This window comes from Borostomias antarcticus (genome assembly GCF_949987555.1).
Source record: "Borostomias antarcticus genome assembly, chromosome: 21".
In the NCBI taxonomy this organism is placed as follows: domain Eukaryota; kingdom Metazoa; phylum Chordata; class Actinopteri; order Stomiiformes; family Stomiidae; genus Borostomias; species Borostomias antarcticus.
Window position 1 is genome coordinate 863,185 of NC_140254.1, and position 62,781 is coordinate 925,965.

General features: G+C 44.9%; 3 protein-coding genes across 5 annotated transcripts; all 3 read right to left on the reverse strand.

Moving 5' to 3' along the window:
• Positions 1-189: 189 nt before the first annotated feature.
• Positions 190-5,722, reverse strand: snx10a (sorting nexin 10a; the record flags this gene model as incomplete). Its single annotated transcript, XM_084455503.1, has 7 exons — positions 190-234; positions 727-758; positions 4,464-4,687; positions 4,869-4,967; positions 5,105-5,205; positions 5,509-5,592; positions 5,690-5,722. 7 exons carry the CDS (start codon positions 5,720-5,722, stop codon positions 190-192), a joined length of 618 nt encoding a protein of 205 aa, XP_084311629.1.
• A 20,175-nt stretch (positions 5,723-25,897) lies between these two features.
• On the reverse strand, positions 25,898-29,165 carry cbx3a (chromobox homolog 3a (HP1 gamma homolog, Drosophila)). Of its 3 annotated transcripts, none has more exons than XM_084454860.1 (5): positions 29,068-29,165; positions 27,870-28,045; positions 27,123-27,291; positions 26,894-26,988; positions 25,898-26,122 (listed from the first exon to the last, which is right to left on the reverse strand). In XM_084454860.1, exons 2-5 carry the CDS (start codon positions 28,043-28,045, stop codon positions 25,996-25,998), a joined length of 567 nt encoding a protein of 188 aa, XP_084310986.1. In that variant the 5' UTR covers positions 29,068-29,165; the 3' UTR covers positions 25,898-25,995. The 3 variants fall into 3 exon arrangements, with proteins under 3 accessions (XP_084310986.1, XP_084310988.1, XP_084310987.1); XM_084454862.1 differs by having other exon boundaries at positions 27,870-28,018; positions 29,068-29,158; XM_084454861.1 differs by having other exon boundaries at positions 27,870-28,065; positions 29,068-29,152.
• Positions 29,166-31,067: 1,902 nt separating this feature from the next.
• Positions 31,068-36,186, reverse strand: nfe2l3 (nfe2 like bZIP transcription factor 3). The gene is made up of 5 exons (XM_084455504.1): positions 35,534-36,186; positions 33,359-33,517; positions 33,144-33,254; positions 32,167-32,644; positions 31,068-32,047 (listed from the first exon to the last, which is right to left on the reverse strand). Exons 1-5 carry the CDS (start codon positions 36,059-36,061, stop codon positions 31,278-31,280), a joined length of 2,046 nt encoding a protein of 681 aa, XP_084311630.1. The 5' UTR covers positions 36,062-36,186; the 3' UTR covers positions 31,068-31,277.
• Positions 36,187-62,781: the final 26,595 nt, after the last annotated feature.

The window sequence follows — 62,781 nt, forward strand, 5'->3', positions numbered from 1 at the left end:
CTGGCCTGCTGGCGATGGGGGGCAGGGGTTGCTCTGTGAGTGCACTTAATGTGTGTGTATGTGTGTGTGTGTGTGTGTGTGTGTGTGTGTGTGTAAGAAAGTGTCAGCTTGCTACTTGGCCTCCAGTGTGTTGATACACTCCTCATCCCCGGGAATCTTCAGATGTGTGACGTCACCCTCTTGTCCCCTCTAGATGTTGCCGTGCCAACCTCCCGCCTCGTGGATGCGGCTGGGCTGCAAGGCACGCTGGGAGTTTTTATGGGAGTAATTTGGGGCTCTAATATGTCATGTCCATTAGGCGACGTTAACACCCCTAGATAGATGGGCCTATGACATTTATCTGAACACGCGTCATATTTTACCTTTAAACGGCCACAAGAGTGCTGTGTGTGTGTGTGTGTGTGTGGTTTTTAATGATCTTACAGCAGCTTAGCATCAATAATCACAGATACAAGTCACCTCTGACCCATTTATGTGTGTGTGTGTATGTGTATGTGTGTGTGTCACTGATACAAGCTCCCCATGACCCGTCTGTGTGTTTGTTTGCTTATTTGTGTGTGTGTGAGAGAGAGAGAGAGAGAGAGAGAGAGAGAGAGAAAGAGAGAGAGAGAGAGAGAGAGAAAGAGAGAGAGAGAGAGAGATAGAGAGAGAGAGGGAGAGGGCGAGAGAGAGAATAGAGAGAGATCCTTAGGTCCTCAGGTTGTGGGTAGGGTTGAGACATCTCACCCTGACCCCGCCTCTCAGCTGGAACTCCAAACCTGCAGCGTCAGCCGAACACCACCATCACACAACCACCCCGCTGCTAATTAACACAGCAGCCCACGGACAGAGAGAGAGAGAGAGAGAGAGAGAGAGAGGGAGAGAGAGAAAGAGGGAGAGAGAGAGAGGGAGAGAGAAAGAGGGAGAGAGAGAGAGAGAGAGAGAGAGAGAGAGAGAGAGAGAGAGAGGGGGGAAGACAAAGAAGGGGGTAAGGGTCAGCTGCTGCATGAAGAAATTGGGAAGGTAGGAAGAGAGAGAAAGGCGATTCAAACCGGAGAGCGGACGTATTTTGTGTTTGTGATCTTTCATTCATTTCGTTTCATCGCCCCTCGCATTCAGACGTGAAATATCATCTGTGTAATTTCATCTGTTGCCTGGAAACTCAGTCACCTGTCCAGCATCTGGGATGTTGACTAATGCGATAGAAAATTAACAATTAAAAATATGACTCGAGCCCCGAGCCTCTGCGATGGGGTGCGTTCACAACTCACTACACACCCTAATTGCTTTGTTGAACAACTGGGTTTAGGTTTTGTTTTGTGTTTTGGTGGTAGAGAATGCATCGATGCACACCGGAAATTGAGTTATAAATTACTGCGCTGCAATGGACTTACCATGAATACTCAATATGCTAAGAGTAGATTCACTCGCAAAGCACACACACACACACACACACACACACACACACACACACACAATTATGCCCTTCTTTTCCAGACCTTGGAAAATAATTTTATTTTTAACAGAAAATTGACTGGTTGGCCCTGGAGGGACATAATGTGTGTGTGTATGTGTGTGTGTGTGTGTGTGTGTTTGTGTGTGTCGTGTGTTAATGATGTGTCTATTACAGTTTTAATGGAACAGTGAGGATGTTGTGTGATCTAATGCTCTGGGTTGGGTTTGGGGAAGGTATGTGTGTGTGTGTGTGTGTGTGATAAGGTCAAACTAAACACATGTTAATCAGGCAGAGGAAGACACGTACGTGTGTGTGTGTGTGTGTGTCATATGACTCCAGTCCTGTCGCTACAGTGAAGCCTGTGACAGCTTCATTACAGGCTGTGCGCAGGGGGAGCCGGCCAGGGGATGGGGGGGTGAGGATGTGCAGGACAGGGGGTCGGCCAGGGGATGGGGGGGGGGGGGGGGGGGGGGGGTGCAGAACAGGGGGTTGGCCAGGGGATGGGGGGGGGGGGGGGGGGGGAGGATGTGCAGGACAGGGGGTTGGCCCGGTCTACGCTTGAAGTGGGCAGCGTCAGGCGGGGCAACGACAGCTGCTGTCGTATTTAATGAGCCTTCGCCCGTTCCCCCACTTTCAATTCTCAAGGCTGTCCAGCACCCCTGCACTCACACACACAGTCCTGGGGCTGTCCACCGCTGACAGGTGAGTCCCTGGAGGATTCTCTAATTGATTAATTAATTTTCATCCTTTAATTAGACCATCTTATCTGGCAGCTCAGATCAACAGGATTAGCAGAGAAATATGCAAACAAAACACACACATGTACTTAATACATATAAGAACATACACCTAGTGGACTGGGGAGGGTGTGTGTGTGTTTGGCACAGAGCTGTGTTGTGACCCGGCCATCCTGACAAGTTGTGTTTCATGGCGGCCGGGTAATGTGATGTCCCCTCTAACACAGACAGGTCCTTCTCTAACCCCCCCTCTAACACAGACAGGTCCTTCTCTAACCCCCCCCTCTAACAAAGACAGGCCAGCCACCCTCTCCTTCTCCCTCCCCCGCTGTCTCTCTCCTTCTCTAGACCTCCGTCTGTCTCTCTCCTTCTCCAGACCTCCCTCTCTCTCTCCTTCTCTAGACCTCCCTCTCTCTCCTTCTCTAGACCTCCCCCCGTCTCTCTCCTTCTCTAGACCTCCCATTGTCTCTCTCTCCTTCTCTAGACCTCCCTGTCTCTCTCTCCTTCTCCAGACCTCCCTCTGTCTCTCCTTCTCTAGACCTCCCTCTGTCTCTCTCCTTCTCTAGACCTCCCTCTGTCTCTCTCCTTCTCCAGACCTCCCTCTCTCTCTCCTTCTCTAGACCTCGCTCTGTCTCTCCTTCTCTAGACCTCCCTCTGTCTCTCTCCTTCTCTAGACCTCCCTCTGTCTCTCTCCTTCTCTAGACCTCCCTGTCTCTCTCCTTCTCTAGACCTCGCTCTGTCTCTCTCCTTCTCCCTCCCCCGCTGTCTCTCCTTCTCTAGACCTCCCTCTCTCTCTCTCCTTCTCCAGACCTCCCTCTCTCTCTCCTTCTCTAGACCTCCCCCTGTCTCTCTCCTTCTCTAGACCTCCCTCTCTCTCTCCTTCTCTAGACCTCGCTCTGTCTCTCCTTCTCTAGACCTCCCTCTCTCCTTCTCTAGACCTCCCTCTCTCTCTCCTTCTCTAGACCTCCCTCTCTCTCCTTCTCCCTCCCCCGCTGTCTCTCCTTCTCTAGACCTCCCTCTCTCTCTCCTTCTCTAGACCTCCCTGTCTCTCTCCTTCTCCCTCCCCCGCTGTCTCTCCTTCTCTATCCTCTCTACCCCCTCCCCATCACTCAACCACCCCCTTTTTGAGGGGAGCTTAAGAGGTCATCTCTGCGTGAGGGTGAGAATGAGAAGAGAAACCCTTTAGTTTTTAAAACATCCAATTTAAGCAATTACTAAAGCCAGTGTGCGCTTTTTTTGACAGCAAGCAAACTAAATTGCAAGTTCATGTCTTCCTCCTTCAGATCCAAGGTCTTTCGTACCAGTCCTTGGCTTTGATGCACTGATGCGGTCTCTAAACTCCCTCTACTGGGCTGATACTGCAGCACATGTACAATAGAATTACCTGCAACAACTCACACAAGTTTAACTCAAACTCTAAAGAGGAAAGTCATTGATCGAAGGCCTAACCATGTGAAACTGCGTGCCTGGGACAGGCACAGAGCACAGTCTTCACCCACATTTATAAAACACATTTATTTTTCCTTTGAATACAGTCACAATAAAAAAATGTATTCTTTAAAAAAAAAAAAAAAAGTCTAGCTACAACATTGTCCCTTTGCTAACTTTAAAGCTTTATAGCGCATAATAAAAATGAACATACATTTTTTTTAAGAACCTTTCTCAGTATCATTGCACATTAACTAATATACAATATCATTTTAAAAGGGGCAGAAATAATCTCTCACTAGCAGGAACCAGTTAAATTGACAGACTAACTTTAAATATGGACAGGATTTATCTTGGCAACAGTCAGTCAACAACAAATTGACTTAATATCAATATATTAACACATATGGCGCACATTAAAAAGAGCTGAGGAAACATGCCAACAGAGTAACCAAGTAAAAACATCTCTGGCAGCAACATAACCAATACGCAGTTAGAAGATACACTGGGCAAGACGGATGTGCGTTGGGTGACGGCAGCGTGCGTTGGGTGACGGCAGCGTGCGTCTGTCAGGGGTGTTCCTGGTCGCATGGGGACTCTTCACAAGCAGCTGAAGAGCACGGCGCCCGTTTATGGGATCAGACTGGGAGGGAGCAATCCTCGCTGTGCTGTGTGTCCACACTCTGACCCAGGCTTGATGACGTTGTGGGGGGGGGGGGGGGGGGGGAAAGGTCCAGGGGTCATAATTTCCCATAAAAAACAACAACCCCACCCACACATACAATACAGCAAATATTTCCAATACTGTAATGCCCACACTACTGGCCATACAACAACAACACAGAAACTACACTATACAGCACCATCAGGCCATGCCCACCTCTCGCAGTCAGAGTCAAAGCAGGCCTTGCCCACCTCCTCGGCAGGGAAGTGGGAGGCGTCGAGGTCACTGCAGTGATGGATGGCGTGGGCAACGGTGTAGCACGTCTGGCCTAGGGCACAGGCCTCCACCTCGGCTACAGTCAGATGAGACTGAAGGAAGAGGTGCAGCCGGCTGTCGGACAGCAGCAGGGGCATCGTGAGCACGCTGGGCAGGATTGAAGGGGGAGATGAGTACAGACAACCACTAGATGGCATTGTCACTGTAAAACTTCTATTCAAGGTAGAATGCTAGTATTTGGGCAGGTAATAAACAGACACCTTCAAAGCAGGAAGTGAGAGGAGGAAGGGGGAAAGAGGCCACTGGGGGAGAAGGGAAGGACACTCACCCTTCCAGAAACTCTCGCATGCCTCTCATCCTCTGGCTAACTTGTTCTAGGTTCTTGACATTGAAGAAGGGGTTCCTAGAAGGGAGTTTGGGCAGTTCTCTGGAGAACAAAACCAGAACCAAATCTGATTCAGAACAATTCAATTCTGGAGTTTGCAGGCAACAATAACACTCCAAATTGGAAAACAAACTGAATGGAGCATTTCTTTATAAACCACCAAAGATCTTGGAACTTACGTGATCAGAGCATTGTTTTCCAGACGCTGTCGGAGCCAAACAAACTCACTGTACCTCCTCCTTACACGGGAGGACTTCTTCCTAAAACACATGCTATTGGTCTACACACAGGATGAGGGGACAGGAAACCTTGGTCAGCATCATGACAAGCATTACAATCACAGTTATCATAACAGACATGTTCTCACCATCACAAGATCAGTGTAAGCCTCATATGCAAGACAACTGACTGCTATGAAGAGACGTGAACCCAATGATCAACTAATTTAAAAGAACTACCATCAAACTAACAGATACCGTTTTCCACATTCTTCAACAGGAAAACATCTCAAATTGAGATGCAAGTTAATGTAGCCTAACTTGCAATGTTGGACTACATTATGCTGTTGAGCTGTACCACTCACATGTAAACAGATCTCGTAGTCGGTGTGTGTGTTCCAGGAATCTTTGTGTTGCCTGGGATCCCGAACCCAAACGCTGACAAACTCCTACAGTAGGCATAAACAGGGGGGGTCAGCAACTTACAGGGGAGGGGGAGAGGTAGGTGTAGGTGTGTGTGTGTGTGTGTATGTGTGTGTGTCACACCGTTTTCATCAGACTGTCGATGGAGTCGTCCATAGTTGACACTTGAACCTGAGGGATATGAGAGAAGGGGGAGGGCAAAACCACATCAATTCAGGCATTCTCTGAACATTCCTGTACAACTTTCAAATAGTGACATGTCAACACCTTTGTGGCAAGCATACTTTCCCCATCAATCCAACAACAACATCCTCCAGTCAACATTGAATATTGCACAACAGTGAAGAAAGAAGTGGATGGAGTCGTTGAAACTACTGCAACGCTGTCACCTGACCACAGCGTTTCTCCAATCCAAACAATCCTCTCCACGTCCGTCAATACTTGTTATGTCAGGCTAGTCAATACCTGTTATGTCAGGCTGGTCAATGCCTGTTATGTCAGGCTAGTCTGAGAATACAACCCGAAATAAAACCACAATAGCAGCAACTGCCGGTCAGTCAAAAGTCCAATGTTTTCTACCCAAGACTCCTTGCTTCGCAAAAAAAAAGGGAAAAAATAAAGTTTTAGCAACCAGTCAACAAGTAAGACATTAAACCGTTTCTGTAGTAGACCTTGAGGCTCAGAAGCACTAAAAGCCAAGGAGGCTAAAATGGTAAAGCTAGTGAGTTTAGAAGGAGCTGAATAATTCTGCCTGAAAAAAACTCTAAACACTTGTCCAATGAACACCACAAGTCTTAACAAGCACCAAAGTAAACCACTGATCAGATTACAAATGAAGAATGAGCAAAACGTATTAGGAGGCCTCATTTGAAATTAGCCTGTTTTTGCTTTCTAGACAGCAGGCCATTAGCCAGTCTTCTACATACATTTACATTTCGGAGCTACTTCCTGCAAAGTGGGGAAATCAGAAACTAATCTATAGACAAACAGAGCCTGTTTACCAAGGTCATCACTAACTACTATGACCACCCACCCACACACACCCACCCACACCCACACAAAAGTCTGAGACTATCGGTAGGCTATAGGCCTATAGGATAGGCTACTTCAAAATGACATCTATAAAATGTCAGCAAAAATAGATTTAGGCTAGGCCTAGCCTACTCTAGTTTATTGCGGTGTGACTGGTGGCTGTAAAACGGCACACAGTAGGCCTAGCCAAAATACAAACTAGCCAGTTACTGTCTTGTAAATAGTACAGGCTACCATTACTAATATAATAGATAACCAGTAGTTTGGTAGGTTAATGAATGCAGTTCGGTTGGTATCCTAGCTAGCTGATCAACAGAGCCTTCTCTCATGTCATAGCAGGGTAAACATAGGTGCAATTGATAGCCAATTAAGTTCTCGTTCTAGGCCTTATTGTGTGTCAGTCATTCCAGTGAGCCTGCACAATCAGGGCCCTGGCCTACCTAAATCAATCAGGGCCCTGGCCTACCTAAATCAATCAGGGCCCTGGCCTACCTAAATCAATCAGGGCCCTGGCCTACCTAAATCAATCAGGGCCCTGGCCTACCTAAATCCTGAATGGAACAGGGCCCTGGCCTACCTAAATCCTGAATGGAACAGGGACATAATTAATGTTATTAATTGCACCTGTGTTTACCCTGCTATGACAAATTGGCTGCTGGGAAAAGGATCTATATCAATCAATCAATCAAAGCTTTATTTGTACAGCGCATTTCATACCCAGAGGCAACACAATGCTCTTTACAGAGAACAAGGGAGGTGGGCATACGACCCACTCTCTACATATCCAGATAGCCCCGACCTAGTGACCGAAATAATTTAAACTATAGGCCTAGGCTGGCCATCCCAGACACTTTCTGTGGAGCGAGGGGTTGCACACTGCCTAAAGAAATAATAAAACGAGGCTACCTTCCAGTTGAAAACATTGAAATGTGGAGCTTAAAAATAAAAACCTTATTTGAAACTCCTGGAGATTCGGCGTTTCGTGATGAACCAGGTGCCGCTCGAGAAGACTTGATTCCTGCGTCCGTTAAACTCGTATCTCCACTCTGCGCTGAGGACTTCAACACGTGCGCGCTACTTCTCCCTCTATGCTCGATGCTCGTGCCCGCTAATCCGAAAGAGGGCGAGCAGCCTATCCTGTTAAAACGTCTGTCCACAGCTTCACATAAAGTATTCGCTTGGAGAGAACATGAATGATCCTCCACAGACGGCTAGCCTATTGCTGACGGGTAGCCTAAATGGGGGAGTAGCGGGAGGCAGTGAAATTTATCAATGTCTGTCAAGTGCACACCTGCCCTTGGCCTAATTGATTGGTCGGTAAATCACCTCACCTGTTTAAAGTGGCGATTGTCTTGCCTGCACATCACGGTTGTTAGAGGGAAAAGTAGCTCTTCCCAATGATTTCTCCCCCATTCAAGACTGTAATCTGCTGCTGTGATTATAATTGTATCAAACTTAAACTACTTTTTTCCATTTTCTTTTTAATTATTTATTTTACCTTTATTTTATTAGGCAAGTAGGCTAAGTTAAGAACAAAATATCATTTAAAATAACGGCCTGGTGTAAGAGGCAAAAGGCTTTAATCTTGTCGGAGCGGGGATTATAATAAAATAAAGTAAAATGGACATCCAGAAGTATGATGCCACCCCAAATCCATATTTGACTATAATCACCAATGCAGGATATGTGAATAGCTGTATTTCCATAATCGAACCAGTATCATTTATAGTTTGCATTTCAAATGTTATATATTTATATATTTATATGTAGGTTAGTCTTTTTGATTGTCAGTCATTTTCAAGTGGTATAGCCAACTATTGAGTCCCATATAATTATCACTTATGTTTACTGTCTGGGCCTACTGTCTAGATAGCCTAATCTATACAGCTAACTAGATCTGTATGACTGCACACAGGACCCTGTCTGACTGAATTGGTGCCCGGCTGTGAGCAATCATTCCTTTGTGCTTGTGCAAGAGACTGTATTCGAACCCAGATGGAATGCTTAGGTAGATGTTACAGAATCCCCTCTCAACATTTAGACAAATATGTTGTTGAGGCAAGTTATTGATGTTAAACAAGGCAACTCTTAAGTAATGTTCTGCGCTTGTGAAAACAGTTATCCATATTATCCTACATGGCTTGAAACAGTTCCGAATGTGGATGGGATTTCATGAAATTAATTGCTCCCATCGTCCGTATGTTGCCGAGACACAGACAACACATGGTGGTCAGATAAACATAACACTATCTATGTGTGCCTCTTTCTCTCTCTCTCTCTCTCTCTCTCTCTCTCTCGCTCTGTCTCTCTCTCTATCTCTCTCTCTCTCGCTCTGTCTCTCTCTCTCAGAACAGATCCCAGTGCTCTTCAGCAGGCTTGATATGAATGCAGGACTTTCTCTAGATGGTGCATTTGATTTGAAACTGTCAACAACAACAATGAGCCATTTCCCTCTCCACACACACACACACACACACACACACACACACACACACACACACACACACACACACACACACACACACATACACACACACACACACACACACACACACACACACACACACACACACACACACACACACACACACTCAGTTGGTTCTTACCCTGGGCCTTTATATGTATATATCCCTTTCAGCAAAATTACGAATCCGAATCCACTTGAGTGCTCTGGCCAGCCTGTTCAGCACTGCCACTTGATTGAGATGAGCGAAAAGTGACTGACTGTGAAAAATACTTAGATACTTCATCAGGTATGCAAAACCCCATGTGTCCCAGGGTAAAGTCCGATCATTAGCATACAGCATACGTCCCTTATCATGCGTAGTTGGGGGTGGGGTGGACGGGAGGGTAGTTGGTGGAGGGGGGACTCCCATGACTCTCATCCCTTTCCATTGGATAGACTGCTTCCAATCCTAGAATGATCAAGTGATAGTAGACCATTCCATGGAATGTTCATATTCAAAACAATAATAGCACAGTTGTACAGTGTAGTTTACTTGGACCAAGAAGTCGTTTCCCTAGTGACCGAAAGTTAGTGTCAATGTACTGTATCACTCTGGCCTCCAGATGAGATTATCATGGTTAATAATGACCAGCGACTGGAACTCTATTCCATTAATTGAAGGCTGGTCAGAGTGCAGAGTGAGAACATTTATCAATAGGTTCCAATGATCTCAACACACACACACACACACACATACACACACACACACACACACACACACACACACACACACACACACACACAGTCCCTCCCTCAGTTCAACATTGTCTTGATATGTATTATTTTATGTATTATTTAGACTACAGCCTGTTCACAACTGTGTTCTGACACATTTGATACTTCAATACTCCAGGGCAACACTCCTACCAAGGCAGTTATCATGTGTCTGAATTACGTCCTCTGGCTTTAAATCTATACTTTTTAATTGGGGCTTCATCACTCTTCCGCCTGTTTGCTGAATGTGAATGTACAGTATGTGATGTGCCGCTATAAGCAAGAGACAAAAAAATACAGAATGTAGGTAATTCGCTATTTCAATGTCACATATTTTCTTTGACACCTATCGCATCCGTGTTGTGCCTTTTGGCTACTATTAGACGATTAGATACCCAGATAGATCCGCTTGCTATCTGGGTAGCTATAAACACCATCACCCCAAAATACCATAACTGGATATTTTTAAGCGTGTGTTCCAAAAAATCCACTTCAAGCTGTTATTTGGGAACCCAGTTGCTATTGCCAGTTGCTGAGGGACTTGGGGAACGACTCAAGATTGAGTGCTTGTTGCTGTGGAAACAACTTGGTTGGAAAGCAAAGTTGCCATAGAAACATCCCGTACAGCATCACAGAGGTGCAAAGTCCATCTCCAGATTGCAGCCTTATGCCAGTCGTAGGACCAGTCTCTCCCCAGCTGCCAGGCTGACCATGCCAGTAGGAATGTGACCCTGAGTCAAGAAAAACACAATAACACCCAATATCCCTGACTATAGGCTCATATTTATAACAAGGCTCAGCACTGATAAGGCTCACAAGTATTGATTTATTACATGAAGTGAAATATAGAAGAGCCTCTGAACAGATTTCAGTGCACACACACACACACACACACACACACACACACACACACACACACACACACACAGGGGCATGTGTGTGGTGAGGGGGACACTCAGGCACTGTTATAGAGTCTGATGGCTGCTGGCCCATGATCGCCTGAACCGCTCTGTTTTGCACCTGGGTGGGATGAGCCTGTGGCTGAAGGTGCCCCCCATCTGATAGCTCATCATAGAGGGGATGGGAGTGGTTGTCCAGGAGGGACTTCAGTTTGTCCCTCATCCTCCTCTCCACCAGACTGTCCAGTTGTTGCTCCACAACAGAGCTGGCTTTCCTCACCAGCTTGTTTAATTATGGTAAAGAAAAGTGTGCTGGCTACTAGACCAGTAGAACATCCACAGCAGACTGCTACACTCATCGAAGAACCTGAGCCTCCTGAGGAAGATCAGTCTGCTCTGTCCTTTCCTATAGAAGGCCTCAGTGTTGTCAGTCCAGTCCAGTTTGTTGTTAACGTGCTCTCCCAGGAACTTTGTGTCCTCCATCTCAATTTCCTCCCCCTGGATGGTAATAGGGGCTGGGAGCCTTTTGTTCTGTTGGAAGTCCATCACCAGCTCCTTGGTCTTGCTGATGTTGAGTTGGAGCTGGTTCTCCTCACACCTAGACAGCAATCCGATCAGGGCCATATACAGGCCAGATCTGGCACTTGTGGCTTAGTTCCGGCCCATATATGGCCCAGATCCGCTTGCTATCTGGGTACCATCTAACGAATCTCCCGACCACATTTCTTTACTCCTCCTCCACATCCTTACTGATGCAGCCCAGTAATTAGTATAAAAATAATATAGCATTTGTATTCCAACCATTGCTATGGTTGCCAGTTTGGATGTCTTGCTGTTTGTGCATTCTATAGATTTATCTATAGATTCTATAGGAGACTGTGAACTTCATGTCATGTTAACATCATGACTTACCCATAAACCAGTAACCGGTTTGATGTTGCAATTTACATTGCACATACAGTAAGCACACTGTACTTTGTATGTTGAAATTGCAGTCACAAGATGACAATGACCTTGACCGCACTGTAAACCAACATTGTAAAAGTCCAGAGTGCTGAAACACGTTTTTCTTAACATATTTCTTGAGTGCAGATTTTCCCCAGTTTTCCCCTTTTTGATTCTGCATGTTTTAGAATCTGCACCGGTTATGAATCTAAGTCTTTTGAGTTACTTCAATTCAAAGTACTTTATTTTCCCCAAGGAACTTCTTTTGTGTAGTGGAAGACATAATATAGCACATGATACAACACAGAACAAATACATTATCTATTACTCAATAAACATTAAATTTACAGATTAAAATATAACGCTACGCTAAGGATACATAAATAATAGTGCATACAGTACATAGTGCTTGTGTGTACAGTATGTATGTGTGTATGTGTATTTGTGTGTACATGCGTGTGTAAAGATGTGTCATCATATTTTCTCATTATTCTCATATTTTCTCATTCTCAAAGAACATCTCTCTGCTTTTAATAAAGCAATAAGAAATGCAAGGAAAGACCACTTCTCAAAATTGATATCTATCAACCGAAATAATTCAAGAGTGCTCTTCTCAACAATTGATAGCCTAATAAACCCTGCCGTAAAAACACCTGATAACCTGCTCTCTACCTCCAAATGTGAGGAATTTGCAGCTTACTTCAGAGATAAGATTATGAATATTAGGAGGAATATCACTCAGGAAAGGCCATGCATCCCGTTCACAGATCCTCTCCCTCCATGTAATGGACATATGAGCCTGTTTACACTGATGGACACAGAAATGTTGAGAAAAGTAGTATCCAAACTCAAAACCTCCACATGCCTGCTGGATCCCATCCCCACCGATTTTTTCAAAACTATTTTTGACTCTGTATCCTATGACATTTTATCCATTGTTAATGACTCCCTATCTACAGGTGTCTTCCCACCAATACTTAAAACTGCTCTGGTGAGACCCGTACTGAAGAAAAACAACTTAGACACTTCAGTTTTTAGCAATTTTAGACCAATCTCCAACCTTCCCTTTTTGAGTAAAATTCTGGAAAAAATTGTTTTCAAACAGATTAATTATTTCCTAGCTACAAGTTGTACCCTAGACCTTTTCCAGTCCGGCTTTCGTGCCCACCATAGCACAGAGACGGCATTAGTCAAAGTTGTAAATGACCTCAGAATTAATGCTGACTCCAAAGAGCTTTCTGTTCTTGTCCTCCTGGACCTGAGTGTAGTCTTTGATACTATAGATCATGCAATCCTCATCGAAAGACTGGAAAAGTGGGTTGGCCTCTCTGGTCCAGTCCTAAATTGGCTTAAGACCTATCTAACCGGTCGTGATTTCTTCGTTGCCCTCGGTTAATATAGCTCAGGAAAGATCCCTATGACCTGTGGGGTGCCCCAAGGATCGATCCTAGGACCTCTACTCTTCAGCCTGTACATGCTGCCCCTTGGCAGTGTCATCAGGAGGCACAACATTAGCTACCATAGCTACGCAGATGATACCCAACTCTATATTTCCGTAACACCCAGTAACTACAGCTTGGTTGACTGCCTTGTCAAGTGTATTACAGATATAAATGTATGGATGTCACCAGGCCCGCATTAAGGCACCCATGGGCCCCGGGGCTAGGCATTTTCCTAGCCCCCCCCCCCCCCCCCCCAGTAACAGTACCCTCACCACCACCAGCAACACCACCCCCGCCACTGCTACCAACACGCACACAATTTCAATATATTGTAACAATCTCTGCTACTCAGCATATTGTATTATTAATTTGCTTATTATTTGAGCCAAGTTTCATATTTATAAGTCAAAATTTACAATTCTACTCTTAAGCCAGGCGCACACACTCCGGTCCAGCAACTCAACATCCACACTGTAGCGCCAACATCACTCTGAACTAATGACGCAGGCACGCTCCCTTAACCCCCCTCCCTCACCAACACAAGCCCTGAGCATCAATAACAAAAACGTATTCATCACATACAACCTGGCTGCACGCATCATTCTGTCCACTCACAAGTAGAGCAAGCATAAGAAAGCCTACTGATCAATAGAAACGCGCAGGTAGGCTAATAATGCCTTAGGTTTAAATTTGATTTGCATTCAATGCATTCTTACCTTTAAAAAGGCTTCTTCCTGGCTTTACGCCTGGCAAAGTTCTTAATTAGAGCAGTAAAGGGCTCTCAGAATGTCATTTTCCAAAGACATCAATGTCAAGTGGTTGAGACTTTCTTGTCCCATTGTAGAGCGCAGTCTGTTTTTGAGGTCTGAGTTTTGAAAAGGAGCGCTCTCGAGAGGCATTGGATACAGGCAGTTAAGTAAATCCTTAAGGCTATATCCATGTTTGGAAATACTGAAGACAGGTCCATCTTTCTTATTAATCTGAATGGTATTTCTTATGAAGCATTGCAGCAGCTGAATTTAGCTAAAGCTTTCGCTACATTTTCAAAAACGAGTAAAGCTATGCTAGCTATAGAGCATAGCCCTGTTGCACAGCCAGGCAGGTAGCTAGCTACTGTGCATCGGTGTAATTAATAGCTTTGATTACGGCCCTGTTACAATGGAGTAGAACGTTAATCAACCTTATTAATTAAACTTGTCATTCTCGTTTACAAGCTCAAAATATCTGGTGTGCAAAAGGCCTAGCCTGCTTGTGGATGTTGCCCGTCTCCTCAGCTCTAACTGCCGGCGACTCATCGGCCAATGTTGACGCAGGGTCTCGTCCTCAGGCCCAGCACTTGCAGCTACTTTGAAATACCCCGTTAACTTTGGGATTTTTGTCAGTAAATGTGTTTCCATTTCTAATTTATCTCTTTGTTTTTTTACGTTTAGTCGACCCACTTTCACTTTTCTTTGAGTTTCCATTGACATCTTTGGCTATATTATGTTGTCTCTCAAGTCGAAGTCGCTCACAAAACTTCACTCAAGCAGCCAGTCAAATCACCAGCTAATCAAATCACGGTATGTAAATACTCCAGTCACAGAGCCAATCAAATCACGGTATGTAAATACTCTAGTCACAGAGCCAATCAAATCGGCAATCGAATCGCGCTTATATTAGCGGAGCTTTGAACTTGAGCCACTTCGAGTCCGCTCCAAGGAACGCAGGACGCCCCTAGGGGGCTGTGGGGCCCTTTACGCCGTCGGGCCCCGGGGCTCAAGCCCCGGTAAGCCCGTGCATTAAATCGGGCTTGGATGTCACATAATTTCCTCCAACTAAACCAGGACAAAACAGAAGTACTGATCATTGGAGAAAAAGCTGAAAGAGAGAAACTAGCTGCACACTTAAAAACTCTGGAAATTGACACCAATTGCCAGGCTAAAAACCTAGGTGTCATACTTGACTCAGATCTTAATTTCGAAAACCACATCAAGAATATTACAAAGACATCCTTTTACCACCTAAGGAACATTGCCAAGGTGCAACCCTTTCTCTCTCAGGCTGACACCGAAAGATTAATGCATGCTTTCATCACAAGCAGGCTGGACTACTGCAATGCTCTACTATCAGGCCTACCAAAGAAAGCAATCTCTAAGCTACAAATGATACAGAATGCTGCAGCACGAGTCCTCACTAAGACTAGACGAAGGGCACAGCCTTAAAATCACTACACTGGTTACCAGTCAACTCTAGAATAGACTTTAGAATACTATTACTAGTCTATAAATCTCTCCACAGTCACTCACCAGAATATATTTCAGACATGCTTGTTAAGTACATTGTTACGGCTCGCATGCCCTCGCCTCCACAACCGCCTCCCTCTCTCCCCTCTGGGCCCGCTGCGCGCTCGGGGCGTCCTACGCGCTCTACCGCACGTCGCATCGGCCCAGGCATGCGACGCTCTGGCTCTCCGGAGTTTCCCCTCACTACCGGGCGTTCCCCGTCTCCGGCCAGCTCCGCGGACTCGGCAGTCTCCTCCCACTCCGGTGACGAAGAGTCGGATCCCGACATGCCCAGCACATCGGCCCGTGCGCAACAAGAACGGCGCGCTCGTCTCCGACGATGACGCGGGCGCGGCTCTACTCACCGGTTTCCCATTCATCATCACCACACATGTCCCTCGTTCTGCAATCACCTTCAACCCCTACAAGAACCTGGTCTACTCTCCACTCATCGCCAGATCTTACCATAACCTTTATGTGATAAAGTATAGCCTAGCCTACGATTTTACTTACCTGTATTTTGTAGTGCTTTTTCTCGTTCCCTGCTCGTGATTACTATCACTCACCCTGCCTCTCCTCCTCGTCTCTCCAGTATCCCGGACCCCCTCTGCTGAGTTGTACCAGCTAGCAGAGCCCTCACCCTGCTCCACCTCCGGATCCCTCCGGCTCCCTTGAGCCAAGAACATTTTTATTATTTAGTGGCAGTTTGGTGGCTCCTATTTTTTCTCCTGTTATATTTTTGTGGCATCCTTTTTGTGGCTCCCCCTTTGTGTTACCTTATTAAATCGCCCCTCCGGGCTTAACCGTTCCTTGCCTCCTCCATTCCTGTTGCGCCTGGGTCCCACACCGAACCTTCACATGCATGCCCAACAGACCACTCAGATCCTCAGGTACTGAACTTTTAACAGTTCCAAAAGCCAGGACCAAGAAACACGGAGAGGCAGCTTTTACTTTCTATGCCCCCAACCTCTGGAACACCCTACCGGAGTGCCTAAGAAGGGCCGAAACAACGGAGGTCTTCAAGCGAGACCTCAAGATGTACCTTTTCGACCTAGCCTACAATCACTAGCTAGGACCTTGAGACACAGAAAGGCAGCCTCAAACCTACCTGTGAATCCTCTGTATACATTGGTATTTATCCTGCTATGCAATGTATGTATATCAAGTAGTGTACAGAAGCTGGTTATCCTGAAACAGGCTTGTTCTGTTCTGACAGCTGTGTTGCTTCAATGACTCAGTGTGCTACTAACCGTTTTCTGCCTCCCCTAGTGCCTCTCTCTCTCCCTCCTATCCTCTAACCAGGTCCAGTGTCAGCTGTGGATATCGTAGTATTCAGTACACACACACACATACACACATACACACATCAGTCCACATCCGGCTTAGGCCTGGACCTGATGCTCCTAGCCTTTCTTGCTCTGAAAATTTAATTTAATATAATTTATTGTTCGTTAAATGTTCTTAGCCATTAGACAAATATATTCCAGGAGCTTGCCCCAGGTTGCCTGTTTCAATATCTGTGTGGTCTGTTTGGCTCTATGTGCTACTAACCCTGTTCTGCCTTCCCTCTCCCTGGTGCCTCTCTCTCTCCCTCCTATCTTCTAACCAGGTCCAGTGGATGCCCCACTGTCACCAGCAGACCTCCCGGAGTCCGATAGATACCCCCGTGTCTGCTGTGGATGTCGTAGCATGTCCGTAGAATGTTCTCTCTCCTATGATGCTTTTAGCCTCTCTCACTCTGAAATGTAATTTAATGTAATGTATTGCTTTATAAATGTTCTTAGCCGGTAGACAAACATACTCCTGGAGCTTGCTCGATCGCCTTGTTGAGAGGGGTCAGGGAAGAATTTTTACAGCTCACTTATCTGGCCCCCGGATGATTACTGTTTTTTTTGCTTCCCTCTGGAATATGTAGAGAGTGGGTCGTATGCCCACCTCCCTTGTTCTCTGTAAAGCGCATTGTGTTGCCTCTGGGTAAGAAATGCGCTATACAAATAAAGCTTTGATTGATTGATTGATCTTTTGAAGAGGGTCCGTTTACTGGCTCAATTTTTATTGATCTCACCAAGGCTTTCGACTTGGTTGATCATTACCTTCTTTTGGATAAACCTCTCTCGATTGATCTTTCGGAATGATGTAAATCTTTAAACAGATCCTCATACAGTTGGATTACCGGAAGCCATGAATCATTTTTTAGGCTTATTATCTCCCATCTCCCCGCGCTGCCCTTCCCAGGACCCTCTCGGACGGATCTCCCCCCCACGCCTTCGACCCAGAAACCCCCCTCTCGGACCCTCCCTGTCGCCTCACCCCTGCCACTAGGGCTCTTCTTCTGCAGCACATACACAACACTCCCCGGTACATTTACACTCGCACCACAGTTGGCTTTGCACCTAGACACTGCCTCACACACAGTCTAGCACACACTCCATTCACATTCCTACCAGACTCCCACACACACCCAATAGTTTTAGTTTACGTTAGGTAGGTTATTTGATTTTTATTAAACCATTGAACTTGGATCTGGTGTTCTGTCTCTGCTTCTGGGGTCTCTGGCACATTTGGCTAGCAGGTATCGTTGGGTCCTAACACAGTCTGGTTATCTAGTTATGGACAAAGGTGTGCCACAAGGTTCTTCTTTGGGTCCCCTTCTTTTTTCCATCTTCATCAATGATCTCCCAAAGATATGCTCTGATTGTAGTGTTCATTTATATGCTGATGACACTGTTATTTATACATCCAGCTCTGATATTTCTCAGATAAAAAGCTCTCTACAGTCTTATTCTAATGCTGTTCAAAACTGGTTTTATGACTTCAGACTTCTATTGAATTAAAAACAAATCTTACAGCATGCTATTTGGCACTAGATACAAACTCTGTACATGTAATAACATGAGTATTATATTTTGTGATGGGTCACCATTTGAGAAGGTTGATGTATTTAAATATCTGGGTGTATGGCTGGATCCTGAACTCTCCTTTAAGCCTCATATTGATTGTCATTAAAAACAATATTGCACCCTGAGCATATTATACCGCTCAATAAATTGTTTCACCCATCAGGTAAGAAAAATAATAACTTCGCAATTAGTTTTACTTATTCTGGATTACGCAGATATTGTGTATCAGAATACATCTGAATCTCATCTTCATTCTCTAAATGTAGCAGTCTGAGTAGATTTATTCTGCGGTGTCTGTTAGGCACTGAGCCCGGACCCTGGACCCGTGCAGTAAGAACCCCTGACAGACAGACAGACAGACAGGACTGGTTTGGCTCTCTGACATTTATTGACTCCTAAATAATAAGGGGAGAGAAACGATTGCCACAACTAAAAGGGAAGGTGCAAACTAATGGGGGGAATGTATGGATGTGTGTGTGTTGTAGGAAATGGGATGTGGAAACCAGAGGGGTGCGTGGGTGCAGTGTGGTGTCGGTATGGGTATCAGTGACGGGCACTCCACTAACAGGCAACAGGTGCGTCGGGTTGTCAATTGACAGCAGCTGCTGCCGAGCGGATCCAGCCTCTCTGGCGGGGGGTGGAGTCTGTGTCTCCGGGAAGCACGTCTCGCTAGCCCCGCCCAGAGTGACTCGACTCCCGGACTGGACCCGAAGCACGAGCCAGGCCCACAACAGTGTCCGTATCTTACCCATCACTGCCTTATGTACGAATCGCTTAACTGGCTATCTCGAAATGGCAGAAAGCATTATCATTGGCTGCAATTTATTTTAAATGTATTTTTCTTAACTATCCTTCTTATTTAAAGCTCCATGCAGATCCCCATTTTCACTTAGACATGCTCAGAACCCGCCTTTCTTTGTTCCTAAAATCACTAAAGAAGTTGGGCGCCGGGCCTTTAAATTCAAAGCCCTATCCGACTGGAATAGCCTGCCTGACTCGCTCCAATCCATCTCTTCACTGTACATCTTTAGATCATCACTATTTGTTCATCTGAAAAAAACTTGTTCTTGTTTCTGATTGTGTTTTATTTATTTTGAAGGGTTTGTTGGGTGCTGGTGGGTTAGGGGACATCCCCCCCCCCGAGATTAAAATAATAAATAATAATAATCAGCTCTAAAATGTGGATACAGTGGATCTTAGCATGATACAGGGATTTGTCACGGTCAGGGAAGCACTGGCATTTTTTTGCATGGCTGGATGCCAGCGCACCTAGTATAGCGTTTGTCGGGTTATCACTCCCTCCCTCTCAGAGCATTGGACTCCCACCCGGGAGACCGGGGTTCAAGACCCGGTGGGGATGACTTTATGGGACTATACCCCAAACCCCCACACGTTCATCATTTCACTCCATCCTTTTTATCCCTTACCTAAATTCCACAAGTAGAGTAGTGGTCATAGCATAGATTACCGTCTACCGTCTACCCATTTCTTCTCCCTGGCCTTCAACTGTAATTGATCACGACACCCTGGTATTCTGTGTGTTTTTATATTTCTGTACTGTTGTTGTTATTGTACTTTGTGCTTTTAATGTTTATTGTATTTTGTGTACAGCACTTTGGCTCGACTGCAGTCGTTTTTAAATGTGCTTTATAAATAAAATTTGATTTGACTTATACCCTTCTTAGCAAGCTCGGGATCCTCGCTCACCAGACTAAATCACAGGTTAAAAGTTGAGGTGTCATTTTAGATTCAGATTTAAGTTTTAAAGCCCATATTAGTAAGGTGACCCAAATAGCTTTCTTCCACTTGAGAAATGTAGGCAAAGTACAACCATTTTTAACACACCAGGATGCTGAGAAACTAATTCATGCTTTTATCACTAGTAGGTTAGACTACTGCAATTCACTTTTTACTGGTCTCCCAAAAAAGTCTATAAAGAAATTGGAACTAATACAGAATTCTGCCGCAGACTTTTAACTAAGACCAAAAAGAGAGAGCATATCACTCCTGTTTTAGCTGAACTGCACTGGCTCCCTCTCTCTTTTAGAATTGACTTTTAGGTCCTGGAGCCGGTTGCATCAGCTGATCTTAAGTTCCACCTTAAGTTCCGTCCTAAAGTCCATACTAAACCCTACGTTCAAACTAGTTAGTTTGATCTTAAAGTTGTGCTTATCTTTGGTTGCACCACAGAGACGTAAGTTTCATCTTAGTTACACTGGCATATAGTCCACACTAACCAAAATATTGTCGTAGAATATTACGTTTTCGCTGTCTTAGCCAATCATCGCCACCCGGCCCAGGCCGGCTGCGCTATCAACACTGCAGTCGCTCTGTTTGTGTAAAGCAAGCAAGAATAATCCTTTCCCTCTATTTACCAAATGGTTTTAAAAGGCTATGGTTTATTATAGCCTATTGATTAACCTAGGGGAGAGCGGGGCGCATTGGAGCATGAGGCGCGTCGGACCACTGGGCTTTTAAGGTGATCTGTTGTAGCTACAAGGACATATTTTGGTGAACACACCTCTCTACGTCACGTCAACCTATCCTGAAGTCGGCGGGAGTATTTGAAAATCTTTAAACATTTTCCTGGCGATCATCTATTTTTACCCCATGTAAGTAATTTTTTTTTATGCTAGTGTTTTTTGATTTATACCTTGTGTATACATGTCACAGAATCCAAACATATATCATTTTAATCACTGTTTGAGTGGCTATAAGATAGAATAATTTTCGTGTTTCATGCTACATACCACTGAGTGACAGCTAGCCAGATAGCTAGCCTCTGGTAGATGGGGCGCTTTGGACCACTGTGGTCCAACGCGCCTCACATTCAATGATCATGCATTTGTGGGACTTTAGTCAAGTTAGTGACATTGTGAGACACCCCCACTTGTTTTATTTTTGCATTTTTTAGGTACTGGGATACTGTATTTTATTCACTTGCAATTGAGATAGGCTATTCATGTGCATTTATCACGATTTTAATAGGTTCATTATGGCTAGAACGGGTTAAGCCGCAAACGCACTGGAAGCTTTTGGTGCGTGATCGGCCATTTAAAACAATTGGTGTACTTCAAAACGCTAGCGTCAGACTCTTCTTCGTCTGGGGCTTTATGATTTAACTTCATAATTTAACTTATGCTTTAACTTCTTTTATCCTGTCCCCAATGTGTGTGTAGCGTTCACGTGTGTTTGTAGCAGCATGAGCTGCATGTGCGGAGTAACCAATGGCGATCAGAATGTCTCACCTTTAACCTGGCACATGACTAAACCAACCAATGAGAATAATAGTTTGAATTAGATCATTCTGAAACCAATGAATTACTCTGAATAGACAAGATAAAATACTAAATATAGGAGCAAATATCGTATAGAACATGACATTATTAGGCCTATACATAATAAATACCTAACAGTATAAATAATGCATGCAGGTAGTGAAAAAGCATGTATGTAGCACATAACATATAGTTGTCAGAAGATAATGTTATTTGCATGGGTTTTTAAGGCAATGTACTATATTGGTCCAATGCGTCCCACTACGTGGTCCAACGCGCCTCACCCATGACTGTTTTCACATCCGCCACTTTTGGCAAAACTGCAAGAAACTGGTAAGTGCTGGAAACCTCGTTTTGATGTCCTTTTGTAGCCAACAGATATAGGTATACATGTATAGCAAAATGCATAATAAAACCGAAATAATTTTTAAATAAATAAGCTTAAGGCAAAAAATGGTCTGACGCGCCCCGCTCTCCCCTACTTGTAGCGAGTGGACGATATCATACTCGTCCTATTTGCAGTATAATTAACCACAATATATGTGATCCTTTCAGAAATTCAAGTAGGCTAGCCTAATCAATCGCTGTGTAGGCTAACGTTATAGTCATTTTTAATGTACAGTAACATGTTAACGTTAGCTATAGGCTACAAGTTCAACCTGTACGTGTAACCTGTCATGATTGTGTACAAATATGTATCGTGTCAGTATAGCTATTTGAACACTATAAACGATTATTGATAACATGTCCCATGCCCCATGTCTTAGTTATATCAAGATTAAACTAACTATTGGCACCGGTGTGCTTATTGGTGTCATATTTATTCAGTTTGAGTAATTTCACGATTGAGCTAGCTAACCACCTTTAGCTCAATTGGCTCAGTTGTTGGTTAGCGATGAGAGGGGGAGTCCCAGCCGAGTTGATAACCCTCCGTTGCGGGTTGGGGGGATGCAACGGTCGGCTGGGATCCTGCTTCTCATAGCCAACCAGCAACTGGTCAGTGGACTGTACCAGGCAGCCTATGTTATGTCTGAATCAAATAACGTTATAAAACAAGCTTGGGAACTAGCTGGCTAGCATAATTTAAGCATAACATACCAACGGCTAACTCCCCCAAAAGAACCTCTCCACTGCACAAGCTTCTCACCAACCCCAATAGTAATAAGCACAAGCTACCGAGTGCAACGTTAGCCCTGCTAACGGAGATAATGAATTTGGAGGAGAGTGTTGCAGCTGGACTGAGTGCCCCGTTATTGTCCGTTGGATGCTGGATATCAATTGCTAGCAGGTCAGTGATCGTTAATATAAGGGTTCTTGGGAACCGAAAACGCAAGTACAAATCAATATCATCAAAATTGTCTAAGGGGTGTAGCCTATCACGCAAAACGCGCTGCCGTGGCAGAATAGAGTTTTCTTCATGATCCTCCTCAAAATATCTCTTGACGAAGCGCCATGGCTACCGTTAAAATTATGCCAACGGAATACTTACGCCTACTAAGGGCTAAGTGTAACATTTAAGTTATAACTTAGGCCTACGTTGGACTTATTTCAGCTGGTGCAACCCAAAAATCTAAGTAGGATGTAAACTCCACCCTAAATTAGAACTAAAGTTCAAACTGGGCTAAATTTGAACTTACGATCAGCTGATGCAACCCAGTCCTGTTAATTACCTACAAAGCGCTAAATGGCATAGCTCCTTCATACCTCTCAGACTTTTTTATATCCTATCAACCGCAAAGAGCCCTCAGGTCCACCAATGCTGGTTTTTTAACTGTGCCCAAAGTACTCCACAAACAAAGTGGAGAAGCTGCTTTTATGTTCTACGCACCAAAACTGTGGAACGCCCTGCCAAATTGTATTAAACAAGCAAGCTCTGTGGACATTTTTAAGGAAGAGCTTAAAACACACCTCTACCGGAAGGCTTTTAGCTAGAGTTTGTATTTATTTATTTTGGTGTTCCTTGATGCTGCTGTAGTTACTTTTATCCTGCATTTTATCCTGTTTTTCTATCCTGTATTGTTCTCTCCTTCTTTTTTGTTATTCCTGCCATATTTGTTCTTGTTTTTATTGCTTGTGTTTTCTTGTTGTTGTTTCGTTTCTATTGCTTCAAATGTAAAGCACTTTGGGCTGCATTTTATGTATGAAAGGTGCTATATAAATAAAGCTTTACATACTTACTTCACCACCTAAAGGGAAGTGCATACAGCAGGTAATGACTTTTGTACAGAAACAGAAGTTGAACCAACAGCAAAATAGCTAATCATTAGTATAACTGCTTTAGCCACTGACCGCTACAATTAATGTTATGGAAGCTGCTGCTAGTTGTTGTGAGCTCATGAGCTAAATGAGTTCTGAACAGAAACAAGCCAGCCACACACATAAGCCAGGCTGGACCTGGCCTGGTTATTTTCTCCCTGCATCTTTTCAGGTGCTGGTGTCTCTTTTGCTCCTGCTGTTGGTCTCTTACTGAAACCTGTAGCACACTAATAGCTAGACAGACTTAATTGGTTTAGTTTGAGTCTAGATTTAGTAACTAATATCATTAAGATTTTAGTTAAATCTAAAGTTAGTTAAATTTAAAGTCTAACAGGTTTAAAGTGCAATGCATTATTTTAGCGTTTCTTTAGAAATCGCACAACAGAAAAGCAGGTCTGTTATTAGATTAACATGGAGGATGGGGGCACTCAATGCTATTAGACTAGACATTCTTACTGATATCAGGCTAACATCATTGTGGACTACGCTATTTGATATGCTACTAGCTATAAGCCCTATAGTTTATCGTGGTACAAAATAGATGGATGTACTGTAGAGCATCTATTTGAAAATAAAGTAAGTTGTTGTTACAGCCCCATACAAACCGTACACAAGCTGTCTTTTTACCGTCTAGTTAAAGGAGTAGTAAAGGGAAAATGCATGTTTAGCCCTGTTTTAAGGTTACTTATGATCATATACAATGGTTCAGATCAAAACGTTGACAAAACTAGCGCTTTTGATAAAGTCTGATAACACCTTTTAGGTCAAACAATGGATGTGGGTGGGAACCTTGAAAAATCATTCAAAAACATGTTAAACTCTCGATTTCAAAGACAAGAAGCTCACCGAGGGGGTAATTGGTGTCCGTTGGTTTTATTGATCATTTTATGAAATCCATTGACTTGTATTGAAGCGACGGTTGTAGATGTGTAGATCAATCCGCAGAGGGGATTCAGGAAGCGGAACTACTTACGGTAACTATTGTTATTGTTTATGTTGCTAGGCTACCTAGTTTGCGGAAGTTTACACACGTATGTGCTGCGACTAAATAGTTCTATGCTAAATATTTTAAAAAGCCTTTCCATATGAACTAGAATCTTACTTTATGGCGAATTATATGTCAGAACGTCAACTAACACCTCGGTGAGTTTCTTGTCTTTGAAATTGAGAGTTTAACATGTTTTTTTGAATGATTTTTCAAGGTGCCCACCCACATTCATTATATGACCAAAACAGTGGTAGAGCAATTATGACTTTCTCAAAAGTGCTAGTTTTGTCAACGTTTTGATCTGAACCATTGTATATGATCATAGGTAACCTTAAAACAGGGCTGAACATGCATTTTCCCTTTACTACTCCTTTAACGTTACCCATGCCATGTATAGCTAAATGGGCCATTAGCTAGCGTTGTTAGGCCAGCTACTGTAGCAAGATGAGGGTACAGGCTCCAAGCACAGAAGCCTCTTTTAACTCAGAAGACTTCTTCTTACGTCATTCCGCGTGACTCACAGACCTAGACCGCCGCACCCCATTTCAAAAGCTCACCGGATATACATGAATGACTTACACAATGACCCAGTTTGGATTCTAAACGGCGAATTTCACCTAAGGTCACAAGTTTGCACCCCTGCATAAATAGGCGAGATATCCATTCTCATGGATGACACCAGAGGCCAAACGTGTTAATAGTGGTTGAGAGCTGCAATGGGTACTAAAGTAGCCTACTAAACCACTAAATCAATGCACTTTGATCATATGTGCCAAGGATGAAGATACCACTTCACAATGCACAGCAAACCAGATCCACAGGTCCACACAACCCCAGTATCCATCTCTACCAGTGTGCCCATTGCTACTATATGGACTACATGTAATTATAATCTATGTGAAACTAATAACCTATTTTTTTTTTTTATTAGTCTGTGAAAACTGGTAGACTTATGCTGCGTGACTCCACACAGTAACATTGTCAAGACTTCCTGGATGCCAATGCAGCGATCATGTAGGCTTAACAAATTTGAACTCAAACAGAGGTCGGTTAAAACAAGGCATATAAAGCTTTATTTAATGTTTCTTAAAAAAAAAATATTTACAACAGAACTAAAAAGACAAAAAACAATGGGTGAGCCACATGGAGATCAGTCCTGAGAGGCAGGGACGGGTTGTAGTTAAAAGTTGGGGGGTGGGGTGTGCTGGCTACTGGGCCTCGTCCTCAGGGCAGGAGTGCCAGGTGAGCCTCTCCTCGTAGAAGGATATGACCACCTGAGGACAGCGGGTGTTGGCCTCACGGGCTGGAACCAGGTCAGCCTCATCTGAATCCTTCCTGCAGAGTGAAGAACAGGAGGGAGAGAGCAGCCATGCTTATCGATCCATCAACGGTGACCACTGTCTCGCAGCAGCACTATCAGAACTTGTTCAGTCTTGCCAGAACCACTGTCCCCCACCGCCCACTCTACTACATCCCTGTGATTTCATTCATCTATGTGTTGCTCCACTATATTTTTTTTTTTTTTACTGCAGCTTCAGATTAATCCTAATTAGTAGAAGTTGCTTCCCTTGGAGCCTGAAGTGACCCAAGACCAAGAATGCGATTTACTTCCTGAAACATTTTGATCAGCGCCATCTTGCCAAAAACCGACCCCTTTTGACATGCGCAGTTGTGCTTTTCTCAGACCCCGCCGCGTTCATGAACAGTTTGCACCATGCAATTATTATTTGCATCATTTTTTTATTACTTAATGCTAATGCAGGGACATGCAATACAGAGGGGAGGGCGGTGAATGTGCATTAAAAAAAACACGAGTGTTAACTTCGTGGACGCAGCCGGGTCAACAAATCACATGGTTAAATCATGAGAAAAGCACAACTGCGCATGCCTGTGATGCGAGAAAAAACAGCGCATGTAAAAAGGGGTCGGTGGCATGTTCAAAAAGCTCCACTCTCAAGAACGAGGCGTCAACGTAGTCACCGCATCCAGTTCTATTAATACATCCATGCCCAAGACACAGTTCTACAGTGTACTGTAGCACACCATACTACTCTGAAGGCTCTTGTAGGACATTTGAGCAGGGCTTTGAGAGACAGTGTGACTCACCACTTCATTAGAAACATCAGTTCTCCACTGCTATCTGTCGCACCAATGATCCTCTCTGGATCCAGGTTCCTGGCAAAACCACGGGGCTTTTCAATCTGGAACACAACAGAAACCATTACCCAACAAGCTCACATTACAAACACTATGCATCATTGTAGCGTGCCACTAAGACAATTTTCAGTACTCCTAATGGTTACATGCAGATACATATATCAGTCAGGACACCCACCACATCCTTCTTCTTCTTGGCTTTGTTTCCCTCCGTCTCTGGCTCATCCGTGGAGGACTTCCTCTTGCTGGACTCTGGCTTCTCCACCACATTCTTCTGGGACTCCAGGAACGCAGAGATCAGCTCTGGACAGTCCAGGTTCTCCTCAGGCTCCCAAGTATTGTCAGCACTGGAAGATAAGAGGATTAAAAGAAAAATGTTTTTAGTCTTTTGAATGTGACAATCTGATTTAGCAGATGTGGCAGTAGTACCCAAACCTACAAAATGTTGAGTGATGCAGACTGAATTTATGATGGCAGACTGAATCTTATCTTGCTGATAGCTTGCAGCAGGCTCATAGTGCAGAAGTTACATACTGCAGCTTTAATAAGGCTCAAACTCTATTAAGACTTGAAACCTTGACAGATGCTAGAAGTTAGACCACCAACAGCCACACTTCCAACAGTCCGTTTTGTTTTTCCCACATCCGTAATACTTACACAGCAGAGATGACTGCCCCAATCTGTAATTAACGGATTACATTTCTAACAATTTCTCCATTTTCTAAACCAAAAATGTCTCAACTGCCAACTTTTGACAGATGGATGTATCCTTTTAGCAAATTTGCAAATATACAGTGACATCATATATATCTGGCCTTACCCAAGCACATGCAAGAAACATGCAAATCAACACAAGCACAGCACGACCCCATACCAGGGAAGCACTTCCAGCTCAGCGGGGAGGCGACGGTCGCAGTGCACTCACTCTGTAAATCCTTTCCACTTCAGGAAGAACTCAACCTTCCCATTGACTATGCGTTGGTCCATCACCTTCTCCACAACAAACTCCTCAGGTACCTCCTCCTCCTGCACCTCCTTCTTCCCCTTCACGTTCTGCTTCTTACCCATGTCAGGCTGTGAAACAAGAGGGGAGGACTTCATCTTTCAGAGAGATGAATTCCCTATGTTTTAACCACAGTGTAAACAGAACAGACAATACTTGGCCACACATGGAACCCTGCCACTGACTGGGTAATGCTAGCAATACAGAATGGTTAGCCTGATAGCAGGTTAACGTTACCAACTATAGCTCATTGTTAACTTCACCTATACCTTGAGCCCCAACGTTAGCCACGTATCCAAAGATGTAAGGCATTATAGACGCATGTTGACCAAAGTCACATTAATGGTACCTCATTCCAAACTTTCGCGAGTGTAGCCTAATGTTAACGGGGACCCATTTTACCGGAGGTTCGTCACATCCCGCTAACAGGCCAAACACACTATGATAGTGAGTTAACCAAGTTAGCGCTAACGTTAAACCTGTATTTAACCTGTAACCAATATTTATCTGGATGTAGTAGCTAGGCAACGCAGATTGAAACACAGGCTACCTGACCGACCCAGAAAACCAGTCTACCTATTAATAGGTCATGTCGGATTACTCACTAACAGTTACACATTTGTGTTAAAAGTCGTTGTATGTACATCAGGCAAGCTAGCCTAGCTAATAGTAGGCCTATTTCATACATGCATGGCCTATTTATAACTATAACTTGGACAAAACCTGCCTAGCTAGACTCCTCCTAGTGGGAGCGCGGTACAGGAATGTGACCGGGATCCTGCAACAATGGACCAGGGCTGAGAGGGCCTGGTCACGGTAGCATCACCAAGTACCTCAGCTACGCACCACTTACAAACTACATTAGCTAGCTAGAAAACTTTAGCTAAATTACCCAATATTGAAATGACTTGGCTAGTTAACGACTCGTGGGAAACAGATTACCTCATCTCTTCCGAGCTGTAGCGTTAGCGAGCTAGTGTGTTAATGCTAACGGTGGCTAGCTACAGATAGCTCTCTCATGCATTCCATTAATACCCAAGGCAGCCGTGGACGGTAGAAGTATAATAAAGATGTTTGCCTTATATTCAATGTTAGTTCGTGAGAGAGAGAAGAGACTCACCTTCAAATTAGTAGTTAGAAAAGAGAAAAAGCTTCGAGTGAGAGCTTGATAGAGTTAACCGCGGAAACTCTTCTGAGCCTCGTGCAGCTCCGGATCATCTGAGGGAACTGCGTTTGCGCGCGCCTAAAACCTCCTTCCGGCGACGGGAACCGGCGTGGATCAAAAAACAACAACACCCTGGTCCGTACAGCAAAGGAGAAATATAAGAATGCAATATAGCTGTAATTAATCTAACCAAGCTCGATGTGTTCCTTTCAACTGTATACACATCTATTATTAGATAGATCGATAGACACGTTATTGATCCCGGAAGAAATTTAGGCAGTCAGCTTAATAAGACACAACAGAAATGTAGCAATAAGCTACACAGTAAAAATCGACCTGTAGGCCTAAAGTAACACTACATTAGATAGCCTACAAGGCCGTGTGTACACGGATCCCCTCCATTATGGATTTACGTTGAAGCCGTTTTATTTAAATAAAATCAGAAATAGCCTACCAATTGAAAAGGCATCTAATGGAATCTCGTATACGATGCATTCCTTGTTAATGATTAATGATTGAACAAAGACCACTATTAAGCAAGTACTCCCCTCCTGCCCTTTTGCTGTGATTTAATGCATTCTCCATATTAACCCCAAAGTACACATAGTGGCTCTCAGAGTTGGAACATTCAGCCATGCGCGAGGCCAAAAAAGAGATGGGAGTTTTCCTTCACTTTATTTTTTCAAAAGAACCATTCTACCATTAACACCAATGAAGCTCTTGAATCTATGTTCCTTTCATCAACATCCTTCACCATGCAGTCAACAAATAACACAAGCACACCCGGCAGAGTAGCAAAGACAGGTAGATTGAAATGGGAAAGGAAAAGAGCATTTGTGGAAAACCATATTCTCATGTGCTCTACATAGCCACACACACAAACACGCGCACGCGCGCGCACACACACACACACACACACACACACACACACACTTCAGAGTATCTGAGATGATGTATCCAAGAAAAAACATTCAAAGTAACAAAATTATAAAACAAAGTGAAACACAAACTGCATTATGGATATTTTCCAGGCATGTCTCAAGATTATTTTTTTTCTAATTATTTTACAACTTTTTTAAATTTTTGTTTCACCTTCCACTTTCTTCAATCTCTATTGAGCGATCTGTAATGATGTGCTAATATACAAGCATTCTGAGCCTCCTTGTACCAAAGTGATTGGTGATTTTATTATCTCCAAGTAATTATGTGGTTAGGTCCATCCTGTTGCGGCCACATTGATAAATGGTGCATAATTCATAGTGGCCGAACGCTCGTGTTCCCATACCAACCTCTCCCCATGCTATGATAAAAATGGTATCTCTTGAAATATGACCCAAACCAACCAAACATAAGTGTGAGGTAGAATAAAACATCTGTCTCAAAGCCCTTGAATTTTTCAAACTAGAGGGGGAAACCATACAAAAACAATTATTCATTCAATATGATAATTGAATTACAAAAAAAAAATCTCTTAAAAAACGAGCACAGTAATATGTACATCTATGCATCACAGATGCACAACTATGAAAATATTTATTTAAATTTTAAATTAAGGCCTTTTGAAAAGGAGAAATAATGTTTGAATAACTTTTAACTTCTGAATCCGGTCCAAGGCAGGGAGCGCTTTAGTCGTAGAACTTTGAGGGTTAAAACTTATCAACAGCAGTAAACACAACCTTCTCATACTGCCATAAATCTACAAGTTAACTTAAATGATTTCAGTTTTTCCTTTTTTTAATCTCTGAGACTTCTACAACTTAATGTTGTACTACTATACAAATGATACTGTAACCTGACAACCTCAGTGTAAGAGAATGTTCCCATTTTCAAAAATGCTTTAAAGGTAGTTCAACCCTCTCACTCATACAGTACAAAAAACAGTCCAGTGTCTGAGCTACATAGTCTCCCCCCCGCCGCCGCCCCCCCCCCCCCCCCCGAAAAAAAACAACCTCTCATATATCTGAGCATTAACATTTACAGATGTGTTGTGTTAACATGAGTTTTGTGTTTTTGTTTGACTTTGTCTTTTATTAGGCTCCCAAGGATGGAGAGTCCAGACAAGGGGGAGTAGAAAGATCCCTCAACACAGTTCCATAACCAGAATGAGGCTAGTGAGTTCCAAAAGAATGCCAACAAACAAACAGCTTCTCAGTCCCAGCAGCCAATCACGGCTTCTTCTCTTTCTTCCTTTTATCCGTTTTATTTGATGTTGTTGTGGTGACGACGCGCCTGCTTATTGGCTGTACCACCACCCGTCCGCCGGCCCCGCACTGCAGGGTGTACCTGTCGGGGGTGAGCGGTTGTCCCAGGTCGTCCCTCAGCCTGGCCAGGACATCCCTGGAGAGCTGCTCGACCTGCTGGCCAGTGGCCCCCAGAGCCTTGGCCGTGTGCTGCTTCTCCCTGAGCAGCCTGTCTCTCTGGGCCTGCAGCCTGTCCACCTCATCCTGGAGCCCGGCGATGGCGTCCAGCTTCCGCTTGCGGCAGTTCTGGGCGGCCAGCTTGTTCTTCCCGCGCCTCCGGATGTCCCTGAGCAGGGTGACCTGGGCGGGCGAGAGGCCGTGTCCCTCCAGGAGCTCCAGGAACTCCTCCACGGGCATGTTGACGATCTGCGGGGCCGAGAAGGGGATGCACATGGCCCTGGCTCGCAGCTCGTCGCGGCTCGGCTCTCGCTCGTCCTCCCTGTCGTACTCGTCGTCGCTTAGAGGCTCGTCCTTGATGGCTTTGTAGGGGAACGCCGGCACCGGCGACCGGAGGCAAGAAGGGGAGGCGTAACTGTGGTCGTGCCACACACCCTCACTCAGATCCACCGGCGACCACGTTGAGTCGTAGTCGGTGATCCCCTTGGAGGGGAGGGAGTCTACCTCGCTGCTGTAGCCTGTGGCTCCGCCCTCGTCATCGCAAAACGAACTGGAGGACGACGACACGTCGGATGAACCTGGGGAGTGAGGCGTCAGTGGTTATGTTTGAATCTGAATAAACATCTGAATCTATTTGGCGGATTCAGATCACAAGGACCTCCTATCTCAACGAGAGAATGTAAACATTCAGACTCACCTGGGGAGGCGGGGCCTCTAGAGCTGCTCTCCAATGAGAGGCCAGAGTCTGAGTCCAGGTCTTCTAGGACTCTGGGGTCTATGCCCTCTATGTTTCCCAGCAGCTGAGCGTTGATGGCATCCAGCCCCTCCAAGCCCAGCAGGTTAATCTGATCAAACACCGCTTCATCAAGACAGCCTCCCAATGCACCGTGGGACGAGACATTCCGCGTCCCGTTGCACACCGCGGCGAACGGGAGCGCCGCCATCCCCGCCGTCGTACCTGGCGACGAGTCCGAGTGAGAGGAGTTTGTGGACTCTAGTCGGAGGAGGGGTCCCCGTTGCCGGGCAACCGATCCGGCCGGACGCCTCTGCGGGACCACGTTGTAGGATCCGGGGCCCGTCACCATGGCGTCGCGCAGACTGACGTCCTGACTGATAGCGCTGGCGATGTCTGGGTCCAGGTCAGAGAGACGCTGAGGAACCAGAGGATCCAAGTCCTGCAGAGAAAACACACACACACCGTTTACTCTGCATGGAGTTAAGTAACGATAACCGCTATAGTGATAAACCACGAAAAAATCTGATTAAATATATTGCGATAAAATTATCATTAAAACCTTTTGATTACGTCGCTTTGAAAAACTCACTCTAAATACTCACCAGCATCCTCCAAAGTTAGCCAAAGTCTCCAAGACGCATTATTTTAATGGTTATGCAAACAAAAAGTGCATAGCGCTGCTAATTTTATTTGTGGTTTTCAATATAAAACTTGAGGAAATTATTTCAGTGTGTATCAGTAGTTTTTGAACATTCTCAGCACATTTTATAATACCATGATAACACTGATTACCGTGATAATTTTTGGTCACTATAATCGTGATCTGAAATGTTCATACCGTTAACTCTCTACTGTAAGGTCCATACTTTGATCAAACAATTAAAAAGGTTAACAGCTCTCGGTAACGCACAAGCCAACGGTAGGGAAAATAAACTTGCATCAAAATCATGAGCCGGAAGAGAGAGGAAGTGGCTCCAGTCGATGGCTGTAGGAGGGGCATCCTCGGGGTCAGACAGAGAGGAGGGGGGCATGGGGGCGCCAAGCAGACCCTGGAATACAATAGGACTTAGCAGCAAAACACATACACACACAGGCACAATGACTTGAGATATCCAAAATGGATACATTTTCATTGTACTTCTCTTGCTCATACCTCTTGTTCTAGAGTGGAACTGAGAGCTAGCTGAATTACAGGGGCAGGTTCCTCGACATTGTCACGTCCAACACCATCGCCATCATCATCACCACCGCCACCACCATCAATCTGACCCTGGGCTTGTGTGTGGGGGGCAGACTTCACTTCATCCTCCTCCTAGTGGGGCAAGGATATGAAAGAAAGAAATGCAGTCAAGTGAGATAATAGGTTGGTACGGAGAGACAGGTAGGAGGTGGGGGAAAGTCTAGAACAATCCTCAAATTCCTGTTGAATAAGGGTATTATTGGTTGTGGTCTTTACTTTTGAGTTGTAGCTGCTATCTGACAAACAACCACAACAACTGTCAGTCACTAGTCACAACTGTCGTTGCAACTTGAAGTCACTCACACTTGATACATGAACTTGGGAGCTCTGTGTACGAGGCCACTACAGGACTGGCGATTAGTAGGTGTGTGTGTGTGTGTGTGTGTGTATGTGTGTGTGTATGTGTGTGCACATGCCTCTTTGAGAGCATTAACTGTCCCAACAGCTGCAAGGGTTAGTCTAATTACAATCTAACCCCCCAGTTGGCATAAGACCTTCCACTGACCTCCGGTGTCACTTCATAGACGCCAGTGCAACACTAGATGTCAACACCATGAAGACTGTTGTTTAATAACCCAACTGGTCTACATAAGTCAGAACTCAAATAACATTTCACTCAGGTGGCACAGCTAGGTAGGGGTTGGGTGCAATTACAAATGCTCATGCCCATATCTTGGTGAGGGACAGGAGAGTAGAGCGATCTGTTCTGCGTGTTTTTATTTTGGGGTTCTCTTGTGGAGGAAATCCATGTGAGCACGAGGAGAACATGCAAACTCCACACAGTAAGGCCCTGGAGATAGCCCATCTGAGCACCAACAGGCGTGGGGAGAACATGCCCGCAGTGCCAACAGCTCCCCATGCGGGAATCGAACCCAGGACCTTCTTGCTGTGAGGCAGCAGTGCAAAGCACCGTACCTCTGTAGATCCCCGACAGATTAAGCTAATACGAAGAGAGAGAGTCTGGCTGAACTAAACGTTTTTAGAAACGTCATCTATTAAAGAGAAAATGCATATGGAGCCAGGGTGTGCGTATACATTTTTTTTCCAACATCCAAGTCTTCTTCCAGTGATCAGCACCTCACTACAACCCTTAGTGGTGCATTGCTTTTTCTACACACAAACTAAACTAAAAGCCACATCTGCTGCCAACATAGTAGCGGGACAGACAAAAGAATCAAAGATGTCAAGATCCCTCCGGGCTAACTAACCTGAAGGGGGTGCATTTGAGGACCAGTGCCTTTGTGTAAGCATAGGGGGGTTGTCCCTAACTATACTAATTCTCCTCTCCCGCCCCAACAGCAGGTGATGTACACTAAAGAGTGGGGTAAGATTACAAATTCAACATTCACTGTCCTCAGGGTGTAATCCACACACCAGCTGCTTCACCACTGAACCAGAAAAACTGGAGCAAGGCAGCCTGACTTGATCAAGAAGATGATGATAGCTGGATAAAACTATGAATACTTAGCTAATACTGAAACCTGTAACTCCCCAAATTCTTCAAGGCCAACGGTTTCCTAGTCAACCTTTAGCTCAGTCAATGTTTAGCAATTAGTTATGTTAACTCAAATTAATGGCAAGCAATAAACACAAGTGTTCAAACGCTTTCAGTAAACTGGTGGGATATGGTGGGACAACAGCACCAAAGGGTTGGCTTTGTTGAATGAAAAGATCATAAATTGCAATTAAGACGATGGATTTGTGGGTAACAGGTGCATTTTTCTGTTTGTTTTTAAGTCTGTCTGCACGGCATTATTTTGCACTTTCTCTGCGAGCTAGCTAGCTAATGCAAGTAACAATCAGATCTGTGGACGAAGTTTGCTGGCTCCGTTTCTAATGAAAAGCGTCCTCCTGCATTTGTCCAACCTAACTCAACATGGAGGTGGCTAGCTAGCTAACGTTAGCTAGCTGTCTAGCTAACAAACTTTAAGCACTCCATCAAACTCCTCTCACAAGCACATATCGATAAGTTAGCTAGCTAGTTATCAATGGGATAATAAATTGTTTGTTTAACAGGTGAAGTTCACAAAAACTGACTACAGAGTTAATATGCAGCTAGTTGCACCACTGGCATCTTTATCACGTTACCTCGCAGGCTCCAGTGGCAATGAAAGGCCCCGGCCCGCTGAGTTGCTGGGCTGCAGTCTGGTGCTCCTCCGGCCAGCCATTCAACGGAGCCTCACCGGCCAAGCAACTGTCCTCGTTGGAGAGCTCACCGTCGTGGTCGTGGTCCTCGTTCCCCTCCGAGGTGACCTCGCCCCCGGTGCTCGGGCTGTTTGACGGCTCCGGGACCTCCGAGCTGTCAGGCACCTGGTGAACGAGCCATGCATCCAGCTGCGTGGGGAACCGGGGCGAGCCCAGAGCGCGCACCTCCTCCAGGAGCCGCCGGCTGGCGAAGTAATAGTCCAACTCGGGACATTTGGGGTGCACGCTGTACCCGTCCCAGTTATCCCTCAAGTTGTGAAAGGGTGTCTGGATGTAGGCTGAGCTAGGGCCGACGTTAATCTCGAGCAAGGGAGAGAAGTAGCTGTCGAGGTCCACGCGGACACCGATCAAACTGAGTAAGATCGTGAACTGAATCAGGCCCTCTGTGAAGTATTTCTTCACGTTTTGCATGTTTTAAATTAATTTGGAATTGCGAATAGTGCGAAACACGAGCCGAACGGTTCTCTTTCGCCGACTAAACAAAGAAAATTGCCAAACAAAAGAGCACGCGTTCCCTTCCCGTCAGACAAAGAGGTCCGCCCGCACCGGCAAACTGGTTAGAGCACGACCGGCTTCTGAGAACTTCCTGACACAAACATGCCTCGCACACGCAGTCGTAATGCAGTTATTACAAAATATTGTAAACAAGAGACAAATATTAAATGGGTAGCTTGCCTGTATATTGTATTATGCTGACAGACTACACTTTCGATTTAAATCCCAAATGTGTCTTCTGTGTGCCGTGAAGTGAGGACTTTGACAGGGATTTGGATAATTCACATTGCCGGGCACGAGTGCTGCATCTCCACAGTCTCCGATTGGACACATTTTCAGTCCGTTATATGTAGAGCCAATTGGAGGGCTACACCGGTCATGGTTTAAAGTGTGGTTGTCCATGTATGCGTCCTCCCCAACAATTTTACCATTGTTTTCCGATCTCCGAGTAGAATTTGCTCCTGAAATTCACTCAGTTTCATTGTTTGTGTAAATGTAGATCTATCATGAACGTTGTTATTTTGCCGGCGATGGCCTCGACGTAGCCTACTTTTTACATTTCTTGTGTGTGCAGGGGCTACCGGCCTATATTTATTTATTTATTTATTCATTGAAGATAGCAAGCAAGCAAGCCATAGGCTACAACAGTAGCCTCGCGTCCCCAGTCTCTCCTCGGGGAGGAGAGCATACCTCCATGGAGGAGAGCCTAGTATCTATTTACTTCACTCTCTCCTCGGGGAGGAGAGCCTAGTATCTATTTACTTCACTGCCTTAAACCCGCCCCATCATCCGGCTCGAGCCTGTAGAGCCCGCCTCCAACATCCGCTTGCTTTATTTTTCCTTAACCAGTAGTTCTCCTCGCATCTTCTTTTACAATTTTCGTCGGTGTTATGCCTGGTGATGCCATCGCGAATGTTATCTAGTCGAAGCTTCACCATGTGCAGCCTACAGTAAAAACATTACAACAACTGTTCGTCTTCCGGTCCAGACTGGATGATTATGCGATGCGTCATCGCGCTTCCGCTCTAGACCGGCGAAACAACACCGAACGAGAAAGAGCCCAGACTACTACAACAGTGAACATAATACATCACCATATACATCTAGACGTGATGCAGGTGATTAAAGTTTCATAAGTGACAAATTTGATTATCTAAATGTATGAGACATTGACCGTGAATGGACGATTTCAATTACATTTTGTAGGTGACGATTACATACATAATTTCTATTTGCAACATTTGGTACAAATGTTAAAAGTAATTCCCAGACCAATGACACCAACAAGCAACCGGTGTATTGCCTCTGTTTGTTTTTGACACAACAGTGCCCTCTACAGATGTAGGCCTACTAAGATACCGCACTTGTGTCTGGTGAAACATCCCCATTATGACTGTAAACTTGATTTATCCCTTTTCTATCGACAATTAAACGTGTGCTCATGCCTGGTTAACATCCACTATCTTTCTCACATGCCATGCAGACGAGCATGGACACTTAAGAAATAAGATAAATAAAAAAAATAGCTGAAGGAAAATAGATTATAAAAGATTTGCGTTTTCCCATTGATTCCTGAGAGCCAGTGTTATTATACATTAATATTCTTTGGATTACAGGCACCAGGTAATTTTAGATTTTACTAGAGTGACTGTAGCACTCGTTTTGGATATGACTCAACTGCGCCCCCTGCTGGCGATTCATGAACACAAGGCAAAGAGATTAATGCGAAAGGCTCCATCCTTACCTTGGGTGTGCTTGTGCGCCAACCTCCTACAATGTTTGAAAATCTACATTGGGAGGTAGGTGATTGGTGGAGAATTGAGATGGTACTAAATGGTGTGAGTGAATGTTTCTCAGATTTCATGAACAACTTTTAAAACATGATTTTATTGTAAACAGTGACTTCAGTATATGTTGTGATCAGGCCATAGAATAACACAAGTATGCAATATGTGATCATCTCTGCAGGCTTATAAAATAGGTTAGGCATCAGTTTAAATAGCCTACGGTTTGCAGAATAGAAAGGTGCAAATAGACACACGACGAATTATTAATGCAGTCACTACAGTGAATAAAATGAAATGAAGCAAACGTGTTCTTAAAAACCTAGGCTATTCTATCGGTATGGAGAAAATGGATAATCAAGTAAAAGGTAAGTAAGATTGAAATTGCATCTGGTCATTATAAATTATCATATACTATCTAAAAGGAACACAAATAATAATGGTAACAGTATAATCATCACACCGTATGCTGTGTCTTGTTGTTAGCTCTTAACTTACAAGAACACTTATAAAATAATAAATGTCCGGTCGCTGGATACAGGTGATGTGTAGCTTTATTCTGCATGTGCTTTCAACTGCACCGACCAGACTAGTCGATCAATGATATCACCAATAGGATGAAATACTCCCCAGTCAAATATAATCAATCCCAGATCTTTGCTAGACATAGCGATATACTACACCGTATGCCTTCACAAGAGGCGGAGAAGGCCTACCAAATAGGGCAAGATGACTTTCTGGGCGTGCCCATGTAGAGCTTATTCGATTTTCCATTGGTGCAGTACCACTTTGACCTCAACGAGGGGCTGGAAACCGCGGCAAACATGTTGCAAATAAGGACAAGGCCACGCCCACCCATTCTCTGATTGGATTAACTCGTGACCCAGGAACTCTGCGTGCTGTTGCATATTTTGTGACCCACTTCACTATGCCTGGGTGTATTGAGTTTCTAACGGTGTCGGCCAGGTGGTGAACAGTGAAACGAAACTCTCCTATTTATCACGCAGTCGTCGCTACCTAGACTGCAAGCCAGACTTCCTCGCAAAACCAAACAAAAAACTTGCGCGGAGAGCAGAATGTGAGTTTGATGAGGATGGCGACGCAAGGCTAGTCCCTACTATTTGCTGTACTGTACATAGGCTACTGTAACATTGGCTACATGTCTTCAAATTGTATCTTCAATTGTATCAATAGTAGCCTATATTTCATCAGTAGAGGCCAATGTACTGCATATACTGTGCGTTGGCCAAGTGACAAAAACAAAACACTGCAGCAGTACCCAGAACACAGTCATATTGTAGCCTATGAACATAACCCTAACCCAAGTCCTCAATTTCTGCTGTGGGGAAATGTTCACAAAACCCCCTACTTTTGAATTTGGGATACGTTTTGGAACGATAAGGCAACATATTTCACTTTTTCTATTAGCCTACACATATTTGTAACTACACATTATTTTTTCATAGACCATTAGCTGAATTAAAACAATAATCTTTGATGTAGGCTATTGAATCTTGGCTAGACAAACACGATTAACCCTGGACATTATTAAATAGTCATGCAATCATCTAAACAAAGCAAATCATGCAGTAAAAATAACAAGGCATAAAACAATTTATATAGCATAATAATTCATGTTAAGGATTTAGCAAACAAAGTAGCCTAACATTTGTGATCTATTATTGGAGAACATGCAAGATTTACAAATCGACCGGGTGGACGAAACACGTCCGTTCTCCTTTGAAATCCTGTGAAGAATGATCCGCTCCAACTGATCTTGCCAACAGGCAGGCACTTGATTAATCCACAAGTATTTTCATAACGATGCGAAACACATTTAAATCAACTTTGTGACAACATGGACAGATTTATTATAGGCAAGCATAACCACGACAGGGTCTTCTCGTAGAGGAAAGTGGATTGGTCGGCAAATTGGTGACGTATGGATGATTGACATTCTGACTATGAGCATGCGCAAAACGTATTCTGCCGCAAGGAGTCGTGGGAGCTCAAATTTAAGAAATGGTAAAAAGGAAGTGGAATTCAGTCGTCTTAAGACTTCTCTGGGAGCATGGTTACATTATCCATAAGAGCTGTCCTCAGGTCAGCTTTGCATTTTGCTAATTATAGTTAAGGTTAGGATTTTAAACCAGGTAAACTGGTCCAGTATACACTCCAGACATCAGACTGGGGTAACTCAATCCATGTAGCCTTGATTTTTGTGTATTTTTGGATTGTTTTCATGAAATGTTTTCATGAACGGTGATGATCAGCAGATTGAACTGTTCTGGAGTAACTTAATTAACAATTAATTTATGGAGTTAACTGATATTTAAGAGATTGGCCCTTTAAAATAAACAAATGAAAATATGCAAGAGTATATTCTGTCCAATTCTTCTACATTTTTTTTTTATAAAATGATGCGTATTACTTTATTTAAGGACTAAAAACCTCTTGATTGTTCAATACAATTTAAAGTCATTTATGCACATTAAATATTTCAGTTTTGCCCTGTTTCTGTGTATTTATTTGGAGTTTAATTAATTTCATATTAAAGTTGATGAAATGGGCTAGTTTAAATTAAGTTTGAATACGGCTAATATGATAATTATAACTAAAATGGGTCATTGGTAAATTATGGGACATATGTTGATATTTACAATTACTGTCAATATTGGACAATTAATAAAATGTCACATAAACCACAATTAATTAATGAGAACACCATTGTAATTAAATGGAGTGGTGAATGTGAATTAGAGGCAAATTAACACAACTTATTGACAATTTTTATATCATTGTCGTCCAAAAGATCTCAAATGTATATCCTAAACTAAAGATATGAATAGCTCAAGACAGTTTCTCCCATCCGAGCTCCAGTGCACGGAGCTCCGTCGTCCAAAGCGCAAAACAACATACTGACAGCCCCATCCCTCCAGGGTCCGCGTCTGCAACATGATGGACATCTAGCCTTATCCAATGAAACAAGCGCAGCGAAATACAAACCTCCTATTCGCCGAGCGTTGCATACATCACAAACAATCTAGGCCTATCACAAAGGGACTCTTACCTTACTTCCGAGGCCACATTTCTGGCAAACTCCGTGGCGCCCCGCCGTGGAGACATATGGAAGCAATTTAGCACTGGTGTTCTGTTCTGCGAAATGAGTATAGGCCTAACAATGAAAAATGCTCACTAGTTTTCTTTTCTTCTTTCCTTTTGAATGTGGGTCTTTGTTTTATGTTGATCGAATAAGCAGACCTGTTTAACATTATGTTTCCCCACGGGCGAGAGGAAATTGATTGGACATGTTCAACGTCTCCTTAAATAGGAAAACCTGGTGCTTTTAGTTGGATTTCTATTTCCTATGATTTCATCTGCTATGCCAGTCATTTCATCATTGACGCAAAATGAATAGACATTTGTTTTCAATTGCTGCCATGAAGAGGACAATAACGCAGGCCCGATGGTTAGGCTATTCATTTGGGTTAATTAGCCTATTGTAATCAATAAGTATGCTTTTTTTGTCCGACAAATGCCGCTATATTTTCTACCACAAGAGAGCGCTACTCTCCCAAGTATGTGAGCCACTCTGTGTCCACAGTAATATTTTGTGTTATGAGATTATCTTAACTTTAACCATGATCTGCTTGGAAAAACAAAGCCAACTTGTATTTGTATTTCGTAGCATTTTATCCCACATTTATTGTGTTTATCGTGAATGATGAAAAGCCTCACTGGTTTTACATAGACACATCTTTCATGAGGGATCAGACCTAGGATTTGACTCCATCCCTCCCTCTCTCTCTCTCTCTCTCTCTCCCCCCCTCTCTCTATCTCTCTCTCTCTCCCCCCTCTCTCTCTCTCTCTCCCCCCCCCCCCTCTCTCTCTCTCTCCCCCCCCCTCTCTCTCTCCCCCTCTCTCCCTCCCCCCTCTCTCTCTCTCTCCCCCCCCCCCCTCTCTCTCTCTCTCTCTCTCTCTCTCTCTCCCTCCCCCCTCTCTCTCTCTCTCTCTCTCTCTCGGATGACCCAGGGTTTGGAGAGGCCAGCAGGCGGTGAGGCGCTGACAGGATGTTTCTCAGCTCCAGCAGCGGCCGTGGATTTGATGCCAGGGCCTGAGATGGCTGCCTTGATAACCCGTCTGGTTCCAGAGATTGGCAGCCTTGATAACCCGTCTGGTTCCAGAGATTGGCAGCCTTCTCACTGGAAAGGAAAACAAAAACGTCTTACATAAACAGCTGAAAATGGCCCAACAACCGCGCAGGAAAACAGGCCTGTAGGAGATGTGAGCTGGTCCAGAGGAATTATATCAGGACATAGAAACTCACTCACTCACTTGTATATACGTTCTTTCACACGCACACGCACACACACACACACACACACACACACACACACACACACACACACATATGCATGCACTTGCATACACACACCGCATGCACTTGCATACACGCACACGCACACACACACACACACACACACACACACTCACACACACACACACACACACACACACACACACACACACACACACACACACACACACACACACACACAAACTTGATTTCTGTGCTCCCTAGTTTTAGGGGAAGGGTGAGTCTGATATTTCTACATGTGTATCATCTTCTCCTGTGTGAATGTGCATATACTGTTAGTTATACATGTGTAACTGGCATCTCTACTCTACTAATGGACTCTCCTAACCATGCCCCCCCACCCCACCCTGCGCCCCTGTCATATCCAGGGGTTCCCATGGGGTCTGATTAAGGGGGTTTCCAGGCAGGGAGGAGGGAGAGGAGGAGGGAGAGGAGGAGGGAGGGGAGGAGGGAGAGGAGGAGGAGGGAGGGGAGGAGGGAGAGGAGGAGGGAGAGGAGGAGGGAGAGGAGGAGGGAGAGGAGGAGGGAGAGGAGGAGTGAGCCAGTAAGGGAGCGCAGGACTGGTGAGTGGTTCTTATTATTACCCTCCTTGTCTGGACAGGGGCGCGTCTGCGTGGGTCCACTTCCTCCCAATCAATACAGACGGCTCTCTCCCATCCTGCAGGTCTGCTCCCAGCCCCATGTGAGACCCCCTCCCATTAGAGATGGTGTGTCTGGTACGGACGCGGCCCCCAGAACCGTCACACACTCGCAGGCCCCCAGAACCGTCACACACTCGCAGGCCCTCAGAACTGTCACACACTCGCAGGCCCTCAGAACCGTCACACACTCGCAGGCCCCCAGAACCGTCACACACTCGCAGGCCCCAGAACCGTCACACACTCGCAGGCCCCCAGAACCGTCACACACTCGCAGGCCCCAGAACCGTCACACACTCGCAGGCCCCCAGAACCGTCACACACTCGCAGGCCCCCAGAACCGTCACACACTCGCAGGCCCTCAGAACCGTCACACACTCGCAGGGCCCCAGAACCGTCACATGGGTTCTCTTCACGTCGTCTCCCTTTCTTTTCTTTTCTACTTCCGTGTCGAGACCTGAAGCTCTGCCTAGTAATAACTTGAATAATGACTTTATCCATACAGCGCTTTTCAAGCATGAATTGCACAGTTGGCGCCTCATAACAATAATCTTTACCATGAAGATACAACATACGATATACAAAATACAATATAATAAGGAATACAGAATCTTAGAAGCTTTATTGTCATCGTACAAGAAATACAACGATATTTTGTTCGAATGGACAATAGTAAGATCACTGCACAACTTCAAACATGAATTAAGAAAGGAAACTTAACTACTAATATTATTTACATTACACCTTATCAAAAGCAAGTTTATAGAAATAGATTTTTGACAGAGATTTGAAAGAAGATACTGTTTTAGCTGTTCTAATTTCCTCTGGAACAGACAAAAGAGCTTGATTGCTGGACCTCAGATCAAGCAGTAAGCCTGCCAGCATCGCAACATCATTCAGTCATGAGGACACTTAAGTCAGGAACTGTTGGACAGTACAAATTGTATTAGTCCATTGTTGAGAGCAAGGTATGGTCCCAGGGTTAGCTTGTGAATCCTAATTCAATATTAAGCCACAGTTTACCTACTCAAACTCTATGTGGCTGCCTGTTACAGTTGACAATATCCAGAGAAACACAGTATATAACAGATAGAGTTTCAGACATGGAGAACGGTCCATTGTCGACTCAGATGGGGGGGGGGGGGGCTGTATTGTCTAGCAGGCCAGCAGGGTGGTGTGGGTGTCATTCTGCAGGGGCCACGGGGATGCAGACGCCGCGCCGGAAACTTCTAAGAGATGCCTGGGGGTGGCTGTGGGGAGAGACCTTTGACCCTGTGACCTGGTGACCTTGTGGTCTAGGGTCACGGAGGGAGGGGTCGGTGCTAGGAGGAAGAGGGGGTAATTGATGGGGGTTGAGCAAGGCCCGGGGTGTGTATGGGAGAGGGAGGGAGGGAGGGAAGGAGGGGAGAGCCCCCGGAGATATGACCTGCCGAGGATGCTCCTTGTTTATGAGCTCCCAGTCCTCGTCTGCTCTGTCTGGAGTGTAGTTATTCTGCGACAGATATGGACAGATAGGTTAAATGGATGGAATAATAAAGATGGCAGTATGCTCTCTCTCTCTCTCACTCTTTTTTTGTATGTGTGCTTGTGTGTGTTGATGTATGCGTGCTTGTGTGTGCTGATGTATGCGTGCTTGTGTGTGCTGATGTATGCGTGCACACACTTCCACAAACATGGGTTATGAAACAATCCACTGGTGAATCTATGAATGACCCCTCTCTGAGAGAGCAGCCAGTAATCCCTGACTTTCTGAAAGAAAACCACAGTTGCGTTTTTTCTTCCTGCGGGGTCAAAGGGCAAGCTGAATTGCTGGAATCCTGGTCTGGGAGAGGAGCTTTGAGAGTTGAGGTTGGGGGCTGGGGGGGGGGGTATTCTGTAATGGCTGACAGATGTTTACAGGGGCCTGACTGCATCTCTGTGATCAGGTTAAAGGCCTAGGTGTGTGTGTGTGTGTGTGTATCTGTGTATGTGTTTCAGGGAAAGGACCTGTACACATACATACACACACACCACCATGGGGACACACACTATGTGAATGCCCCTCTTTGCTGTGGCCCAACGCACCCAAACACTAGCCTTATTTGTCAGTCTCTGGCCTTGGACCTAGTCTGTCCAGATGGCCCAGGTCTCTCACACTTGGGGCCCGAGCCCGGCAGGTTCTGAGTGGGCCTCCTATCCCACCATTCCAACGTGCTCCGGTCAGAACTAGCGGTCTGACTAGACCTCTTTCACAGAGACAGGATTCCACGGCTTTCCGTGTTCTAACCTGTCGTTCTCGAGTTACTGGCTGCCCAGCGTGGAACGTGCCCAAGCTGTTATTTTAGAGCTGAAAGGGGAGTGTGTGCGTGCTTGTGTGTAGGTGTGTGTGGGTGTGTGTGTGCACGCGCGCGCGAGTATGTGCGTGTATGAGTGGTTTGTGCTTCTAAGTGCTACACACACTCCCCTGTCCATATCGCAGCTCTCCAGAATGTTCTGATGGCTCCACAGAGGACCCTGTCACACTGTGGAATATGTGCATTCAATAGAAATAAAGGCTGAAAAAAAACGAGCGAACACAGAGTTCATACTGTAGTTGCAATATAAGCTTTAGAAAATAAGCAGTAGAAATTGTCTTGTACTTGACCATATAGAGTCCTTAAAACCTTCAGTGGAAAAACGTTCAATCTTTCAGTGTGACCATAGATACATTCCTCTACAGCTCCAGTGAAATAGTCCCATGATTACCCTTTTGAGCCGTCAAATCATTGCTGTCATTTTCTGTTATTATTACAGCAGAGGATCGACATGCAGGGATTGAAACCTACAGTAAATTTGAAGGAACTCGGAGGGGTTTGCTTTTGTTGAACCACCCCTCCAGAGAGCGGGTATTTCCGGGTCCAGAGGGGGGCAGGAGAACACATGCGTTCTAATGTTGATGACCCTTGATTTGCCACGCTTGACTGGGAGAAAACAGTGTTATGAGAGAAACGGTTTGACACGCCAAATGTGTTCCTCCCTCCAACACCAACGGTTAGTTCAACCAATGAGAGGGGGATTCAGTTTACACCTTTAAACCTCTAACCCCTGCATGGAAACAAGTAAACGCTACCTCACTGAGAAACAGGCTCTGTTCACCTATTTACAGAAATTGTGTTTTTGGAGGCTATTTTTAATTGACCAATTATTAAACTTAGACAAATTGTAGACTGGACTGTATGGAATATAAAATGTGTAGAATTGTATTTAAATGTAATTCTGAAGATTACCATTTCTTCAAAGGGTAATATGCCCTATAAATCTGACCACACTCAAGTTCCAACCCTCCTCTTCCTTTGAAGTGGTCTGATCCCCATAGCTAATATCCATGATGGACCAATCAGTGTGTCCCATTGATTTGAGCGTGTGATCACACTGGTGGTGCGGAGGAGGGGCCGGCCGAACTGTGACGGGGCTGTGACTGGGGGAGTGTAACGCTGATGAAGACTTCATCCATCCTGAGCTCCCCATCATAGGAGAGCAGAGAGAATGCCATGGCCTTCCTGCTATGTGTGGCCTTCCGTATTAATAATAATAATAATAATACATCAAACTTGTATAGCGCTTTTCATAGTAGTCAAAGTCGCTTTACATTACAAAATACAATACAATACATAGCTTTATTAAATCAGAAATAGGGTTAGAGACAAAGAAAATGAGTTAAAAACAAACAGCAACTCTCTCTCTCTCTCCGTCTCTCTACCTCTCCCTCTCTCTCTCTCTCTCTCTCTCTCTCTCCGTCTCTCTACCTCTCCCTCTCTCTCTCTCTCTCTCTCTCTCTCTCTCTCTCTCTCTCTCTCTCTCTCTCTCTCCGTCTCTCTACCTCTCCCTCTCCCTGCAGCATCACACACCAACACCGAGCGCCGCAGGCTACTTTGTCTTTGTTTGTGAATGACGAGTCCGAGCCTTGAAAACGGAGTAGAGTGAGCGAGGAAGGGAATGAACGAGAGGATTTGCGGGCTGTAAAACGAGGCATTAGAGAGCTCGTGACTGGGAGCTGGAGCTATAAAGCCGAACCGTTTGGCCGCGCTCGTGTTTTAGTGCGCTGGCTCTCCGTCTGACAGCGCGGCTGTTTGGGCGTCACTGAGGGCCTCGTTTAGAGCATGGTTTAGGGCCTGCGTTCCGCTGCGTGTGTTTGGCACTGGGGCTGTGTGAGGACACACAGGAGGCAGGTTTACACAGAGCCGCGGCCACCCCTGGAAACTCACACCACCAAGACGGCTTAACTGATATAAAGCAGTAAGCGGAAGAGGGATGAAGCCTTGAGCCTTGCAGCGTCTGTTCGGAAGAGTGTCTTGTTTTTCTGGTGTACCTATGGGTTATGGTTTACTGAGGCATGACTGGTAACCAAAGCTCAAGATGTCATCTGAACACACACACACACACACACACACACAAACACACACACAAAAGCTAAGCATCTCTCTCTCTCGCTCACACACACGTACATACACACACCAATCTGCACACACACACACACACACACACACACACACACACACACACACACACACACTCTCTCTCCTCTGTTCATCGTACAGTCTGGAGAGCAAGCTGTCATGGCCATGTCTGCATGCTGACACACTTTCATATTTTAAACAGAGCATCCCGCCCACCTGGCAGTTTCCTCCTGTCTGGAGAAACGGAGCGATTCAAACTGACAGACGGAGGGAGGGAAACCAGACGAGAGAAAGAAAGAATCAAGAGAAAATAAAGGAGAGAAGAGGAGCCAGCAGAGAAAGCCGAGCCTGTTCTTTCCGGCTTCACTCCGAGCCTCCACCGGAGCTGTTCACCTTCTGTCCACCTCGTCAGTCCACGTTAGAGCACCTGGTGAGGGATGCGATGTGTCCCGCACTGGTCCAGGACCAGCTCATATTCACCTAGCTCAAACCTCTAGCAGTAGGAAGCAAAATCGCTAAAATGACCATAAATCAACACCTGAACGAGGCTCTCTGACGTGTTGTGAGCAGACACAACACAGAACGCCCAGACGCAAGCTGGCCCAGCTGGCCCAGCTCTATAACTAAGCAACAGTATCCCTTGGCGACCATTCCAAACCTTCCAAGAAGCAGAGCGAGCAAGAGATTCTAGGAATCTTCCAAGAATGTCCTCCGGGGTGGTTACAGTGTTGGGCAACGCAGACATACATCCTAACAATCCTTGTGTGTGTGTGTGGGGGGGGGGGGGTGGGGGCGTTTGTGCATTTGTGTTGTTGTCAAAGCTGAATTCCGCCACAGTGCATTGTGGACACACCAATGAGAGTAGGTGAGCAGAGATAGTCCAGGGAGGAGGGTGCTCCAGGGACGCAGACGTGGGCGGGGCCTTCTAATGTGATACAGTCATCCGTCATCATAGATGTCACAACGATATGGATCAGCGACTCCCCTTTCACTGCTCTGGTGAAAATGTGTGTGTGTGTGTGTGTGTGTGTGTGTGTGTGTGTGTGTGTGTGTGTGTGTGAGTGAGTGTGCATGCGGGCCTGTATGGGGTATATTGGCTCACAGCTTTGAGCATCCATGTAGGGTTGATTTTATGTGTCTAACAGAAACATGGCTTGGCAGTTTTAATTCAAACTCTTTTGAGCATCTAGCACTTATGATACTCCTATTTTCATATTGGTGATACATCACCATCAAAACAACCCCCAGTATTTATTCAAGAATCCTTCATCTATCATATCCCTTATAGGTCTCTCTTGGTTGGTGATTTTAATTTTCGTGTAGGTAAATCCAGATTTTGTTAATGTATTTGTTAATGTATTATTTTACTCAGCCTATTACAGAACAAAGGCCACACACTAGATGTAATTATTTCAAAAGGATTAGATATCCCTGTCTTCTGTTGTAGACATTGCTGTGTCATACTGTATCATTACTGTATTTTATTTAAGATATTGCTGAATATAAAGCAGACAAATGTGGACCACATTATCAAGAAGCAATGTTTAAATTCATGTGCACATGATAAGTTCATGAGCCTTGTGAATTTAATATCTGAACCTCTCAAATATGTAGATCATTTAGTGGAGAGCTTCAATAACAAATTGAGAACTACCCTTGATATTATGGCCCCAGAAAAAAAAAAGGCTAAAAAGCGCAAAGCTCCATGGAAAAATGGAGAACTCTGCCAATTGGAAAGAAACAACCGCAAAGTAGAGGGCAAATTGAGAAAATCTAAACTTATCATACACCATGACATTAAAACAAAAAAGCAGCTATTTACTTATAATAGAGCAATGAAGTTGTGAAGCAGATCCCAATCACAGGGCGGGTCCACAAGCTGCCCACACACGGCCGGACATTCACCTCCATTCATTTTTGGACTTCTCAGGAGTCTCAGCAGCGAAGTGGCCTTGCGGTTAGTGTCTGCCCGGTGATTGGGAGGTTCCCCGACCGAGTTATACAGTACCAAAGATTATAAACAATGGTACCCAAGGCCTCCATGCTTGGCATTCAGGACCAAGGGTTGGATTGGGGGTAAGTCCCTGTGACATACTAGCGTCATGTCCAGGGGGTGGACTTGTACATCAAGCTGCCAAACTCTAAGGAATCAGGAGACAGGCTCCTGCCCTATGGGCCACTAGGCTTGAGAACCAAATTGGTTCTCAAGGCTACTTAGGCCTACTTACTTAGTAAGGAGCGAAAAATTCCCCCCATTCATTATCAATGGGGGAAATTGTTTCATAAAACATATCAAGGACAGATTTTTTTGGCAGTTTCAGACCAATATCTATCCTTTTATTTTTAAGTAAAATCCCTATGATTTTCTTAGCAAAAACATTTTGCCTGAGACGTTTTAATCAGGTTTTCGTTCAGACCACAGTTACTGAGACTGCATCAGTAAAGGTCGCAGACTTATCGTGGATGCTGGTGGTGTATCATTGCTTGTCTTGTGCTGCTTTAGACACAGCAGATCACAGTTTCCAGATACATTGCTTAGAAAACTGTGTTGGTGTCTCTGGACTTTTCTGTGTTGTCCTGGGAGACACTGTTTCTGATACTGTGTTGATATTACCCTCAGTCCCTCAAGGGTCCATTCTTGGTCCCTTGCTCCTCTCTTTGTACACACTCCCATTAGGTGACCTCATTAGAAAACATGGTGTACATTTTCATATTGTGTTATTTTTATGATACTCAGCTGTACATATCAGTATTGACTGATACAACTTTTCTACATCTAAATCAAGACAAAACAGAGGTTCTTGTCATTGGATCAAAACCACAGAGACAAATTGTTGAATGAATACCACAGGAACCTTACGATCAAACTGCAAGAATGATTAAGTGATTAAGCTTCGAGTCACACATATATAACTAGAAATGGCTTTTATCATCTACGAAACATTATCAAAGTTGCTGTAGACCTTTTCTCCAGAAAGCTGATGCAGAAGTGTTAATGCATGCTTTTGTTATTGTCCGTTTGGACTATTGTAACAGTCTCCTTTCTGGTATTCCAAAAAAAGCTATTGGCCAGCTGCATTAATCCAAAAATGCAGCAGCAAGAGTTTTAACCACAAGTAGAGCTCATGTTGTACTACTATTTTAGATTTATCTTATTGTACTAGATTAGATTAGATTTAGCATATTGCACTACTATTTTAGATTTAGCTTCCTGTGCGTGTCAGGATAGATTTCAAGATCCTTTGTTTGTTTATAAAGCTCTCACTGGCACAGCACCAGCATATTTCAATCCACTTTTGATAGAAGCAACCCAACAGAGCTCTCAGGTCTTTTTATGGACCACATTCTCAAAAGAAAATATTTGGGGAGACTGCACTCTCATTTTGTGCACCCAAATTGAGGAACACACTGTCAGTTTTCATTAGGGATTCAACCTCAGCAAACCTTTTTCAGTATTGTTTTTAAATGAATGTATTATTATTTTCTGAATGTATATTATACAATACAATAATATTACATTCATTTAAAAACAATACTGAAAAAAATAAAAAATAATATATATATATATATATATATATATTAAATTGTTAGTTAATGAATTTATATTTATGTATGTGTATGTATAGTAGGATATAAACACTATTTCTCTGTCTCTACTATTAGTTTTTGTTATCTATTTGTCTTTATAGTAGCCTAATTCTTACATTATTCTGTTATGATAAGCACTTTGTGCTACTTTGAGCACTTTGTGCTACTTTCAAAAGTGCTTTTTACTACTACTACTACTAGTACTACTACTACTACTACTAAAACTAATAATAATAATACAAATCACAATAATAACAACAATCACATCAACAAATAATAATAATGTGGATTGTTATGATTATTATCATTATTATTATTACTACTACTACTATTACTGTACTACTACTACTACTACTACTGTACCACTACTACTACTACCATACAGTTGCTGGGGCTTTGAATACATTTTAATTGCATGTATTTATGATTTTTCACGTACACAATTGAAGAGTCCATATTTGTTAATGAAGGAGAACAGAGAGCAGACTGAAGTGTTCTGTTGTGGATGGTCACTTCATCATTATTCACTCAGAGTTCTCTCCTTTGTTTTAAAGACCATGTTAAATCAGTCCCAAACAGATGGACCCTGTCTCTTTGCCAACCTAACTCAATAGACTATGTGTGTGTTCCTGGATTTGTGTGTGTGTGTGTGTGTGTGTGTGTGTGTGTGTGTGTGTGTGTGTGTGTGTGTGTGCGCGTGCGTGCGTGCGTGCGTGCATGTGTGTGTACTGTTGTGTTTCGATCGGTGTGTGTGTGTGTGTGTGTGTGTGTGTGTGTGTGTGTGTGGGTGAGTGTGTGGGTGGGTGTGTGTGTGTGTGCGTGTGTACTGTTGTGTTTGTATTCCTCTCTCAGTTTGTGTGTTCTTATGTGTTTTTGTGCGTGGCTGTAAGCCAGTACACCTAGGATAGCGTTTGTCCGGTTATCACTCCCTCCCTCCCTCCCTCCATTGAATGTTGACCTGCATTTCTCTGTTGGCCAACCCTTATTCTAACTCCAACCCTTATTCTAACCCCAACCCACACTCCTTCCATTATAGGTCAGATCCTATCCCAACCCCAACTCTTATTCTAACCCCAACCCACACTAGGGACTGGAAGAAGGACACCAAAATCAGGCCATTGATCTCCACTGCACAAGTAGAGTAGCGGTGAGAGCATACGACTCCCACGTGGGAGATCAGGGTTCAAGGCCCCGGTGGGGATGACTTAATGGGACTATACCCCAAACCTCCACACGTTCATCCTTTCACTCCAATCTTTTATCCCTTACCTTTGTCCAGAAACAGAAGTTGAACCAATTGCAGCAAAATAGCTGACGTTACAGGAATCATCAGTGTAACTGCTTTAGCCACTGACCGCTACCATTAATGTTATGGAAGCTGCTGCTAGTTGTTGTGAGCTCATGAGTTAACTGGCTATCGCGCTCTTATTGTGCTGGATTAGCATTGGAAGCATTGAAACTGATGTGTCCAGGCGACAAGACGTATCTTAATTTACCAGACATTATTTCATATCATTTCAATTCACAACTATTTCAGTTTCATGACTAGCTTCCAGTCCTGAACAGAAACAAGCCAGCCACGCACATAAGCCAGGCTTGACCTGGCCTGGTTTACTTTACTCTGCATGTGCACTTCAGCGGACCATCCATGTAGTTGACTTCACTCCCTGGCACCTGCGCTGTCCAGCTTGCGTGTCCTCTTCGGTCTGTTGTGTTGTACTGATGCGGTGCTCTGCTGGTCCTGCCAGTAATGATGGCTTGGGGCCGCGCAGCCGAACTCTGAGGATGACAGGCAGGGGCTTGGCAGAGGCACCAGGAGATATCCACAGGGAGTGTGCATGCGCGTTTGTGTGTGAGACCAGTTCGAGGTATTGACAGGGTCTGTGGACTCCAAGTTTCGGGGTGGATTGTCTGTTTTCCAAATTCAATGTGTGTGTGTTTGTGTGTGTGTCTCTGTGTGTGTTATTGTGTGTGTGCGCGCCGTGCTCTAAACCTGATATCTGGTGATGTCATACACAGCTGCCGAGCGCCTGACAGACAGTTTCCGCACCACAACATGGGGCTCTATGGTTCGCCTGTCAGCCTGACTGACAGGTGAATGACACCAATGAGAGCCAGCCGTCCCTCCCCCTGGGAGAACAGGACTGAGTGACAGCCAGTAAGCAGCCAGAGAGAGTGTCTCTGAACCTGAAAGTAATCTCTTTAACTCCCTTTCTCTCTTTGCCTATATTTCTCCTTTTCTCACAGCACTCCTTTTCTTCATGTGCTTTCTGTTCTTTTCTGTCTCCATAACAGCCTCTCTCTTTTTCTTCATCTCTCTCTCTCTCTCTCTCTCTCTCTCTCTCTCTGCATTCACTCAATCTGTCGGGCTGTTTTGTATCAGTGTCATTTAGACTTGTGGAGCAGCTTGACGTTCTCTCAGTTCTGCCTCCCAGTCAGAAGTGAAGCGTGCTAAAGCAAGTTGAGTAGCAGCGAGCAAAGGGAGGTCTTTTGGAGACGGAGTGCATAGAGAAGAGAAACTGAGAGAGGGGGGTGAGAGAAAGAGAGGAAAGAGGGATGGTGAGGCTAAGAGCAGGGACAGGAATGAGAGAGAGAGAGAGAGAGAGAGAGAGAGAGAGAGAGATATCAAGAATGAACAACTCAGTTCTAGAAATCCGAACTCACCCCATTCCTCTCTCATCTTTGTACTCCACACACCCATAACTGCACTTCCAGGTTTCAATTCAGCCACACAAACACACACAGGGTGAAGAGGAGAGGAGGTGAGAAGAGGATTAGAGAAGAAGAGAGAAGAGATGAGAGGAGAGGAGAAGGGAAGAGAGGAGAAGAGTGTAGATAAGAGGAGATAAGAAGACTGAAGAGAAGAAGATAGGAGAGCAGAAGAGTTAATCAATCAATCAATCAAAGCTTTATTTGTATAACGCATTTCATACGCAGAGGCAACACAATTCGCTTGACAGAGAACAAGGGAGGGGGCCAGATAAGTGAGCTATAAAAATTCTTCCCTGACCGCTCTCAACAAGGCGATCGAGCAAGCTCCTGGAGTATGTTTGTCTACCGGCTAAGAACATTTATAAAGCAATAAATTACATTAAATTACATTTTCAGAGTAAGAGAGGCTAAAAACATCATAGGAGAGACATGGCAAACACTGGTGTATGTCTGTGTGTGCGTGAATGTGCCTGGGCCCAGATAGAGGCAGGGGTTGGGGTAGGGAGGGGGTAGGAATGGGAAACGGACCCGGGTAAGGGTGGGGGGAGGGGGATCTGAGCCCAGGACTGGTGTATGTCTGTGTGTGTGTGTGTGAGTGTGCCTGGGTCCAGGTAGAGGCAGGGGTCAGGGGTAGGTTGGGGGTAGGAAAAGGATACGGACCCGGGTTAGGGTGAGGGGAAGGGGGACTGGGCCCATGTCCAGGCCTAAAGCCGGAAGTGGACTGGTGTATGTCTGTGTGTACATGTGTGTGTGTGTTAACTAAATGCTACGACATCCACAGCAGACACGGGGGTATCTATTGGACTCAGGGTGGTCTGCAGGTGACAGTGGGGCATCCACTGGACCTGGTTAGAAGATAGGAGGGAGAGAGAGAGGCACTAGGGATAGGGAAGGCAGAACAGGGTTAGTAGCACACAGAGCCATAAAAGCAACAGAGATATTTAAAACAGGCAACCTGGAGCAAGCTCCTGGAATATATTTGTTTAACGGCTAAGAACATTTATAGAGCAATAAATTACATTACATTACATTTTCAGAGCAAGAAAGGCTAAGAGCATCATGGGAGAGGTATGGCAAAGACTGGTGTGTGTCTGTGTGTGTGTGAGTGTGCCTGGGCCCAGATAGAGGCAGGGGTAGGGTGGGAGTAGGAAAAGGATACGGACCCAGGTTAGGGTGTAGAGGAGAGGAGAAGAGAAGACGAGATGAGACAAGAGGGGAAGAGAAGAGTGAAGAGGAGGGGAGGAGTGAAGAGGAGGGGAGGAGTGCCAGACTGAGCGGGACTTGGCAGCAGAGAGGGAGATGAAGGGATTTACAGTGTTCAGGGTAAACAGCTCAGTGTGAGGGATACCACCCCTGTATCTCTGATACCCCTCGGCTAAATCACCTCTCTCTCTCTCTCTCTCTCTCTCTGCCAACTCTCACTCCTCCACTTATCGCTGTCACGTTCCATTTCCTCCGTCAGATTGAATCATTTGTTCTTTAGCGTCATTCTATTTCTTTGCATCTCCATGTGTATTGTGTATCTCCTTGTGTGTGTTGCAATCTCACAATGAGGCATTCTCCCTTTGTTTCTCTGTTTCTCCTCCCTCTCTCTCTCTCTCTCTCTCTCTCTCTCTCTCTCTCTCTCTCTCTCTGTCTTTCACCTCATGAGAAACTCTTAAGGGCCTTTGTTGAAACCTCACTCACTTCCATAGCAACCAGCTGTGGTTGACAACAGTGAAAGAGATGTCTTCATTCAGGGACCAGGACTGGTGTGTGTGTGTGTGTGTGTGTGTGTGTGTGTGTGTGTGTGTGTGTGTGTGTGTGTGTGTGTGTGTGTGTGTGTGTTCTCTGGTGGGCTCATTTTTCTTGTTGAGGGGTGCTCTGATGTTTATCTCAGTGAACTAGACAAATAAACCAGAAGAGACCCAATCTAAATGGGCCAATCAGTACCCAGCCTTCTACGGTCCTGTTAGTCTGTTTGTTTACGCTGCAGTTTCCTTTAAAATGCTCCACGCTTGTGTGTGTGTGTGTGTGTGTGTTGTGTATGTGTGTGTGTGTGTGTGTGTGTTGTGTATGTGTGTGTGTGTGTGTGTGTGTGTGTGTGCGTGTGTGTGTGTTGTGTATGTGTGTGTGTGTGTGTGCGTGTGTGAGAGAGAGTGAGAAGGGGATATATATATATATATATATATATATATATATATATATACATTATATTGCCAAAAGTATTCACTCACCCATCCAAATAATTGAATAATTGTTGTTGAATTGAAGTGTTCCAATCACTTCCATGGCCACAGGTGTATAAAATCAAGCACCTAGGCATGCAGACTGCTTCTAAAAACATTTGTGAAAGAGTGGGTCACTCTCAGGAGCTCAGTGAATTCCAGTGTGGTACTGTGATAGGATGCCACCTGTGAAATTTCCAGTCGTGAAATTTCCTCTCTAAATATTCCACAGTCAACTGTCAATGGTATTATAAGTTATATTATTATAATACGTTATTGGAAACGACAGCAACTCAGCCACAAAGTGGTAGGCTGCGTAAAATGACAGAGCGGGGTCAGCGGATGCTGAGGCGCATAGTGCGCAGAGGTCGCCAACTTTCTGCAGAGTCAATCGCTACAGACCTCCAAACTTCATATGGCCTTCAGATTAGCTCAAGAACAGTGCGTAGAGAGCTTCATGGAATGGGTTTCCATGGCCGAGCAGCTGCATCCAAGCCATACATCACCATGTGCAATGCAAAGCGTCGGATGCAGTGGTGTAAAGCACGCCGCCACTGGACTCTAGAGCAGTGGAGACGCGTTCTCTGGAGAGACGAATCATGCTTCTCCATCTGATGGACGAGTGTGAGTTTGGAGAACGGTACTTGTCTGACTGCATTGTGCCAAGTGTGGGAACAGTTTGGGGAAGGCCCCTTCCTGTTCCAACATGACTGCGCTCCAGTGCACAAAGCAAGGTCCATAAAGACATGGATGAGCAAGTTTGGTGTGGAAGAACTTGACTGGCCTGCACAGAGTCCTGACCTCAACCCGATAGAACACCTTTGGGATGAATTAGAGCGGAGACTGCGAGCCAGGCCTTCTCGTCCAACATCAGTGTCTGACCTCACAAATGCGCTTCTAGAAGAATGGTCAAAAATTCCCATAAACACACTAAACCTTGTGGAAAGTCTTCCCAGAAGAGTTGAAGCTGTTATAGCTGCAAAGGGTGGGCCGACATCATATTAAACCCTATATTAAGAATGGGATGTCACTTAAGTTCATATGCGTGTAAAGGCAGATGAGCGAATACTTTTGGCAATATAGTGTATATATATATATATATGATAGATAGATAGATAGATAGATAGATAGATAGATAGATAGATAGATAGATAGATAGATAGATAGATAGATAGATAGATAGATAGATAGATAGATAGATAGATAGATAGATAGATAGATAGATAGATAGATAGATAGATAGATAGATAGATAGATAGATAGATAGATAGATAGATAGATAGATAGATAGATAGATAGATGGAAGCCAGCCTCTTTGACCTAGGACCCGAGATGTTGGCATGGCTACACGACACCGAGTTGGACCTCTGCAGTTACACGAAAGAAGAAGAAGATAGATCTTAGCTCAAAAGTTAAACGGTTAGTCAAAAAGTGAAACAAACTACCCAAATGTGTCATCTCAGCTTTTGAAAATTAATGCATTTGAAGTACTATAAATATTACAATACCATGACCCCAAATGACAAATGATGTGGTTAGTCTTAAATTAGCAAACTATTAGCTTGTTGCTAATTGTGGTGACTAGCTCCATCTATTACAGTTCTGGTCAGCACCATTCCTCCCAAGCTTGAAGCTAAGACAAAAAGCTGCGTCTCTCTTTTAGGAATAGTGACCATCAAAGTCACACAGAAGGAAGCTTTTACCAAGGTATTTTGTAGCAATTATTTCAATCTTCGTATCTCGAAAAAGAAAAACGTCAAAACACTTTGCTCAGCACTTTATCTTGGCTGGACTTTGGGACCTCTGGCCTCATTCTCTGTTGGCCATGAAAGAACTAACTATCTGAGCTCAGATATCGATCAAAATGATAACATAGCATAGGTCTAACAATGGCATGGAAAATATAATGGAGAGGATAATTGTTGCTACGCTAACAACCTAAGATGGAGAATTGAACAGTAACAAGGGGGCGGGACTAGGGGTGGTCTGAGGTTGACCTTTTGATTGACAGGAGCCCTGCAGTTTGATTGGCAGCCGCTGAGAGCCAGTGGAACTGGAGAATGTCGGTTTGAATTTAAACACAAAACTCTGTTTTAGTTTTCCAAGCACACTGTTTTTCTCTCCGTCATCTGTATCTGTGCAGTGTCTCTGAGCTGGAAATATGTGTCTGTAAACTTCAAATCAACCCAACTCAAACATCCACACACTGGCAGCCAGAAACTGGACCCTGAACAATAACACTGCCTGTAGACATTCAATATCACCCAGCGAGACGGCTTGAACTGTTGCAAAAACATTCAGCCTATAGGAAAAGGCAGGTCTGGGGTTCTCATGGGCTGGGGTTCTTGATATGAGGACATGTCAGAGTGAGTGATTGATTGAAATTCAATGATGGTGCTTGAATTGAGAGTCAACTTCGGCAGAAACTGTGGGTAGAAAAGTTTCACATGAATGTTGCACATCTTTGCCGAAGTAGCACAGTGTTGAAAAGAACAGATCGTCTGGTAAACGACTGACGATCAGATCTCTTCTCAAGTGGTCAGACGAGGCAGATACATCTCTCAGACTGATCACACTAAAACACGTCTGATACTGTAGAGGTCCGCTCAAATACACAGAGCAGGGAACAGTGGAGGAGTCAAAAAGGAAGAGTTAGGTGAGAAAGAGACAGAGAGAGAGTGTATGTATATTTTTAGGTATACATTGTTATTGTCTGGTCTTCAAGGCTCTTTGTAGTTAAAGGAAACCTCCGAAATTATCCAGCATTATGTCATTAAGCCAATTCAACCGCCAGAGAACATTCAGTCACAGACACGGAGCGAACTTACAAAAAACTAACGAGTGTCACTGCTTCCGGATTGTGACGGCCTGCTGCCCCAGCTCTATGAGCGACCAATCACAGAGAGGTTCTAACCGCCCATAATTGGTCATAATTGCCTTTAATTGCGTTTGATTGGCCACAATTGGGACAAAATCTCTAATCCGCCCCTGGATCAGAGGGCTGGAAGTCCTGTGTGGGTTGTGAGTGATTCCCTTGCCCTCTCACTGACCCCCAGCAGATGCATCAAACACAGACACGGGACGTCCAGCTGATGGCTTCTGCTGATGTCGTGTGGGTTGGGAATAGGGAACCAGCTTTTTATGCACGTGACCGTTCGTTCTCACTCGGTTCTGCTCTGTAATTCAGTTTCTGGGTATCAGATGGCTAGTATGCAAAGGAAATCTCACTTCCGCTCAAATAGGTTCACTATTGTACTCATAGGCAGTACTCACGCATGCACACACACAAGAGGAACTAAGATGGCAGGAGTGATTATAAGTAAACAGTCGCTAATTTGAATCACATTTTCTCGCCCAGAGCCTCTGAATTCCTAATTGTGCGTGAAGCTGTCCAGAAATGTCCCCGAATTATGATATCCTCCACGGAGGGGGAAGTGACTCGCTAACTCTAACCCTCTGCACGGCCTTTAATGTGATCTGACGAGGGCTGGGGCCTGCGTGAAGGGTGTGTGTGTGTGTGTGTGTGTGTGTGTGTGCGTGTGTTAGTATTGGAGATGAAAACAACTCCTAGCCCCTCTCTCTCTGGTTCCTCATCATGGCCCTGTGGTCGGCAGGAGCGGCAGATGGGAGTGATTAGCCAGAAATAATAAACCGTGGGAGGAACATGAAGAACGAAGAGAGCGAGAAAGAGAGAGAGAGAGACTGGGGGATGACAGAGGAGATTGAGACAGGGGGTGAGGGGGGGGGGGGGGTTGGTGCTCACGGGCCAGCACACGTTTCAGCCGGGCCCACGGATCAGTGCCGACGCTCGTTCCCATCACCGCTGACGGCTCGGACCTCGCCGCCAGAACGCCGGGTCCCGGTCCGGGAGTGCGGCGCCTAGTCCTGCTCCCAAGATGAAGAGCTCCAGTTCTCCACGTTTGATCTCCATGCCTTTGATCAGAGTTTGATTAGCTACGATTCGGCACGCAACCCCGCGCTGATCGCTGAGCCTTTCCTCCAGCCGGCTCGGAATTGGCAGGTGCCGCCCCTACGATTTTTCTTCCTCTCCTTTCCCTCTCTCTCTCTCTTTCTCCCTCTCCTCCGCTCCCTCCATCCCCGGGCCAGGTGCTCTGTGTCTTTTGCGGCCCGAGCCGGGCTTGGAAAGCGATAGGATCTGTCTCCTCTCACTCACGGACAGAGTGTGTTTTAGCGTCTTAGACCCTCCGGGGTCTGGTTCACCTATCAGCGTCCACGGCCAAGCTGCCGCAGTCGCACAGGAGGGAGGGAGGTGGGGGTGTTCCGGCCCCCTCGCCCTCGGCGACCTGTCAGCCACTGTCAAACCGTGACCGCCAGACGGCACAGAGAAAGACATGCTCCACCTGCGGAGGACGCGAAAGAAAGAATGTCTGAGAGATAAAGAGAGAGAGAGAAGCGTCAATCAAATCAGGGACTTCATTCAATTGGAAGGAAGTGTTAGTGAGCGCTTTATTGTCCAATCCTTAAGGTTTTTGCTGTACGGTGTTTTTGAATCCCCGCAATAAACCAGGAATGCCCTTCTGAAGGGATTAACGGAGAAAGCCGGTTTGTGGATGAAGGGCGGGACTGTCATCACGAGACGAGAATCCACAACTCATCCCTCTCTGACCCTGAACCCCCCCCCCCCCACACACACACACACACACCAGGGGTGGATGGGGTGAGTGGGGGCAGTGGAGCTGTGGCCTCTTCATTGCCTTTGAAGATGCCAAGCACCATGGAGTTTTGTTTCGCATTCAATGGTCTTCTGTGTGAGTCGGCTAGAGACGCCCCATGGAGAAAACCTGAGCTCATCGGAAATCTGTTAATGCAATTATTCAATATGAACTGACCTGGAACTCTGGTTTAGTGTGTTTGTGTGTGTGTGTGTGTGTGTGTGTGTGCGCGTGTGTGTGTGGCAGCGAAGCTGAACAGTACCCAATTACAGTATGCCGCAATGATATCCATAAACGTTGACATTTATGTTCTAGCTCTTCATCTTCTCTCTCTCACAGAGAGAACTCAAGGAGTCACCGCAAGCCGTCACAGTAAAACTAGCATGATTCCACCCAATATTTCTGTCATGTTTCAACAAGCCGTTTATTAAAAAACCTCAGCCAGCAGGACAGCGCGCCACACACCCACCAAACAGGCGCCCAGAAACACTTTCCCACGTCAAGCCCGTCGCCTTCAATCTCTCCTCTCTCTTTTTCTCTCTTTTCTAGACTCCATTCGTTATTTTCCCTCCCGTCCCTCCCTTCCCTCGGAGGGTGACATCATCACTCCGAGCCCGACACTGTGACTGTTGCTATGACGCCGGGAGCGCCGGGTGCCTCTCCTGTGATGCGTTTCGCACGGGGAGGTTTCAGACGCGCTGCACAACTTACCCTCTCTGACTCACCTGTCAATCAGCTGTCAATCCATCAGTCACTTCCTACTAAGACCTCTCCCAATCCATCAGTCACTTCCTACTAAGACCTCTCCCAATCCATCAGTCACTTCCTACTAAGACCTCTCCCAATCAATCAGTCACTTCCTACTAAGACCTCTCCCAATCCATCAGTCACTTCCTACTAAGACCTCTCCCAATCAATCAGTCACTTCCTACTAAGACCTTTCCCAATCAATCAGTCACTTCCTACTAAGACCTCTCCCAATCAATCAGTCACTTCCTACTAAGACCTCTCCCAATCAATCAGTCACTTTCTACTAAGACTTTTCCCAATCAATCAGTCACTTTCTACTAAGACCTCTCTCCATTCAATCAGTCACTTTCTACTAAGACCTTTCCCAATCAATCAGTCACTTTCTACTAAGACTTTTCCCAATCAATCAGTCACTTTCTACTAAGACCTCTCTCCATTCAATCAGTCACTTTCTACTAAGACCTCTCCCAATCAATCAGTCACTTCCTACTAAGACCTTTCCCAATCAATCAGTCACTTCCTACTAAGACCTCTTCCAATCCATCAGTCACTTCCTACTAAGACCTTTCCCAATCAATCAGTCACTTTCTACTAAGACCTTTCCCAATCAATCAGTCACTTTCTACTAAGACCTCTCCCAATCAATCAGTCACTTTCTACTAAGACCTTTCCCAATCAATCAGTCACTTCCTACTAAGACCTCTCCCAATCAATCAGTCACTTTCTACTAAGACCTCTCCCAATCAATCAGTCACTTTCTACTAAGACCTTTCCCAATCAATCAGTCACTTCCTACTAAGACCTCTCCCAATCAATCAGTCACTTTCTACTAAGACCTCTCCCAATCAATCAGTCACTTTCTACTAAGACTTCTCCCAATCAATCAGTCATTTCCTACTAAGACCTCTCCCAATCCATCAGTCACTTCCTACTAAGACCTCTCCCAATCCATCAGTCACTTTCTACTAAGACCTCTCCCAATCAATCAGTCACTTCCTACTAAGACCTCTCCCAATCAATCAGTCACTTCCTACTAAGACCTCTCCCAATCAATCAGTCACTTCCTACTAAGACCTTTCCCAATCAATCAGTCACTTTCCACTAAGACCTCTCCCAATCAATCAGTCACTTTCTACTAAGACCTCTCCCAATCAATCAGTCACTTTCTACTAAGACCTCTCCCAATCAATCAGTCACTTCCTACTAAGACCTTTCCCAATCAATCAGTCACTTTCCACTAAGACCTCTCCCAATCAATCAGTCACTTCCTACTAAGACCTTTCCCAATCAATCAGTCACTTTCCACTAAGACCTCTCCCAATCAATCAGTCACTTTCTACTAAGACCTTTCCCAATCAATCAGTCACTTCCTACTAAGACCTCTCCCAATCAATCAGTCACTTCCTACTAAGACCTCTCCCAATCAATCAGTCACTTCCTACTAAGACCTCTCCCAATCAATCAGTCACTTCCTACTAAGACCTCTCCCAA

Coding starts and splice junctions, on each gene's coding strand:
- cbx3a (XM_084454860.1), bottom strand. CDS start 28,045: ATGAAGTCCTCCCCTCTTGTTTCACAGCCTGACATGGGTAAGAAGCAG. Junction 27,292..27,869: donor AAGTGGAAAGGATTTACAGA/GTGAGTGCACTG, acceptor CTTATCTTCCAG/TGCTGACAATACTTGGGAGC. Junction 26,123..26,893: donor CTGATGTTTCTAATGAAGTG/GTGAGTCACACT, acceptor TTCACTCTGCAG/GAAGGATTCAGATGAGGCTG.
- nfe2l3 (XM_084455504.1), bottom strand. CDS start 36,061: ATGCAAAACGTGAAGAAATACTTCACAGAGGGCCTGATTCAGTTCACG. Junction 33,518..35,533: donor TTGCCACTGGAGCCTGCGAG/GTAACGTGATAA, acceptor TTGCCCCACTAG/GAGGAGGATGAAGTGAAGTC. Junction 33,255..33,358: donor GTTCCACTCTAGAACAAGAG/GTATGAGCAAGA, acceptor ATTGTATTCCAG/GGTCTGCTTGGCGCCCCCAT.